At 35.8% G+C, this 72089-nt stretch overlaps 4 protein-coding genes across 5 annotated transcripts; 2 read left to right on the forward strand and 2 right to left on the reverse strand.

Annotated features, from left to right (window-relative positions):
* Window positions 1-4502: 4502 nt before the first annotated feature.
* On the reverse strand, window positions 4503-5162 carry LOC114423993 (protein MAIN-LIKE 1-like). The gene is made up of 2 exons (XM_028390881.1): window positions 4998-5162; window positions 4503-4880 (listed from the first exon to the last, which is right to left on the reverse strand). Exons 1-2 carry the CDS (start codon window positions 5160-5162, stop codon window positions 4503-4505), a joined length of 543 nt encoding a protein of 180 aa, XP_028246682.1.
* Window positions 5163-11688: 6526 nt separating this feature from the next.
* On the forward strand, window positions 11689-18573 carry LOC114422625 (ALA-interacting subunit 3-like). The gene is made up of 9 exons (XM_028389080.1): window positions 11689-11864; window positions 12047-12132; window positions 12790-12848; window positions 12938-13012; window positions 13118-13228; window positions 13366-13436; window positions 14167-14464; window positions 15749-16038; window positions 18244-18573. Exons 2-9 carry the CDS (start codon window positions 12057-12059, stop codon window positions 18296-18298), a joined length of 1035 nt encoding a protein of 344 aa, XP_028244881.1. The 5' UTR covers window positions 11689-11864; window positions 12047-12056; the 3' UTR covers window positions 18299-18573.
* Window positions 18574-19106: 533 nt separating this feature from the next.
* Window positions 19107-49305, reverse strand: LOC114422624 (ribosomal RNA large subunit methyltransferase I). 2 transcript variants are annotated; one of them, XM_028389078.1, is made up of 8 exons: window positions 49093-49305; window positions 47746-47971; window positions 47072-47206; window positions 46190-46412; window positions 37036-37222; window positions 29931-30115; window positions 25524-25661; window positions 19107-19502 (listed from the first exon to the last, which is right to left on the reverse strand). In XM_028389078.1, exons 1-8 carry the CDS (start codon window positions 49202-49204, stop codon window positions 19374-19376), a joined length of 1335 nt encoding a protein of 444 aa, XP_028244879.1. In that variant the 5' UTR covers window positions 49205-49305; the 3' UTR covers window positions 19107-19373. The 2 variants fall into 2 exon arrangements, with proteins under 2 accessions (XP_028244879.1, XP_028244880.1); XM_028389079.1 differs by having other exon boundaries at window positions 47746-47985; window positions 49093-49304.
* An 8863-nt stretch (window positions 49306-58168) lies between these two features.
* On the forward strand, window positions 58169-70344 carry LOC114422915 (putative cyclin-B3-1). Its single transcript, XM_028389476.1, has 26 exons — window positions 58169-58299; window positions 58502-58562; window positions 58721-58784; window positions 58868-58906; window positions 59382-59436; window positions 59571-59622; window positions 59712-59827; window positions 59973-60030; window positions 60123-60213; window positions 62260-62317; window positions 63417-63474; window positions 63551-63605; window positions 63793-63819; window positions 63903-63966; window positions 64128-64176; window positions 64269-64362; window positions 65360-65405; window positions 66612-66956; window positions 67036-67158; window positions 68318-68407; window positions 68531-68692; window positions 68779-68838; window positions 69080-69178; window positions 69378-69556; window positions 69636-69816; window positions 69896-70344. Exons 1-25 carry the CDS (start codon window positions 58285-58287, stop codon window positions 69799-69801), a joined length of 2226 nt encoding a protein of 741 aa, XP_028245277.1. The 5' UTR covers window positions 58169-58284; the 3' UTR covers window positions 69802-69816; window positions 69896-70344.
* The last annotated feature ends 1745 nt before the right edge of the window (window positions 70345-72089 follow it).

The raw sequence follows: 72089 nt of genomic DNA on the forward strand, positions 1-72089 counted from the left end.
CGTTAAGTGTCTTCCTACAGATTAAAGCAAAGTATGATGTGTCTGCATCAACCAGTTTATATCTAATGGTGAAGCTCCTGGAGAGCTTGTCGTGACTGAAGGTGGCATTAAGTCCACGTAGCCTTTGGTCTCGACTCTCTCACATGTAAAGCCGAGGAGTGGACCGGTGTGAGGGTGGACAATGTTAGGTGAGACCTCGAGTTTCTAGAAGGTTTTCCAATACAAGATATCAACAAAACTGCCCCGGTCAATAAGGACCGTGGACACCATGAAATTTTCAATGATGATGGAGATAAGGACCCTAGACACCATGAAATTTGCAATGATGATGGAGATGATCACGGGGTCGTCTTGGTTGACGGGGTTGATGCCCCTGAAGTCCATATCCGTAAAGGTGATAGGAAGGAGACTTCGTTGTAGGGGTCTGTCAACAAAGTTAACGTCGATGTCCCGAATGACGTGGAAATGAAGTTTTCGGGACTAGCTGGATTCTCCCTCAAAGGAAAAGCCACCAGCAATGGTGTTGATTACACCTCTGATGTGTTGGGTGAGTTCCTGTCTTTATCTACATCGGTCTTCCGCTCTTCTTCTATCTTCTTCCTAGTTCATATGTTGCTCCTCTTGATGTCCTCTTGGTCTTGCTCTTGCTTGGTGATTGTCTAGCCTCTTAACAAACTAGGCTAAATACCTAGCATGTATAAGTTCTTCTATCTTGTCTTTTAGGGCCTAGCAATTTTCGATGTTATGACCAATACTGCAGTGATATCTGCAAAATTTAGATGTGTCTGACCCTAGCCTATGAGGTTTCATCTGGGGTAGCTGGATGGGTAACTCCAGGTTGAATGCTTCCTTGAGAATCATGGTGTGATTGATTGTTAAGGGTGTGTAACACTCGTACCTGGGCCCTTTGGAGAGAGGTTGGCACTTGTCCGGCTTGTGTCTTTCATCAGACTTGTGCAAGTCGGCCTTAGTGTTTGTTTTGCGCTTTTCACGCTTATGTCCGGCTTGTTGGACTTCATTCCTAAATCTAGACATTTCTTCCATTTGAATGTAGCCCTTGGCTCAATCATGCACCTCGTCCATGCTACCGGGTGGTTTTTTTGCACAAACTGTTTGTGAGCTTGTCGGGGTGTAATGCAAGGAGCATGGAATGTAACACTACCTCGAGGTTAAGATTTTGGATCTAGACGGCTATGCACCCAATCTGTCCATGAATTTTCTAAGGAACTCATCGTTTGCTTGTCGCAGACTGGCCAAGGCGACCGAGGTCATGCGATGAGACATGCTAATGGCGTACTACACACTAAATTGTTCGACAAGGGTGTCGAAATTATCTATGGACCTAGGTGGAAGTCCACCGTACTAGGTCAATGCTTCCCCCTTGAGGGACGTAGGGAAAACACGACATAGAATTGCTTCATTGTTAGTGTAGAGGTTTGCCTATGCCAAGAGGGCATCCAGATGCTCATCTAGATCTGTTGTCCAATCGTACCGCTCGAGGTTGAGTGGTTTCCACCCCAAGGGTATGTCTGTCTCCATAATGCAATCAACAAAAGGATGTCGACGGACAGTCCGCCTTGTTGGACGGTGCATGTAGGAAAGACTTAAATCATCTGTAGTGTTGCCCATGAGTCAGGGATATGATTCCCCTTGAGTGCGTTCAGGAAAGGTGTGGGCGGATTGCTCGTTGCCTTGGGGACGTCTGACACGAGCCTCCAGCTTGTCATGATTAGCCTTTAACTTTGTCAACTCCTTCTCATAGTGTTGCTCCATCTCTGCAATGCGGTTTTGGAGTTGTTGTAGAGTGTCTGTGTCTGTCATAGCTGCCGGATGAGGATGGGAGTTTTCGAGGGGGGTCTCGCATCTAAGGCTAGACCGAGTGTTGACCATGGATAAATGAGAGAGAATTGACGAGAGACCATGGGGTATGTTTTATCGCGGCCCCACGGTGGGCGCCAAATGTTCTTACCAAAATCTGGAACCTAGACATGTCAGGGTTGACACGGGGGATGTGGGGTCCTATACCTTACACGTCGACTTGGAAAAGATACCTTTGACAAGAGGGGGACCTACAAAACAAAGGACTTTGACGCTAACGTAAGAATATGAGTAAGGAGAAGTAAGCAAGTAAATTTGTATAAGTGCGAATATGCTTCAACTCGAAGGGTAAGCGATTAAGATGTGATGGGATGTAGAGGGTTCGATGGAACCTATATTTATAGTGGTGGAGCATGATTGTTGATCCTTGTTTGTAGGGGTTGTTATAGCCTTTACAGATAATTCTCGGCTTGTAGAGATATGTCACGTGTATTTTGTGGGTCCTAGACAGTACAGTTAATTATCAATAACTATTAAATCTAGGCCCAATTATAATAGTTCAGGAATGTGTTTGTCCTTTCCTTCAAACTCCGTAGTATTATAGTGTAATTATTAGGTTGAACATAAACCATCGATCATTGAGTCTTCCCATAAGAACGATTTATTTTAATTTTTATCCTTATATTCATAATAAGTATTGGCATTTATTCATATTTTATTTTTTTTCATTTTCGACCGACAAGATTAAATTTATTCTATCTAATCTTTTATAGATAGTTTTCAAGAATAAATGAAAAAATATCCTACGCACAAAAGCATATATTTTTCTTCTTTTATAAACAAGTATTATATTAATACAGAAGAGTTTTTTAAACAAAATTACTAAGGGAAACTTCAACTCTTCTACAAAATTAAGCTACCAAGACTTTAGGGTGTTGCTAAGTGCACCCAGTGTTATTGCTGGTGCACCCAGCATCACTTAAAAATGCCAGAAATGCCCCTCCAATGTTTCATTGTGTGGATCAAGTTGATCCGTAAAAGACCCGTGAATCAACTTGATCCGCGAAAGTCTCCTGCGGATCAAGTTAATTCGTGTAACACATGCGGACCAAATGCGGATCAAGTTGATCCATGAGTCATACACAGATCAACTTGATCTGTGAGTTTTCCACGGATCAACTTGATCCGCACGAGACTGAATTTTTTCAAAAAGTTTAACTTTTTGAAACTTAATTTTAAATGACATTTGTAATATTAGTTTAACATTTCTAATTTACTTACTTCCATTCATAATATGTCAATGAATTTCGAATGGATTTGGTATAAATTTTGGATCAAGTAATTTAAACATAATTGACAAAATAACACTAATATTATAAACTAATATTATTAATCAAAATAACTTAAAATATACAAAATGTTAAGTCAAATACATCGTCAAAAACTAATGATATCTAAAGTGTTAATAAACTATTGATGATCCGTGCGGCGCCTACGTCGGGACCTCACATACACATTGCGGTCTTCTGTGACACCCCTGGCAATCCTGAGGCATTTTTGGATGACCTCTTCATGTGTGGATGTGCCTGCCGCATTTAGATGCTACTCCAACGCCTCCGTGATCGCATGGCAAGCCTCCTGTTAAATAGAAAACAAACGAATTATACAAATTAGTATTAAAATAATTGAAGTAAATGACATACATCTAACCAAATAGTAACACTTACCACTGCATGTCTGGGCTCATCCGCATCAGGATCCACATGTGTCGATGTCGGTGTTGCCTCATGAGGGATATGACTGGGCTATGTCGCATATACATCTCGAGGAGGATCCATCTGTGGCGCAGTCATGAATAGATGCGATATGACAAAGAACCAGTCTATGTAGTCAGGCGCACACTGACCTGGCACAACACATAGATCACCTGCTGCCAAATGGTCTGAGTAGTGCGTCCAAGTATTGTCCACGTCATCATATGACACCCATGAATGGACAGAGTGTGCAGGAATGCACTGGACATAGCCGAACTAGCGCATAACCCTCTCCGATCTGTATCTGACAACAACAGGCCCCCACTGGAGCTGTCCCGAGAAGCACGAAATCGGATGAAAGTCCTGCACAGGTCGGTGCTCCGCATATGGCATCCAGCAGACATCTAGGATCCTCAGACAATCCAGGCGTTGCCTGTATGTCATTGTAGATACCTTCTTCACAATATTCTTTGTTGCAATCCACCGACACGCACGTGGTGACACCTTGTCATAATCCGGATTAGCATTGCACTCTGCAACTAACGGAAAGTGCTCATATATCCAACACTACAGGGTTTACACGAAAATCATACATGTTAATTAAATATACACTCATTAAAACATTGTTGTAAATAAATTATGAAATACATGTTAATTACCTGTAACAAGGTGATGTAACCAGCAAGCTGTCGGCTGGTGCTGAGATTGGCATCATTAAGTTGATCGTACATATGAACGAGGCCAGCAGCTCCTCATGCATATCGCCCAGCAAGAGTGAGGTCACACAGGGCCTGTAAGTGTGAGACATGAACATGGGTTGCACTCTTATTAGCAAAAAAGAGTGTAACCCAAAAGATGTAGAAGATAAGCGCGAGCGGCAGCTGTCCAGTGCTATGTCTGACATCTGCACTGGTATACGTCTCGCAACCACTACAGGCGTAAATATGGTCCACCACATTCGCCTATCTCGGCCATGGTCACCTCTGCTGAGACCATCAGTAAATCAACCAACAGCACCACCACCTCGTCGGTACGCAAAGGCTGGAAGTCATGGAATGCGCCAACGATAGGCAAATAGAGAAGAGACACGACGTCGTCCAGCGTGATCGAAACCTCCCCCACAGGAAGATGGAAACTAGAAGTCTCCCGATGCCACCTCTCGACAAAGGAGGATATAAGTCCCCGATCGCTGGTGTCTATCGAACACGCGATCAAAGGACTTAATCCTGTCCCAGCAACCATGTCATCAATTGCAGGAATAGGCCTGCCCAAGTTATGCATCTTCCTCCCATGGAAGGATAACTTCAACTGAGGACGTTCTTGAATTGAAGTACAAAGGAACACACAATTTGTTCAAATAACGTCAATCAATAACCAAAAACTCAATAAAAAAGAATACTTGACAGACTTGAATATTATAAATACTTGTTCAGACCATGCGTTGGCCGCAACATGGTCAGCATACTCTGTAAGCACTGATGGGTCCCTAGGTCTACCAGGAAATCCCTCAGGCTCATCTGCAGCATCCTGTGCACCAATATCCTGTGCGCTAGTCTCTGGACCAGTGTCCTGTGCGTCAGCATCTACCATGGGCTCATCCCCAGCTACAGCAGCCTCTGCCTCTCGTACCGCAGGCGAGTCCGTAGGTACCGCAGGCACAACATCGTCAACAATGACAGGTACCCGTCGCCTGCGTGCCGATGCGGTCGGCCTTCGGCGCTAGGGAGCACCGTCAGAATCATCACCATCCCCTATCCCCAGACCTCTGGCAACAACCCTACCTAACGCATGGCCTAATCCTCTAGTCTTAACCATGATCTGCAAATGTCTACCACAAATTCCATCACTAAACCACACAAATTCCAATCAATCCTTTTATGTGTGTATGGTTTTCGAAATTTCATTTAGTTTGGTTTCGAGAAATTTGGTGTTTTGTGTTTGGGTTTGGACTATTGTTGTTATGTTGGAACTTCTTTAGATGCTTAATGTTTGTTCAATAAATAGCACTAGCAGTGTTATAAGCTTGAGAATTACCAAAGTCTGTAGGAGTGAGACAAAGGGCTTCAGGGAAATGGGCAGCAGAGATCAAACACACATCAAAGAAGATTAGGCTACAACTATTAGTTTGTGTTAAAAGCAATTCAAATGATGGCATTTTGATATTCTCTGTTAAACTAGTAGCTTGAAAAATACAATAGAAACACGGGCACCGGGAGACATTTATCAAAATAGTATATAAGTATACCTTGAATCATTAACAATTTTCTTGACTTTTACTTAAATAACATACTCAATTTGCATGATCCACTTCTTCAATCCTTTTAATTAGCATTAACAATTATAGTTTTAGAATCATTAACAATTTTCTTAACTTTTACTTAAATAACATTATTCGTAAACTAAATGACACTCTTAGCACACATCCAAGGATATTTTGCATTTTTTTGTTATAGAGTTAAACACTCATCTCTATAAGGTGAGGTAAATGTAAGTACTCTTGTATGTGTTTTGTGTTTAGAGACTCTCTGCATTAGACTATGGTATCATCTCCCTGGTCTCTTAATTTTCAATTACCTTAAAATATATTGTTAAAACATATAATCATGCATTCATAATTTGTTGATGTTGAAGAAAATTTTCTTGGTGGCAAAATGCTATTATTACATACCTCTTGTAAGGAAGTATGAGATTAATCAATCAATTATGATATTTAACCAGATTATAGGCATGTTTTTCATGCATGGGATATGCAGTAGCACAGTCAATACAATGTACAACATATGATAATAATCAAATATCAAAGATGTGTATCAATTGCAAACAAAGAAACTAAAACAAGGACCTAATTATTCTTGTGGTTCTGATTTATCTATCTTAAAATTGAAACATAAGCCCATGATCTTGTGGTTCTGATTCTAACTCATGGGAGGAGTGTTATATAGGGGTCACTGAAATTTAAATTTTCCAAGGACCTAATTATTCTTGTGGTTCTAATCTTTTTTAGGCACATGACAAGGCAACCTCAAAATTAACCCTAAACCCTAATTTAATAGCATTTTCATAAATAATAAACTAACTTTTATTTTTAAAAATTAAAATACATTCATGCGGATCAACTTGATCCGCATTCAGCCTCAGAGAACCCTACCAACTGCAGATCAAGTTGATCCGCATAAAACTTGCGGATCAACTTGATCCACCTTAAGCTTCACATAATCCTACCAAATGCGGATCACCTAAAAACTATGCGGATCATCTACATCCCTAGCACTACTGTGAATCAACTATAATGCAAACGCGGAACACCTAAATGCATACACGGATCAACTACCCTAACCACTACACAAAGCAACAATGGAAACGAAACGACAACGATGGAAGAGTGCTTACATCGACAATGGTGACGTGTTGAAGAAGAAGAAAAAGAAGAAGAAACGAACAATGGCGCCGCGAAGGGAGAAGACAACGATGGAGAAAGGAGAGTTGCGGATCAACTTGCTAGGTCGCACACGGTCGCAGAAGAAGGAGGAAGAAGGAGTCGCGGGAAGAAGAAAAGCCAATTGTTGGGTGCAAATGTTTTAAATAAATAAGTAGGGGCATTTTGGTCTTTTGCGCTTAAGTGTTGGGTGCACCAGCAATAATGCTGGGTGCACCTAGCATGAGCCAAGACTTTATAGGTTGAACAATACAAGTCTTATAAGACATATAATGAATACACCCATATGAGAGAAATAATAAATATACCCTTTCTTTTTCCTCGTAAACCAACGTTAAGATTTAACAAACTTTAATCAAATCTATATAAGATCGATAATAACCAGCAGGTTGCATTTTACCTCATTGTTGGTCACCAGGTTATTATACATGAACTATTGAAAGCGACCTAAATAGACTTTTTTTTAAAAGGATATAAGTTAGGATTTACCGGTTTGATTATTGTTTTTGATCTTTTAATTTATTTTTTAGGTTTAATTTTATTGTCTTCTAAAAGGCTGATCTTATAATTTTTAAAAGCATTCAATTGAATCATTTCTGTCGGTTATATATATAATGATGTTAACACACTATCTATGTGACGAATGATGTTACTAAGGTGGTTCTCCTCTTTCCCAATAGGGTGGGAATAGGTCAGGCCGACCTACAGGGGCCTACAACCTGACCTACATAAAGTTTGGCCTAGACTGGCCTATTTAATTAAAATGTTAGGCTTAGACTTTTTTAAAAGCCTATTAAATTAAATAGATCATACTTAGGCTTATTAAAAAGCCTTAAGCCTAATAGGCTGGCCTATATATATGTATATATACTTATATTATTTTTTGGGTACCAATATATACTTATATTATTTTTTGGGTACAATTAATTATTTTTTTGAAACTAGCAGACTTTGATTACATATTACTGCTTCATAACTTTCATTCCTATAATCAAGTAAGACTTTAATTACAATTTAGGTGTGAGCCATGTGTCCCTTTATATTCCTTATTATTTTTATTGGCTTTCCTAGTCCGGTTAATGTTTCCTTTTCCTTTAACTTTTCTATTACGTTCCTATTCCAGAGGAAAGGAATATTAATGTGAAGAAGGCTTTTAAAAAGGCTATCAAGTCAGGCCAGACTTTTAAAAAGGTCAGGCCAAGCCAAAATAAAAACTTTTGATAGGCTAGAGACCAGGCTCAGGCCTTAAAAATTCATCGTAGGCAAGACTCAGACCTTTTAAAGTCTGGCCTGACCTATTCTCACCCCTATTTCCCAACGCGGAGTTTATGACCATTGGAGGGCATAGGGTCATCTTCTTCATCAAATTGTGACCATTAGGGTTCCTCAAATTATAAACTTCTTCCCTCAAATCTCTTATATGCTAGGTCCATGAATTGTGAACACTGGGAAAAAAATTGAAACTACCCTGACTACAAGGTTTCTTTCTTCATAGCCAAAAAGGATTATTATACGTAGAACACAAGGACTGTACAACCCAAGTATATATGAAAGTCTTACAGAATAAAGGATGAAATTTCGATAGGTAAAACGTTAAAAGCCAACAACCACATGTACTTCTCCACTTTTACAAGATATATGAGTTAAATATATTTTGTATCTCTGTAATTTAGTATTTTTTTGCATTTTCATTTTGTAAATTTTCTTTTGTTTTAATCCTTATAAAAGTGGATCGACATTCAGTTTTTTTTATCTCCACTTTATTTTTTTACAAGCAAACTGAATGTTGATCCCACACTGCTCACTGCGATTCTATATTATATAAATAATAATAAAACAAGACAACTATGTTTACAAGTGCCTAACTTTGTTGATATTTGAAGTTGATGAACTTGATTAGCAGGCGTTGAAGTGAAACTTTCCTAATAATAAAACTTCCATAATAACTTAGTGCAATAATCTACTACGATTGAATTTAATTAAAATTTAGAAAGAAAAAAAATAAGGGGTGGCCTCCCCCCCCCCCGGTACAACGCCGGTCCACCCTTGGGTGGCGGCAATTATGGCGGTTAGGTGGTTGATTTGGGATGCAAGGTAGTGTCGTGATGGTTGGATGGTACGAGAAGAAGAAGGAGAAGTATTGACGTCTGGGTGTGAGAAGAAGGATAAGATGTGTGGTTGTTCCTAGCTATCTAAAGAGAATGGAAGGTTGTGTTTTAGGCTAATAAGTATGGTGAGCTTGGGTTTAGGTGATAAGTATTTTTTAGGTTAAATTATTCATTTTGTTTATATAGATTTACTATTCGTATCTTTTAGATTTTATAATTTGAAGATGATTTTTTTAATTCTTATATTTTATATTCTAATTCTCTTTTAGTTTTTATAGTTTAAAAATAGTCTTTTTAGTTTTTATAATTTGTATTTTAATTATCTTTTATTTGAAAGTGATTTTTTTAGTTTCTATAATTTATATTTTAATTATCTTTTATTCCTTACTACAAAAAATATATATAAAAATAATTAACTACAAATTAATTATAAATTATCAATTTTTTTATTATAAATTATCTTGCAATAAATTAGTTACAAATTATTTGCTAATATTTTTATAGTTAATTATAATTAATAATATTACTCATATTTTGATGGTAAGAACTAAGAGAAAATTAAAATATAAGGTATATGGATTAAAAAGAACACTTTCAAACTATTGGAACTAAAAGGAAATTAAAATGATAAGAACTAAAAAAATCACTTTCAAACTAGAGACTAAAAGAGAATTAAAATGTAAACTATATAGACTAAAAGGTACAAATCATGAAACTGTAGGGACCAAATAAATAATTATACCTATTTTTTATTTATCTTATTTTCTTAGTCTTAACATCTTAATTTATTCTTTCATTTCAATTTATTCTTTTTTTTTAGAATTAGTTAAAAAGAAACAAAATATAGAAGTAGTTTTAATTTTAAATTATATCAATGTAAATTAAAAAAATATTTTTATTTTTTTCTGTACTTTATTTTTAATTGTCCAAAGGAAATTTGGTGTTGACACAATTGTAGTTGGTGATGTATAGAGTAATTTTGCTAAGGCTTGAATAAGAGATTAGTATCACAAGTAAATTTTTTATAAGCAAATATTAATTATTAAATTATTAATTTTTGTTACCAATAAGAATTAAACTCATGATTTTTTCTCTTATTCTTTTCCTTCATACCTCCTCAACTAATCTTATATTTTATCATATCCATCCTTGTATTCATGGTTATTCATAATAATAGACTAAATCATGGTTATGCATAATATATATATATATATATATATATATATATATATATATATATAACATTGTAATATATATCATATCAAATCAAATCAATTACTAATTTATTAGATAGACCATTGATTCAATACCTTTGATCAAATCAGTTTTCACAGCATTGCATATAACTAATCATAAATAAATAATATATTTAAAAATATATACTGTAAAGGTTTAATTAAGTTTTTCATATCTGATATATAGATCGTTTTTATATTACTATCTAACATTCATTTTTTTTTCAACCAAGTACCTGAAAAATTTTCCAATTTCATTTTGTCATTAATCAACTTTCGTTAATAAAGTGAATTTTTTGGTAGTAAGTTGAAAACGACATATTTTTTATGTATGAAAAACTTATTTAAGTCAATCTGAAAAATAATTTTTTAGTTCACAAATGATAAGAAAGAGTTTTATCAAAATAATTAATTTAATTTTAGGTAAAATGATAAATTTTATTATTTTATTGAAAATAAAAACAGTAATCGTAAATTTAAATTATGTTTAAAAGCAAATCTTATAAGTTAATAAGAAAAAATTGTTTATCAAACACTTTTATTTGATCAAATATTTGTAAACTTGTCAAAAAGTTAAAAATTAATTAAAATAACTTAATGAACATACATGTAATTTACTTATAAATAGACTTAAAAAACTTTATCCTATTTATTTTTTTAAGATAGTTCTTCATTCAAAATAAGAAATACATTAAATATAAGATATTTTTTATTGATATGAATAAAAAAAATACTATTTTTTATTGATAAGAAATACATGATATTTTTTATTGAATACATTTAATATCTTGACAAAACTAAAAGAAAACATAACATGATCAAATTGTGAGATATATATTTTAGGATCCAAAAGATAGTGAAGAAAGAATGAGAGAAGATATAACATATTACATGTATACATTGATCATCTTAGATCATGGAAACACCAATTATATATAATTTAAATAAATTTTTCATATCATATATTAAATAAATTTTTCATTAAGAAAAAATAAGTCATTTTCATATTATTATCTAAAAATTTATTCTCAACTCCCTACCTTTAAAAATTTTTCAAATACTTAATTGCAAAAAATAAATAAATAATAATCTAAAAATAATCAATATTTCATCAAAAACTTAATTAAACCTACTCTAACATGTTTGTAACATAGTTTATAACTTTGATATGATACGACATTGAAATTTCAGCTAGGCCCGCTGTCTGCATTCTGGAACGTTTGAAAAACCAAAATTAGAGATAAAGACAAAAAAAAAAAAAACACAGAACAAAAAGTGAAATAAAATAATTTGACATATCCCATAACATAAGCAGTGGAATTCAATCAAAGCGTGAGGTGTGATTTGTATTTGTATTTGTTTGACTGGTCTTTGCTGCTCTCTCTCTCTCTGTCTGTTCTTTCTTTGAAGAGGGAGAGAGAGAAAGGGTCACCGGCCGCCCCCGCCAATTGAACCCTCCTCCCTCTTTCCTTTCTACAATAAAAGTCAATTCCCAGAGCCACCGGCCCAAACGGTAACCCGTCCCTCCTCTTCTTCTACGATTATATCCACATTTTCTCTCTCTCTCTCTCTACCCTCTCTCCCTCTCTCTCAAATTTCAATCTTCTTTTCTTGATTTGTTCATCTTTGGTCTGAATTCTCTTCTGGGTATTCGAGATTTTCGGAAAAGGTTTATTTTTTATTGAATTGAATTAGTTCTTTGGCCATGTCTACGTCCGACGCTGGAGGTGCTGGATCCAATGATTCCAATGCTACCAGGAGACAAAGCAAGAGACCCAAGTGTAATAATTCTTTTATCTTGTCATTTGTTTTTGGCTTTCCGTTTTGTTTTCGGTGATTTTCGTGTGTTTGCCACTTTTTGCTTTTTGGTGAAGTGCATGTTGGGGTGGGAAGGTTTAATGGTTTTGTTGAGTTTTGTTTCTTAAAGGGGGGTGATCTTTTTCTTTTAAGACCCTTAATGAAGCTGTATTTCAAGAATTTATGAGACTTTGTGATTCTTTATTTGTTGGTATTTGTGTAAGGAGATGCTTTTGACATGGATATTTATTATTGAGCTAGTTGAGGAGTTTCTTTGTTTTTTCTTTTAAGTAAGACAGTACGTTACTATGTTTTGATTCAACAACAATTGTATTTGTGTCCTTTGTTTTTTCTAACTTTGAGAGAGAGAAAAAAAAAGGCTTTCAGACTTGGTTCACACAAGAATAAGACTTTGTTAAAAACTTAAAGTAGATACTACCCACCTCGGATTGGTTTTTATTATGCTTTTTGGAGTTAAGGAAATGCTTTTGACATGGATATTTATTGGTTAGGTAGTTAAGGAGGGTTTCTGGTTTATTTTTTATTTTTTATTTTAAGTTACACAGCATATTTTGATTTATCAACAATTGTGTTTATGTCCCTTGTTGTTTCTGACTTTCAACGTTTTTTTTTCCTTTCAGACTCAAAGTTTACTCAACAAGAACTTCCAGCATGCAAACCTATTCTCACACCAAGAGCGGTAAATCTTCCTGTTTTGATATGTTGTCAGTGATTCTCTTCATGTTTTTAGAAGTCATTATTTAAATTGGTGTATTACTTTCCCTGCAGGTTATTTCAGCATTCTTGATTGTCACCATTGTGTTCATTCCCATTGGAGTTGCTTCATTAATTGCTTCGCATGATGTATGCTTGAGTGCTGTACTTTCCGAATTTTGGTTACCAGTTCTTTATATTATTAATAGTGCTGACTTAAATTTTCTTTTTATCATTTATCTATCTATCAATCAGGTTGTTGAAATTATTGATAGGTACGACTCACACTGCATACCATCAAATGTGACAGACAAGGTGGCATACATTCAGACTCCTGGAGAAAAGCCATGCAACAGGCAGCTAACTGTAAGTTTCCTAGACACTGATTTTTCTTTTTGATATTTAACCATTATTTTTCTATTAACTCTGTTCACCTAATTGATGAATTAGGCATTCAAATTTTGATGATAGTTTGTTTTCTTAAACATTGCTCTTGTGAATAGGTGGAAAAGCGTATGAAATCTCCTATCTATGTTTATTACCAGCTTGACAACTTTTACCAGAATCATCGACGGTATATACTCCTTTTATTTCTCGTGATTCATGCAATTCATTTATCGGTTTGATTTGAATTTCGTCTTTACCAGCCATGAGGAAATTGGTCTAAAGTGACCAAGGACCAATCAACACCATTGGGCTTTATGAGAAATTTATTGTTTATGCATCTCATAAGGATTCAACAAAGATTTTTATTGGCTGTCAACCATCTAAAACAACCCTTCTCTTATGTTGAGTTGAACTGCACTTTTGCTAAGCTTTTATGCTTTCCTGCTAGTCTGCTACAGGGTTAACAATGACAGTAGAAAAATAACTAGCTGACAACTGACATGAAGTTCATTTAATAGCTTTCATGTAAAATGGAAAAAATATTTTAATAAATTATAATTATAATTTTTTAGAGTTGTAGCTATGATTTGTTTTTAATTTGAAGAAGTTTAGGGAATTGCATCAGAGATAAAAGTGATCTTTTTGTATGTGAATATGGAAGGAATTTTGAAGAGACAGTGATATGAAATTATGAACTTTATTTTTCATGCATTCATCTTGCATTCTTAACAGTTTTCCTTTTCTAAAAAATACATATGTATTTATAGTTGTTTATCACTTCAATGTCTTCGACTGACTGGTTCCTTCAATAATTCAGTCTTCGAAGTTTGGTTGGTTAATAGAGGAATCTAATGCATATTATTCACTTTATTTAATTGTTTGAGTTGTTATAAATAAGTTCACTTTTTGTAATTTAGGTATGTTAAAAGCCGAAATGATGATCAGCTGAGGGATTCTGGAAAAGCAAGCTCAGTAAGTGGTTGTGAACCTGAAAATAATGTAAATGGAATGGCAATTTTACCTTGCGGTCTTATAGCTTGGAGCTTGTTCAATGATACGTACAGCTTCTCACGCAACAGCAATAATTTAACAGTGAACAAGACAGGCATCTCATGGAAGAGTGACAGGGACCACAAATTTGGAAGTGATGTTTTTCCTAAAAATTTCCAAAATGGTCCTATAATAGGTGGTGGTGGCCTCGATGAAAATGTACCTGTAAGTTTTTACATGAACTCATGTTTTGATTGAAATAAGCATCTATAAACTGTATTAATTTTCTTTCTTCATAGAGTTCAGAACAATAAATAGAGGTTGTTTTGATATTGTGCTGCAGTCTACATTGAGTCACTTTTTTTATATCAGCAAAAGTATATATATTATATAGACCATTAAAATTAGTACAAGCGGTACTGTTGTATATACCTCCTAGCATTTGCAAGGTGCAGAACTGTGGTGACCTAATACATGTTAACCAACTTGAATTAGGAAACCAAAGATCACTGTTTTTTTGCTTGCAATTTTTGGTTCATTATTAATTTGTTAATGTTGTTGTTATTAGTTGTTATTTGATTACTTCAGGAACCCTAATGACTAGTATACATACTGTGTGCATAGGTTTTGAATAATTTTGATCTTTTTTTTTCTTTTACTAAAAATTGAGTTCTAAACCACTTTACTTTAAAAACAGAAATTACCAGTATAGTTATCATGCATATGCTAAAGTTTGGGATAGAACTATGGTTAAATGGTTGAAACTGAAACTAAGCTAATCAATCCAAAGGCAGGGAATGTTTTGGAAGGAAAAATAATATATTTATTTTCTAAATATCCAAAGTGTAAAAGTAAATATTTAATTGAGAAATAGCATTAATATCTTTTTATTGCCTTGAGGATCGATTGTTGACCTTTACCTTTTCTATATACAAAATTCCTAGTTTAGTCCATACTGAAATGGTAGCAGTAGAAGATAATTGGGCATGTCAAGTGTCCAAATGTAATACAGTTGTTGAATTTCTAGTTATGATCAGAGTAGAGAGTGGGAATGATACCGTAACTCTATGCATCTTTTGGTATGAATGAGTTTTCCGCTCCCAAGTTTTGAAACCTTTGATTTTTTTTATTCATTCCTGACTTTGAATTAACAAATGATGAATTGGCTACTAAACATAGAGGCATCTTTAGTTGTGCACTGAAATGACTATCCTCTGTAATGTATTACTGCTTATTTTAAATTGAAAACCCTTGACATATACTTTATATAAGTGGTCCATTCTGCACCATGTGCGACTCGGTCATTTGTGTTACTTTTGCTGAGGCTAATCTTGAAATAGATCAATCAATTGGAAACCATTTTTTTTGTATTCATTATGTTCCTCGTTTTTCCTTTCATTTTTATGATTTCCAATATATTCCATTGTTCATCTTGTGATTGTTTAGGCATTCTCTATTTGCTTGCATCAATAAGATAAGTTGCTCACTTTTTGAATGTTTATGGAACAGTTGAGTCAGCATGAGGATCTTATTGTTTGGATGCGAACTGCTGCTTTGCCAACTTTTAGGAAGTTGTATGGAAAGATTGAGGTGGATCTAGAGAAAGGCGATGTCATAAACGTGAATTTGCATAACAACTACAACACATACAGTTTTAATGGCAAGAAGAAGCTTGTTCTGTCAACTACTAGCTGGCTCGGTGGAAAGAATGACTTCCTTGGCATTGCTTATCTCACTGTTGGAGGACTGAGCTTCTTTTTGTCAATGGCCTTTACCGTTGTATATCTTGTCAAGCCAAGGTAAAAAGATCCCCTACTGCTTTCTACATGCAAGTCCCTTCCAAATACGGGCTGTTCATGGCATAGTATCATGAGATTTCTTATTTTGTTGCTTAGTTATTTGATCATAAAAAATGGTATTGAATATACTCACTTTTTTGCACACATTAACATATCAAACTTAAGTTCTCCCATTCCTTGACTTTTACCTACCAAAATTCTGATTAGAATCTACATATTGCTTGAGTTAATTGAATGTCAAGTGTATTGCAAATTACTTGTATACTTAATACTTGTTGAATTGTTAGGTGACATTTGGTTTGAGTGTTTGTTTTCCATTTTCATTTTCTGAAAATAATTTTTATTTTTAAATTTTTAAGATTTAGAAAACATGTATCAAGAAAAAAGTACTCTAAGGTGTTATTGTGTTTTCACTTTTTCAGAAAAAGGCTAAACGTTGATTTGTTGTTTTCAGTTTTTGGCTGTTTTTGAAAAAAATTCAGAGAAAATGTTTTCTAAGTTTCAAGCAAACATATTTTTATTCTTTTTTGTTTGTTTTCTTTGAAAATGAAAACAGAAAACACTCAACCCATCTAAACCAATGGTCAAGCAATATTAGCCAAGGTTTTCTTATGTAATGGGTGTTACAATTAGAACAAAACACATGTTCTCCGAATATCTAGAATACCTCAGTTTGGTGTCTAGATATGAGGATGTATATCCCTATGTACTAGTACCTCTGGTACTTTTCATCATTTATATATATAATATATTTAGTTTTGCTGATCAAAAAAAAAGAAAACACTCAAACCAAGCACCACCTTAGTTTTTTTCTCTAGCATATTAAGATGGAAGAAAGAAAAAGAAAATGGTATTATTTTCTGCCAGAGCTACTTGGGTAGTGTTAGGAACTGAGAATTGAATTGAGAAAGAAAAGAAAAGATTTTATTGACTAGCAAGAAAAAAATAGAAAATAGGAAAGAAAACTCTCCTCTAAGGGTTTTTCCTTTACAAAGGATTTCTCCTTTCACAAAGAGCTAATGCTCAATTACAATGACAAAAAATCTCCCTTTCCCATCCTTCGTCCCCTATTTATATCTAATAAACTCCTCTTTTTTTTTTTTTTGGAAGGCAGAAAATATATAATATTATTAAAATGAAACATAGTACCAGAAGTACTAAATAACAATACAACAGCAGCTATGCTGCCAGCCTCCCAAAAAACATGGATAAACCCAACACAAAACCCCACCAACAGCTAAAGACCCAAGTTAACCAAAGGCCTCCATAAGGTTGGAAGACCAATGGTTAAAAGGAATATTAAAATCTTTATCCCTAGCTTTGTACCAGGACCAGGCTAAGAATAAGGCATCATCCATCACCTTGGAAGATACAAAAGGAATACCCTGAAAAATCAGTAAGTTCCTATGCTTCCAAATAGCAAAAGTTAGTGCAATCCACCACCCACACCATCTAGTGTGGTTTCTCCCTACAACAAAACCATCACAAAATAACCTGAAATGACTTGCTGGAGAAATAGGGAAAGCTCCAATAGCCTGAATCCATCTCAAGGTTTCCCACCACAGAGCAATAGTTTGGGTGCAGTGAAAGAAAAGATGGCCTGCCTCCTCCTGCTCCTCATGGCAAAGAGAGCAAATAGATTCCTGCAGACCCACGTTTCTTCTTTGAAGATTAACTCTAGTAGGGAGCCTATCCTTAATAAGCCTCCAAGTGAAAATGGCAGCCTTTGGGGGAATTTTTAAACTCCAAATAATCTGAAAGTTCCTCCCATCTGAGACAGATGTATTCTGATTTGATAGGAGTCTATAAGCTGACCTAGTAGAGTATAATCCAGTAGGTTCAGCTTTCCACAGAACTGTATCTTTCAAGTGACACTGGATAGGATAAGCACTAACTAACTTTCCCTTCTCCTTATATCTTTACAGGTAGGGAAAATAAACTATGCATTACTGCATTCATTTAGGTTAGAAATTAGTAATGAAATAGTTTTTACTACAAACTTGCATATATAAATAGCAAAACCTAAAATATAATGAGGTTGGCATAGTTTTTGTTGTACATGCATGTTTTGTCCTTTCTATTCAATTATATCCATTCAAATTGTGAAGTAGTTTATTGTTTGTTCATGATTCATATATATCAACAGCCATGCACAATGGCAATTTTGAATATTATTAGCTCCTAAATATTGCTCTCTTTCCTTAGGCAACTTGGAGATCCCTCTTATTTGTCATGGAATAGGAGCCCCGGAGGGCACTGACCAAAGAAACTTGATGTTCCCAAGATTTACATTGCTTGTGCATTATGCAAACTACAGTTGCGTTTGTAATTTTGTACATCAATACTCATACATGCTAATAGTTAGGTGTTATTATTATCCTCTACCCCAAAAAAACAAAATTCTTTTATTGTTTTTCGGTCTTTTGCATCAGAATTGGTATATCTTGTATTTTAAGACAAAAATTGGCCTATACCTATATATTTGCTAGTTACTTTTATTCAATTTGAGAAACATAGGAAAGTTCCTGCTTGGTATACCTTTCGGCCTTTTTCTTGAGTGAAAAAAAATTAGTTGTGTACATGAGATAAAATGGTCCTTTCGAGATTTCTACTCCATCAATCATTCCTAAGTTACACGAACCATGCAACTTACTCCCCGTTTTCACATCCTTGCAAGTCTATGAACCCTAATTTGTCTATGTTAGTATCTTTCTCATATTACCATTTTCTTTCAATTCCATCCAAAAACAAAGCGCATGAATTTGGATTAAAATAAAAGGAACAAGTTAAAGGCACAATTAAGTTCACCACCCGGATTCTTGCATTCATTTTGGAATGCTTTTTTTATCTTTTAGATTGATTATTCTGGAAGCCAAAAAAGAGACGCAGGCAGCAACACTCTCAGCACCAATATGAAGAATGGATGAGAGCCCAGAAAAAAAAAAATCACTTTATTTATTGACAAATGACACAATATAAACCATTGAACGGATGAATCAATAGTGAAAGTGGTACTTTTCCTTGAAAAACAGGATTTCTTTCCTTGTTCTGTAGCTGACCATTTGGCATTTTATGCTAAGGATCACGACCTTGATTTTGGCTAGAGGAGCCACCCAATTGTATTTGAGATGTTAGCTTTCACTTTCAGTGGTAAAATATAGTTTGACAATAATTATTAATTAAATAAGCAAACCTATGCCCATTTTTTTCTTTCAACTGATGTGTAAGACATTTTCTTCACTAATTCGGTGAAAGGGCACTTTCCAAAGTTCCATTAAAATATATAATTACATGGGAAAAAACTTAAATGAATGAAAATCCCCCAAATACAATACTCATGAAACTCGCAATAGAATGTTGGTTAGATATGCTCCTTCTGGGTATGATGGATCGATAGGGTGATCACAAGCTGCTCCAGCCTGTCTGAGGACAGTGATTCTCCTACCCGCCATAGATGCTGCACCCTGGTAAAAAAGAAAGAAGAGCAACTTCAATGCAGTTATTTATGCTGATTCTCTAAGTTAAGCCACTTGAGAATATAATCGGAACTAATAAGTTTTTGGATGAGTTTGTTTAGGCTTAAAATAAGTGATTTTAAAAAACAGAATATGTATTTATGTTTGGTTACAATTATAAAAAAACATTTTTTTTTAATTAAAAGTGATTATTAACTTCTTTGGATATGACAAGTGGAGAAGTGTTTTTTAATTCCAAAATTACATAAAAGACTTATGAAATAAACATGTTTGTTTAGTAAAAATTATTTTTTCATACATGCCCATTTTTTTTAATTAAAAAGCCATTCAAATAATAGATAAATAAAAACTTCAAATATTATTATTTTTAGCCTAACAAGCATGTTATTACAATATTCTATTAATAAAATGTTTCCAAATTTTGGTGATTAGTGTTGGTTCTACATATGAACTTACACTTAGAGCTTATTAATAACATTGTTATTTTAAATTTACCTCATAGAAAAATCAATAATGTATTAAAAATATTTAATATATTTCTACAAGTACTTTATAAATTATCTCATAAAAAATAAAATAAAAAACAAGTCAGCAAAATAAATAAGACTATAAACCATAAATGTTCACATTGACTAAAACTTACATGCTTATTACTATGTTAAATAAGTACTTCAATTATTCGTACAAGCAATCAAAATTAAAATGTTAATCTTATTTCAAAAAGTAAAGACCTCAGACAAACTAATGTCACACTTGTCTTGACAATTGATCTCTGATAGCATTTCTTACTTATTCCATGTATCATTCTTCATGATGAAGTATATGATTCACCATTAAAATTTTGCTCTATAGCTCATAATGCTTTAACATTCTCTAAGTTTTCAACAATATCTAAATCTCTAGAATTTATCCTTCTAACATAATTGTGGAGTGCAAAACATGCTCATATGATAGAAATTTGAGTTTCAAGTTTAAAATCGATCATGCATTGCAATATTCTCCATCTTACTTTGCAAACACCAAAAGTTCTTTCAATAACATTTTTCAAACTAGAATGATGAAAATTAAATATTTCATCTTTTGATCTAAAATTTGGAACCAATTTAAAATATTGAAGATGATAACTTGTATTTCTCTAAGATCCTAAGAAATCTTTGAATGGTGGATATCTCGAGTCAACATGATAATATTTACCTATAAATACATAAATATGTATTGTGAAAAAATAATCATCAATTAGAAAATAATAATTTAAGCTATATCAAATTACTTCCAGGAAGATAAGGAAATTTTAGATTTGGCTTTCAAAGAGTGTTAGTGAAAATCCATCATGAATAGATCCTTCCCAACCACACATTGCAAATGTAAAACACATGTTAAAATCACATGCAACCATCACATTTGTGCTTGAATATCCTTTCCTACTAAAAATGGCAATTGTTTATATGTAGGAAGATGTAAAGTAATATGAGTTCCATCTATAGCCCATATGCAATCTTTAAAGTAAGGCCAATAACGGTCATCATCTTTGATGTAATCAGAAACATCAACATGCATAGGATTAGTTTATCTAGTTATGTTATTTCCCAGCTTGTGTATAACTGTTAGAACTCGATAGAAATGATTATGAATGATCTCACGAGAATGTTGTACTCATTCTTCAACTTGTCTATATGAGGCTCCATTACCAATCATATATAAGAACAAAACAACATTTTCTTCAACACCAATATGTTTGGTAGGTGTTAATCCATATTTATTGATTAACTCACATACCAATAACTTAAACACATTTTTTCTCATTCGAAGTTGCTCAGAAATCTTATTCTCATTCGCTTGTATTAATTCTAAATATCACTTGTGACCGAGGAGAATTGAAGTGGTTTTAGTTTCTTTCACAACATGTTTCAATACATGATTTGTAATAAGGAATGCAGCCAAAGTAATTGCAACATGCAATGAAAACATATTAGTATTATTGTTTGACACTTCAATTTTCAAGTCAGAGTTATACTCATTTTCATCTAAACTATTTGGTACCATTTTTATTTTTTTATTTTTTGGAAAGCAAAGATATATATATTAATTAAAAAAGTACCAGAGGTACTACAAGATACAAGTAGCTAGATCTGTAAAACAGGAAAAAACAACCACCCTACAGAAACAACACCCTACTAGAGGTCACACTAGCTGAAAGCTAGAGACATTCCTGAAGTAGTGATTAGATTTATATTTTGATTTACAGGATGACATATAACTCAGATGAAAGTGAGTATAACTCTAACGTGAAAATTAATGTGTTAAATAATAATACTAATATGTTTTCACTGCATGTTACACCTACTTTGACTGCATTCTTAGTTACAAATCATGCATTTATACATATTGTGAAAGAAGCAAAAACCACTTCAATTCTCACCCGTCACAAGTGGTCTATAGAATTAATAAGAAAATGAGAATAGATTCTTTGAACAACTACGAATGAGGGACTTCATTTATATCATGATGGTTCGAAAACCAAATATAAGATTCTTGTATCCTCCTGAAGGTAATTTTATATAGCTTTAATCTTTTTTATTTTAATTGATGACTATTTTTTTACAATATTCTTAAGACATATTTATGTATGTATAGGTAAATATTATCTTCTTGATTTGAGATATCCATCATTCAAAGGTTCCTTAGGACTTTAGAGAAATACAACATATCATTTTCAATATTTTAGATTGGCTCCAAATTTCAAATCAATGATGAAATAGTTAATTTTCATCATTCTAGTTTAAGAAGTGTTATTGAAAGAACTTTTGGTGTTTGTAAAACAAGACGGAGAATATTACAATGCATGATTAGTTTTAAACATGAAACTCAAATTTCTATCATATGGACATATATTGCACTCCATAATTAAGTTAGAAGGATAGATTCAGGATATTTAGATATTCTTGAAAACTTAGAGAATGTTGAAGCATTATGAGCTACAGAGCAAAATTTTGATGAATGATATACCTTATCAAGAAGAATGGCAAAAACCATCTCAAGCAGATGTCAGGTACACGGAAGAAGTAAGAAATGCTTTCAAAGATCAATTGTCAAGACGAATACGACATTAGTTTCTCTTTGGTCTTTACTCTTTACTATTTGAAATAAGTTTGACAAATTAAGTTTGATTGCTTGCTTCTACAAGCAATTGGAGTACTTATATAACATATTAATAGACATGTAAGTTTTAGTTAACATGAGTATTTATGTTTTATAGTCTTATTTATTTATTTTGCTTAATTGTTTTTTTTAGATAATTTATAAAGTACTTGTAAAAAAAATATAATAAAGATTTTTAATACATATTATTGATTTTTCTAAGGTAATTTTTAAAATAAAAATATAATACCAATGTTATCAATATTCTCTAGTATAAATTCATGTGTAAAACCAACACTAATCACCAAAATTTGGAAATATTTTATTAATAAAATATTGTAATAACATGACTATTAGGCTAAAAAATAATATTTGAAGTTTTCATTTATCTATTATTCATATTTGAATGTCTTTTTTAATTAAAAAATGGACATATGATGCATGTATAAAAAAAAAGTGATTTTACAAGTGCTTATAAGATCTTTTATGTAATTTTGAAATAAAAAAATACTTCTCCACTTGTCATACCCAAACAAGTTACTAATGACTTTTAATTAAAAAAGCACTTTTTAATAATTGTAACCAAACATAAATGCATATTTTGCTTTTGTAAAAAAATTTATAGATAAATCACTTATTCTAAAAGCACTTATTTTAAGTTTAAACAACCTCATCCTTTATACAAGTTGCTTATAAGTGGTTACAAGCAAACTTGCTTAACCATTAAAAAAATGTTCTAAATACATTTTTGGTCTTGCAATTTAACATTTTTTTATTTTTTTTCCCTGCAAAAGAAAAATATTTTAGTCCTTGCAAAATATATTTATTTTATTTTTCATCCTTAAAGTTGGTAATGCTTTTTTATTGTTCAAAACACTTTTTTGACGGATCAAAACACTGTCTAAAGCACTTTAAGAACGAAAATTAATAAACATCAAACTGCAGGAAAGAAAATATATTTCAGCCAAAAAAAATTAAGTTCTTGTGAGTAAAAGATAAAATAAGATTCACTAAAAATAAGTTAAATTCTTCCATTGAAGTGGAAATTAGTTCTTAAATCGTATGAAAACAAAAAGATTGGCTAACTCAAATTAAGTTAAGTTCTTCATTGGAGATGTTTTAATATTTTATTAACTTGGAATAGGCAGGTTAATAAGCATATTGCAAGATCTCACCAGCACAATAATTGCGCACGTGTTATAAAAAACTAATGGAAGAGAAAGTGTGAGTGGTACAAAACATTATATTATATTCACATATTCCAAAATCAGGTTGAGATGGAAAAATCTGAAACAAATATCTCAAAACCATATATACATTTTCTCATCAAAACAAAACCATACAATTTATACCAACACTTTAAGAAAGCGATAATTTCGTAGACCTTATTTGGGACAACGACAAGAATTAGATTATTTCAATAATCTAAAAGAACATTTTGAAGATAATCTATTTTGTTTAAGTAGTATAACTGTATAAATGCAAGGATTTTGTCTTCTGAGTACATAGATCGTATTCGAGATTCAATTAAAGATGAAATTGTTAAAGCTTTTCTAGAAAACTAGGAATTTGTGCATTGTTGTTTATTTTGTAGATCGTCTAATTTCAAGTTGTTGATGTAAGAACATTTATTTAGAAATTTCTCTTTATTTTTATCCCTTTATTATTAATGATAGTTATTGTTTATGATTGTAATACTTGATTTCCAAGGTGAAACTTCCCCAAACCACTAATGCATCCAATCACCTCCATCCTTTAATAGAACCCCCACATCATATGACTCTGTTGCTTCCAGCAACACAAGTTAGGTCCATTGGAGTCACCAAGTTATATTTTACTAACAAAATTAAATAACTAAGTACCATTTTTTATAATTACTATGTAAAATTGATTTTATTTTTGCACTATACGAAATAGATTATCTTAAAATCACTTTTCAGCAACCATACTCAAATAAAAGTTAATTCTAATCATAATTGATTTTAACTATAATAGATTGCATATATAATCAAATATTGGAATGATCAGATTTTTTTTCAACTATCCCAAACACACCAACTGCTTGGCTTAGGTTTCTTTTTATAAAAAAAAAAAAAAAAGTTAGGTACAATAGATTTTTAGAAAAGCTCTTAAAAAATTAAAGAACTTAATTTATATAAAAGAAAAATAAGTTTGAAAAAAACACGAATTGAAATAGCATTCAAGTTGCATGTCCTAACTCCTAACCTTCCTCTCATCCTGAACTAATCAATGTTGGACAATAAAACAAAGGCTTTAATTTAATAGGAATTTTAAAGCTACAACTTAATGTTGGACAATGAACCAAAGGTTTTAATTTAATAGGAGTTTTAAAGCTACAACTATGAAACAATTTTTACTCTATCTTTAAAACTCTAGTATTTTGAACTTTACCTTTAAAATAGCTCAAGTCAAAAAAAGAAAAGTTGGGCCAAACATTTAGAGAAATAATTGTTTCTTTTAGCACCATCTTTAAAGAGCTTTTGAAAAATAACTTATTATCAAACAAATAATAAATATTTCACTAAACATTTTTCTTTCATTATTCAAAATCATCCTCTGCTGCTAAAGCAGGGACACTATTATGACTATTAAACTCGTGTCGTGATCTATCAGAATTTTATTATTATCATAGCCTCCGGTTCAAAAAAAAAAGGGACACTAACTAATCCGGAATTCAGCCAGGAGATAAGTAAAACCTAACTAAAAATTGTTCCAGCTAAGGATCCAACTCGAATAGTATTTGAACGATTCAACCTTAACCTTAACTTCGGTAGTATCAGAAATTGCTTAAAATAAAATAGTTCTAGACTGATAAGACTCCAGTTGGATCTAAAGCGTATAGGTTAATACCTGAAGGATGCGCATGAATATCCCACTTTGGGTCACAGCTCCAGAACAGGAACATGTCATCAGAAGACCACCTCTTTTTGTAAGTTGCATAGCAAGTGAATTCAAATTCCTGTACATACCAGAAGCACTATGTAGAACCTGTAAGACAATTAAACATCCAAAGAAAGAAAACTAAAGTGAGCAAAAGTAAACTTTTGGAGACAACACCAGCTAATACAAGAATTTGCAAGATCTATACTCATGTAATTGCTTTCAATTCCAAGTAAAATGAAGTAAAGCACTGTCTGCATACATAGCTTATGGCATTTAAATATCTTAATTGAGATTCAATGACTAAAAACGCAAAAACACACCTTAATCTTATCCCCATTCCTCAATCATATATTCAATGCAGTAAGCATGTGTATGTGCACCATATATAGAAGTAAGAGCTCAGCTGCCTTGCAACCTCACTTGATTACTGTTTCAAAATCAAACTACTCATGCAAATGGGTTTAAAAATGGAACCATTTTTTAAGACAGATACATATTTTGGGGAATAAAAAGGACATTTAAGTAGCATTAGACCAATTTATGTGAAGATTTTCAAGAAACATGTGCTAAAGCAAGTCATTGAGAATTTCAAAGCTAACTATCAGATTTTAGATCATAGAAGCAACCTGTTGCACCCTGTGGAAACACAAGCGATAAGCTCACCCACAAACATAAGAGTCACAGAAACATATACAAGTGCAATCGCAATGACCAATTTTTTAATATTAGTTAATAACAGAATGTTCTTGGACATATAAACCATATCATAAACGATAAACCAAGCAATGAAGAACCCCATTACTGGGAACACATCTATTCATACTATGTAAAAGAACATTGATAAGGTAGGCTACAATGCTATTCTGTCTATGGAAGTTTCAGGTAAAATATTCTGTCCTTTCATTCCTCACTATGGTATTTATAATGGATACATCTGTGATAATGTGCCAATCATTGGCTAGCAGGGAGATAACAAAAATAATAACAGAATTGAGGAGCGAGGAATCTAAATTGGTTGCAATGGCCTTGCCGATATTGCGGTGAGCATATCCTGCACTTTGGCTTCTTCTGATTCTGCTCTACACCTAATCACTAAGGTACGCGGGCCTCTTCTGTGTCCTCTTGGTCCTGGCTGCTAAGGCAGTGTTGCTATCATCACCCCCCCCCCCCCAACTTGAAAGTCAACCTTGTCCTCAAGGTTGTACGAAGGGCATAAGTCTTCCCATTTCTCACAGGTCGTGTCCTCAGGAGGCAATCCAACCCATTGCACCAATGCTAGCTTGGTGGGTGAAGTCGTTGGCATGTCCTATTTCCAGTCGAGGATGGTCAAAGGTTCAATAATTGGATGATTATCGATGGTCATTGGAGGGAGAGAAACGTGATTGACTGGGATGAGTCCTTGGTGTGGTTTAAGCAATAAAACATGGAAGACCAAGTGGATTCAGGAAGAGACTGGTAACTTGAGGTGATACGCAACCTAGCCTATACGGTCTTCCATCTGAAAAAGGCCATAGAAATGTTTGCCAAGTTTAGAATATGTCAAAGACAGGGATGTTTGTCGGAATGGGCGGAGACAAATGAACACCCAATCTCCTACAAAGAACTGAACATCGCAGTGATGGCGGTCGGCTTGTAGCTTCATAACAGCTTGGGCTTTTGATAAGCGGCGCTATAATGTGTTATGCATCGTGGTTCGTGTGGCTAATAAGGTGTCCACAGCCTCTACCGGTGAAGACCCAAGCACATAATTAGGAATTGATGGGAGATGTTTGCCAAACGTCACCTCGAAAGCGGAAAGGCTGATGGCAGAATGGACCGAAGTGTTGTATGACCACTCAGCAAGCACAAGGAATTTGTGCCACTGCGTTGGTTTATCATGGACAAAGCTCGAAGATATTGTTCTAGAATGCGATTAAGAACCTCTATTTGTCCGTCAATCTGAGGGTGGTAGGAAGTACTTATGCAGAGCTTCGTGCCACTCAAACAAAATAGCTCACGCAAAAATGAGCTGATAAACAAGGGGTCTCTATCCTAAACGAGGCTATGGGGAAAGCCATGCAACTTGTTGACAATGTCGAAGAAGAGAATAGCGACCTTGTGTGTCATTTAGTGTGGGGGAAAGGCACCAAAATGAGCGCCCTTAGAGAATCGATCCACCACCACCAAAATGGTGGTAAAGCCGTTTGACGGAAGTAATCCTAAGATAAAATCCAGGGATAAGTCCTCCCAGGTCGAAGAAGGTGTTGGTAAAGGTTGGAGAAGGCCTGCCAGCTTCTTCGTCTCGTGCTTTGTTTGCTGGCATATGAGGCACCAGGAAACAAAATGATGGGCATCGAAGCGCATATTGAACCAAGTAAAGTTATTCTGCAAACGATGTAGAGTCTTGGCCACTCCCATGTGGCCCCCAATGGGAGTTTTATGAAACTCTTCCAACAAAAAAGGTATGAATGGATTGTTCACCAGAAGCCATATCTTTCCGTTGAAGAAAATAAGGTCACAGTGGATGGAGAACCCTGAGTGTTCCTCCAACTGTTGTTGGATGTTCGCAGTTAACTCCTGAAAGGCGGTGTTATCTAGCAAGGATTGCCTGACTTGATCCATGAAGATGAAATTAGGGAGCGACAGGGAAAATAATTGGGTGGCAGGCATCCGTGATAAGGCATCGGTGACGATGTTACTAGAGCCCACTTTGCATTGGATCGTATAATCGTAACCCAGCAACTTGACGAGGTATGTTTGCTGCTCTAGGGTTTGTATCACCTGGGACACGAGGTCCTTGAGACTCTGATGGTCTGCGAGGAATCCACGCAATTTGGATTGAGAAGCCGAAATAGGCAAATCAATCATGGCCTGGATTTTGATTGGGTCTAGGGCTACGCCTTGTGATGACACTATGTGGCCAAGGTAAAGTAAGCAATTCTAAGCAAAGATACACTTTGAGCGACATAGGTAGAATTGCCCATGAGAGAGGGAATCGAAAATGGCTTCCATATGTTGGCTATGTGCTGAGAGTGATGGACTATAGACGAGGGTGGTATTGTCGAAGAAAACCGCAAAGAAACTGTGGAGAAACGATTTGAACAGATCGATCATCATCGCCTAAAACGTGGACGGTGCATTGCAGAGGCACCGAACGGCATGACTCTGTACTCATAATGGCCCTGATGAGTTCGAAAAGCCGTCTTCGGGATACTTCTTCAGTCATTTGAAAACCATGAAGCTTTGCCTAATTCATCAAGAAATTCGTCAGTTGTGGACCTGGGAAATCTATCTTTGAGTGTGATTGCATTCAGAGCCCTATAGTTGACGCAGCAGCGCCAGCTGTCATCTTTCGTTTTGACGAGAAGCACCAACGAGAAAAATGGGCTGTGACTGTGCCGAATGAGGCCGGAGTCTAGCATGGTAGCTAACTGTCGTTCCAATTCTGTCTTCTGGCAAAAGGGATAACGGTATGGTTTCACGATTACAGGATTGGAATGGGGAAGATGGATATGATGGGTAATGGAGCAAGGTGGGGGTAAATGGTGTGGTTCATGAAAGATGGTGTCATAACGAGACAATAGGTTGGTGATGGCTGGGGGTGGTGGGGATGGGTTGAGTGATGTAGAGGAACTGGGGGGTGTCAGTGTAGTTTTCGAGACTTGGGCTAGATGAAACAAGGCAGACACACTCTAGGTTTAGAAGTAACGTCTGAGTTGGTGGGCTGAGGCTGAGGTGGGTTGGAGGGGAACATCTGCGTAAAGGGTGATTGTGAGAACGATGGAATCAATTTTACTGTGCATTGCTGGTCAGACCAGTTGATAAGGTAGGCTACTATGCTATTCTGTCTATGGAAGTTTCAGGTAAAATATTCTATCCTTTTTGCATTCCTCACTATGGTATTTATAATGGATACATATGGGATAACGATGCCAATCATTGGCTAGCAGGGAAATAACAGAAATAATAACAGAATTGGAGAGCAAGGAATCTAAATTGGTTGCAAACAGCCTTGCTGATATTGCGGTGAGCATATCCATAACTTTGTCTTCTTCTGATTCTGTTCTACGAGTAATCACTAAGGTACATGGGCCTCTTCTAGGTCCTCTTGGGCCTGGCTGCTAAGGCAGTGTTGCTATCAGAAAGTAGTTCAAATTTTCTAATAAAGAATCATTATGTGAGAGTAGGCTATTTGCAGTATACACACATATCCGAAAGTAGGATTACCATATTCATTTGCATCCATAAGCAATTCATTCAATAAAACCATCTAAAGCTAAAAGCCTAAAACCATTTTGCATCACTTTGACCTCTAACCCTCTTCTTTAGTCACCTGAAGCCCAACTGTAAATTTATGCCATAACATAACTATATGTATGCTGCCATAATTGATACCTTTTTTGTTGGTGCCAGTTTAGGAGGATCAATGATGACAATATCCCAGGATTCATTTCTCAAGAGAGCACCCTTCATAAATTCAGTAGCATCTTCCCTCAAAAAGGATATTCTTCCAGGATCAATGTTGTTGAGTACAACATTTTCTTTAGCAAGCTCCAAAGCTAGCGGTGATGTGTCAATACCTAACAAAATTGTCGACATAATCAGACTTTTTTTTTTTTTGGTCTGCAAAGATAAATATATATATATTGAATAAAAAGTACCAGAGGTACTATTACAAAATAAAAGTCCATATAATTGGTTCCTGAAAGCAGACAACACAGTCTGATAAGGAACCAAAATATGGAGGGAATACATATAAATTAAAACCAAGAGTGTAACCCTACTACTGCAAAAAATTCTGTCGAAGGTTACTCGACCATTGATTAAAATGTAAAGAGAAGTCCTTCTCCAAATTGTGAAGCCAAGTCCATACTAAGAAAGATGCATCTTCAACCAGTTTGTTGCCATCAAAAGTTGCATTGGAAAATACAATGTTGTTTCTAAGCTGCCAAATAGACCAAGTAACCGCCATCCACCACCACTGCCACCTCCTAGATCTTATACCAGCCTCTTTCAAGGAAGAGAACTGCATGAAATGATCTGTTATACTCCATGGAAGGGGTCCCTGCATATTTATCCAATTCATTGTTTCCCACCATATAGGCTGAGTCTTACTGCAGTGAATAAAAATGTGGGAAGCAGTCTCCTCCCCCCTTCTGCAGAATGGACAAGTCAGATCCAAGATCTGCACTTGCCTGGCCCTTAAATTAACTTTTGTAGGTAATCTGTCCCACAGTAACCTCCAAGCAAACATTAAAAATTTGCTCGGGATCTTGATCTTCCAAAGGTCCTTAAAGCAGTCGTGAAGGTTGTCAACAACTACCTCCTCCCAAATCGAAGAGTAAGCACTTCGAGTAGAGAAGATACCCGATGCTTCTGCTGTCCATACCCAAGTGTCGGAACCTTGAGGATTAATGGATATACCTTCAACTTCAGCGAGGAAGGATATGGCTGATTCTATTTCTCTGTCAAACAGCTGGCGTCTCCAAGTAAAGTTCCAGTTCCACCCAAGGCTGCTATGCTGCCCCATGGAACCAACCAGCTGGTATTGATGGTTGGAATTCACATAGAGCCGCGGGTACTTTTCAGCTAAAGATTGGTCGTGACTAATCCACCTATCCTCCCAAAATCTGACCTTATCTCCAGCTTCTACCTTCCACTTAATTTGCTGATAAAGAGTCTTTCCATTGCAGGGCAAATGCATAACTTTTATTAAATCCCTCCACCAAATTGACTGACAGCTTGAGTTTCCTTCTCCAACTAGACCTCTCCAGCCCCCATATTTAGCTTCCAAAAGTGTAACCCATAGAGCCCCTTGTTGGTACATAAGGTTCCACATCCATTTTCCAAGGAGGGCCACATTAAAGGTATGGATGTCTTTAATGCCTAAACCTCCTCTGTCTTTGGGTAAGCAAACTGTTTTCCAAGATATCCAGGCAGTTTTGTTGTTGTCATGACCTCCTCCCCAAAGAAAGCTTCTCTGAATTCTGATTAATTTGTCAGCCACCATACGGGGAACCCTGAAAAAAGAAAAATAATAAATAGGAAGAGAAGTAAGGACTGATTGGATAAGAATCACTCTCCCCCCATATGAGATATATCTCTTCTTCCAAGTAGCTAGTCTCCTCTCAAATTTTTGTATAATAGGTTCCCACACATGAGCTTGCCTCGGGTTAGCCCCAATGGGTATACCAAGATAAACAAAAGGAAGAGCTAACTGACTACAATTAAGGTAGGTAGCTGCCATTTGCCTCCACTGGTCATCCCTACCAAAAGCACCAAAAGAGCTTTTGGCAAAATTTATTTTTAAACCAGAAACCACTTCAAAAGTTCTAAGTATAGCTTTGAGAACTTTCACATTTTCCATAGAAGCTTCACCAAAAAAGATCGTGTCATCCGCGTATTGTAATAAGCTAATACTGATTTCAGAACTAGCAATATTGAAGCCTTTGTATAGGTTTGCTGCCAGCGCTGTCCTCATCAGACCATTCAATGCCTCAGCAACTATATTGAATAAAAAAGGAGCTAGAGGGTCCCCTTGTCTAAGACCCCTTTGAGGCTTGAACTCCTTTGTGGGGCTACCGTTGACTAAGACTGAAATTGAGGCTGATTTCAGACACCCTTCCATCCAGCTGATCCATTTAGGACTAAACCCTGTTCTTTTCAGCATATACAGCAAAAATTTCCATGATACCGAGTCATAAGCCTTTTCATAATCAACTTTGAATATGAGGCAGGGTTTATGGCTCCTTTTAGCTTCATCAATGACTTCATTAGCTATGAGGACACTCTGAAGAAGGTGTCTCCCTTCAATAAACGCTGATTGAGCTTCATTAATGATGGTAGGCAGCACTGTCTTCATTCTCTTAGCTAGGATCTTCGCCACAATCTTATACATACAGCCTATGAGGGATATAGGTCTGTAATCGTTCAAAACTTGTGGATCAACCTTCTTTGGAATTAAAGCTAGGAAGGAAGCATTGCCTCCCCTAGGAAAAATTCCGTTAGCATGAAATTCATCTAAAAAACGAAGAATATCAGGTTTGAGCAACTGCCAAAAGCTCTTGATGAAATTAAAGTTGATCCCATCAGGCCCGGGGCTCTTGTCACTCCCACAATCCCAGATTGCTTCCCTCACTTCCTTCTCCAAAAACGGCTTCACCAGCTCTATATTTTGTTGATGAGAAATGCTTTGAAAGGGGGTGCCATCTAAAGTGGGTCTGTGGAGGTCTGGTTCCATAAACCTATGCAAAAAGAAAGATCTCACCTCCTCCTTCACAACAGGAGGTTCAGTTGTCCAAACTCCATCCACCATAACTCCTTTTAGAGAGCTGCTACTGCGGTTGGCATTTATCACCATGTGAAAAAAGCGAGAATTGCAATCACCCTCCTTGATCCACCTTGATCTGGATTTCTGTCTCAGCAAGGACTCATGGGCTTGGGCTGCAGCCCAAAGATCTTCCTGCAGTTGTTTTCTATGCTGCTGTTCATAAGGGGACAAAATCCTTTGGCTTGTGTCTTCCTCCAGCTTGTTTAGATCAGCCTCAATCCTGTTAATCTTTGATAAAGTATCTCCAAAAAGATGTTTATTCCAAGCCTTCAAGCTGTGCTTCAGGTTCTTGAACTTTTGTTTGAGGATAAATCCACCCCAACCTGGCTGTTGAATAGCATTCCAGCTATGGTGAACAGCCTCCTTGAAAGATTTATCTCTAAGCCAACAATCCAAGATACGAAAAGGTTTTGGGCCCCAATCAATTTCCTTAGAGCGAAGTACAATTGGGCAATGGTCTGAGAAATTCCGAGCAAGAGTGCATTGAGAACTGCTGGGCCATCTAACCATCCAGTCATGGGAAACCAAAAATCTATCCAGTCTGCTTTTAGATGTACCATTAGGCCTATACCATGTAAACTTCCTTCCCAGCCAAGGGACCTCTAAGACTTCTAAATCATCAATCCACTGATTAAATTCTCTGGTACAGCTATCTTCATGAAGGCTTTGTACATCAGAAAATCTTTCATGAGGGCTCCTTATAGAATTAAAATCTCCCATTAAACACCACAAACCCCCCTCCACAGATTGCCTGAGCTGCTTTATAGAGTCCCAAAGAATTCTTTTGTTATGAATGTCGCAAGGAGAGTAAATAGAAACTAGAGTTATCATTTGAGCTTCTTGAATCCATTCCCCAACCAATATAATAAACCCAATTCCAAGAATCTTCCTTTGCAATCTGAATGACTTCTCACTCCATAAACAAAGAATACCACCGGCAGAATTAATAGCTGGGAGCATTTCCCACCTTACATCTACATTACCCCATAAAGCCTGACACATAGGTGAATCTACCAAATCTTTCTTTGTCTCTTGAAGGCATATAAAGTCCACAGTCTCCTTCTTGATCATTCTTCTGATTGCTCCCCACTTAACACCCCTCCCAAGGCCCCTAACATTGTATGAAATTATCTTCATGGATTCCTACTATTATTAGCCCTTCTTGTTGCATCCGCTCTATCTCTCTCCTCCATGTGTTGGAATTTCTCCAGAATTTCCTCCCTACTTCCTTCTCCAGTAAGACCCAACTGTTTTGCCACATCCAATATGAGATTTGCCTCATGATCGTGTTGGGTGTCTGATATTGGGGTTGCCACTGCTGCTTCCATTGTGAACTGTTGCTGTAAAGAATCCTGATGAGTTTCCTCTGGCTGGATCGAACTATTATTCTGGTGCTGTTGATTATTTTCAAAGATTGTTGAAACATTAGGATTAGATGAGGGGAGGCCCATATTTGATTGCTTTTGGGACCTCTTCTTCCTTGAATAAACTTGCCACTGATTTTCGTCTGGCCCAACTTTTGTTTGAAGGCCCAGCAAAGAATTTTTGTCTTTGGGGGTAGAATAGGAAAAATGCTCATCTTTTTGTGCTGACCATAGACTGTTGTTTGTTGGGTGCCCCTCCATTTCACTGTCCATAGGCTTATCATATGTGTCAGCCCTGTCTTCAAATAATGCCACGTTTCTGTCTTCTGCATGATCTTTCTTTTGGCCCGAAAACCCCCCCCTAGACCTCCCGTTACCACCATTACTCTTTTTGTGATGTTTCTTAGCCTCTACACTCCTGGCGTCAGGGCTAACCACATGCCTCTCCTCTGCTTTTGTCTCCATAAACTGGGAAAAGGATTTGAATTTATGACCAGGCAAAGGAGTTACCCGTGTTTCCGCTATGGACCGAGGGTAAATACCCACCGGGTCGCACCCGTCTGAATATCCTGCGGGTAACATCCATGTCTGCTGGATTTTGGTGCCCTGCGATGAGTTCGCGACCTCATCCTCTCGCGCGGATAGCAGTTCCGACACCTGCGGAGGTACCCGACTTGGCCCCCCTCGGTCATCGGCGCCAGCGAGGTACTGAGAAGCTCCCCCGTGAGGATTGCTACAGGACTCCAACTCCGGTAGGTCTGAATCGGTATCGCCGTGATCCCAGTTGATGTGGGATGAGCTATCGAACATGGAATCATCGGAGTTAATCTCCTCCGATGACCCTTCTGCGTTTCCCGCCCTCCGTGAACATCCTACGTGGCCTTGACAAGATTCCTCAGTGATGTGGACCATGAATTTGGCGCCGTCGATCATCACTTCCACCGTATGTTGAATGGATGGCCGCCATTGAGTCCGGATAAGAAGCTGCGCTTTATCCACCCTTCTTTTCTCCTCGACTGCGTCGTCGATGTCCACCACCTCACCCATAGCAGCTATAATCTGGTTAAAGTGTTTTGGGTTCCATGCCTGAACAGGGATCCCCCAACACTGAATCCATGTTAACCGATAATCTACTCTCATGTTTGGGTGCCATCTTTCAATAGATGAGAATAGGAATGTTCTGCCTCCATTGATGAGCTGGTTTGCATCATGTTCAGAGAGACCCAGCAGGAGGACTTGGTCATCACCCATGAATGTTGTGCGTATATCCTTTCCCGTCTCCCACAGTAACTCTTCCTCCACACGATCATACACTGCTGGGTTTTTTAAGTGAGCTACCCATGCTTCCTTCAACCACAAAGTATCTTCTGGTTCAAGTTGTATTTGGGCCACCGATAAGGAAGTATGTTGGTTGTTGGGGATGAAAACAGACTTCTGATCTCCCTCTCTGCTTGTGTTTCGTCTCAGTGCGTCTGCATATGAGATTGGCGGCGCGTTTCGATTACGAAATTCCCCTCCTTTCTTTCTGTCCATGGGTAGCTTTGCCTGGATATTACCCCTTGTCTCTCGACATTTCTCCCTCCCATACTTTGGGAGATTAACGAACAGTTTCAGACCCCCTATAACGATGCTATCCAATTTCTTCACCAAGTAAGGGATGTCTTGAACCCCTTTAAACCTGACGAAACCATATCTTCTTCCCGCCAGGTTCCTTCTTTTCGGAATGAAAATCTCTCGGACATCCCCCCCATCTCTTGAAGTGATACCACAGATCTTTCTCTGTGATGTCTTCGGCAAAGCGGGAGAAATATAAGGACGTGATGTCCTTATGATCTCTCCAATTAGTCCCTGAATGAGTCAACTTAGCTCTTCCTATGTTTCCGGCATAGCTCCGTCGAGACGTCTCCCCGAGGCTCTCTCTCTCACACTTAGCTCCGTTAGCCCTCGGTGTAACTCTCCGTCTCCCAGAGTTTCTCTCTCTCCTCACTCTTTCTCTCTCTCTCAATCTCTCTCTTTCTGTCTTTCTCTCTCTCACTCTCCTCTCTCTCTCTCTCATCTCAGCTTTTTTAACACATAATCAGACTTATTAAATCAGTTCAGTAGTCACAACAAAAATATAATACTGATGATATAAACAATCCCTGTATATACTTCTTTCCTGTAAAGAATTTTTTTAAAAAGATCATTATGATGTAAACTCAAAAAATTCTCTATTGCTACAAATGAATCTAAAAGAAATTCACCTACTTTAAAATAATTCAATCAGCAGTGATACAGAATAGTTCTTAGGTTATTATGACTTATTGGGCTGGGCCTATCTTTCTTGTATTAGTCTTATTTCATACTCATAGCATGAATATAGACAAGACAAACAATACTGAGTCAGTAATTCCCATACTTCATTTTCATTCTCATTCTTAATTTTCTCTAACAAACAGGATCACAGTCACAAGTGACATACATATGGTCCGTAGGTCATTGGATGACTAAAAGCCTTTTTGATCAATGGTCTGTAGTTAGCAAGTGCACAATAGTTGTAGACTCTTGCTTGATTAATGATTAATAGGTTTAACTGTCTTAAAATTTCCTAAAACATGTTATAAGTTTAGTTCCAAATTTGGATTAGAGTCAATTATACTTAACATCACTACTACCTCAATGATGGTAAGTTGCATGCATCCTTCCTTTCTAAATTTCAAGGTTGAGACAGTTGAACAACCAAATTATCTACAGTATTATAATGTCAATCATAAACAATGATAATTAGTAATAAAAAAAAGGGCAGAATTAACAACATATAATGTACCGGTGACATTTAGAGCACCTCCACGCACAGCATTTAGAGCAAAACCGCCACTATAGCAGCAAATATCAAGAACCTTTTGACCATCTGAAATTCTTGATATAAACTGGCGGTTCTCACGCTGATCTGCATAGAATCCCGTCTTCTGGCCCTTCAATGAAATTGTGTATACAATTTCATTTTCCACAATCTGGCAGATGGGAACAACATGCCCCAAAATCAGCAAATCAGTAAATTTCACATTTCTGCGAGTGTAATTCCACCCCAACTGTAGTAGGTAGTAAGCCCCCACCCACCCACACTGACACACAAAAAATGTTTGAAGAAGTGAATATGCAGGGCATATTTTCAAGATCTTGAGTTCTGGAAACATTATATGACTAAAACACATTTTAAGGTGCAAAATATGTATGTGCATAATACAAGAATAACAAAACACATAAGAATAAACTATTTTCATTCAAAATAGAAATCCACTGTATGCTTTCACCTTTCTTTAAAGACATCACAGTTACCATTTACCAAGTTATGTTCAAGGATAACTTATTTAGACATACATATTATAAAGTAGAAAGGTTGGTTCAGTGTTTCTTCAACTTTGCGGTTACCCTTATGGAGCACTTGTCATTTATTGCATCTATTTATATTGTGCAACTCATCAATTTGATAACAAAAAAGAAATCTTTGTAGAAAATAATAAGGCTGTTGTTGTTAGGATATAAGGAGAAGGAAAAGTTAGTTAACATGGTTAGACTATTAATAAGTTAGTTACTACAGTTAGGATATTGATTAGTTGGTCAAGGGGTTAGTTAGTTAGTTAGAGGGATTCATTAGATATAAATAGGGGAAGAAGGATAAGAGAGAGGGGGATCTTATTATTTGTAGATTGAGCATTAGCTCTTTGTGAAAGAAGAAATCCTTTGTTGAGGGAAAACTCTTGGAGGACATTTTGCTCTCCTATTTTTTGTTCTTTTCTTACTAGTCAATAAAATCCTTTCTTTTGTTTCTCATTACAATTCTTGGTTCCTAACAATTGGTCTGACCAGTCGGATCCGAGTTGCACTTTGGAGAAATTGACCAGCGAGCATGGAAAGGTGATCACAGACCTGAAAACAAACATGGATTTCATAAAGGAAAGGTTGTTGGACATGAGGCAAATCAAGGAATTACTTCTTGAATTCAAGAAAGGAAAGACGCCTTCAGATGGTGGGGAAAACTTGGTCAACAGATACAAGAAGACAGAAGAGGAGAACAATGACAGTAACAGGTCGAGCGAGGAGTGTGAGGAAGAGGAACCCAATTCTTGTGGGTTGCACCATCATTCTTGCAAAATCAGCATTTCAGAGTTGAAGCATGGATGACTAAAAAGTTCAGAAAATATTCTTTTGGTTAAAAGGGAGTAAAGCATGGAGGAGGAGGAAGGCCCATCAAGAAAACCATTGATGGAATTAAAGAGGTCAAACAGATGCTACAATTGCTGATCAAGAAAAAGGGCATCAGACTTGAATTTGAAAAGGGGGATAAACAACCCATGCAAACAGTATCGACTTTGCAGTTGGGTATGTGGGCAACAACGTCACAGCAAGACAGTGTTTCCGTAAAAACCATTGAGGGTTCTTCCAATGAGAGAACTGAACCTACCAGAGGGAGGAGCTTGGTGTCGAAGACAAAGACTCGAAAACCATTGAGGCCAAGGTGGTAGAGGAGATCAGGGTGGAAGAGGATGAGAATTTGTAGTTCCAAAGTCAAGGAGGAGTGTTGAAGATGAGACTGTTGGAACTGTCAAACAAACTATTGTAGATCCAATTTTTATGCTATTTTTTAGGAAAAAATAAAAGTCATGTTGACTGATAGGATAAAGTTGTTTTAGTCATATTCTTTAGGCATGATCTGTTAGTGATTTTATCTCTCTGTTAGTATTTTTTTTTTTTTGTTATTATGTTTATAAATACGTCGCTTCATATCTGAATAAAAATAGGCCTTTGCAGTCTCAATTTCCTCTACATTCTCTTTCATTCTTTAACACTTTATATCTGCTGTTATAAACAAAAACAAGAAGCTGACGGTGGTAGTGCTTTTGTCCAGATGCCTGATGTGTGGATAAATCTGACACATGTTTATTTTGCTCAGGGGAATTTTAATTTGACTGTGAAAATGTATCAAAACTGCTTGTGGAAGTTTTATTATAGCGCAGACTCTCAAATACTTATATATTTAGCTTGTACACATTATGAGGCTGAACAGTAGCAAGACGGTATAAAAACTCTACTGAGAACCATCCATTTGGCACCCTTGAACCATACTTTAAGGTTTGATGCAGGGGTTGCAATGCAAAAATTTTCAGCATCAACACTATAAAAGGCAAAGAGGACTGCAAACGAGGCAAGAGCAACTGTTGCTGAGCTGCAAAATGTTGTTCGTGTATTTAGTCAATTGTCTATTGCTTCCAACCTACATATTCATGGGTTTGATGAGAAGAAAATTGACACTCATGTTGGATACTGCAACCACTTACTTTTGGCTACTAAAGTTCACCTTGAAGCAGCTGAGCATGAAGAGCAGCAAGTACGACAAAGACAAGAACTTGCTCATCAAGTTGCATTGGGTAAGGAAGCCCAGCAAAAGGCTAAAGAGCAAAGGAAATTTCAGATGGAAAGGAGAAAACTTGAGGAAGTGTGTCATTTCAGTTTTCAAATTCCAGCCTTGAGGACAAGGTTGATTTTTAGGACAGGTGTATTGTTAGGATATAAGGAGAAGGGAAAGTTAGTTAACAGTTAGACTATTAATAAGTTCATTACTACAATTAGGATATTAATAGTTAGTTAAGGGGTTAGTTAGTTAGTTAGAGGTTTATTAGATATAAATAGGAGAATAAGGATAGGTGAGAAAGCATTTAGTCAAGCAGAATGGGCAATAGAGAGAGAAACAGGGAGAGAGAGAGAAACAGGGGGAGAGCGAGAGAGAGAAACACAGAGAGAGAGAGAAACACGGTGGAGAGAGAGAGAGTGAGACAAACAGATAGTTGTGTCAAGTTGAGAGAGGTCAGATATCGCTCTAGAGAGAAGGAGCTAGAATCCAAGTACGGAAGAGTAGACGTAAGATGGATTCCAGAACAGCTTCACTCGGCAAATGACGACGATCACGGTGGAGTATGGCACGAAGTAAGGAGCAAGCGGAAATGGAGACCGACAGAAAGCAGGGATAGAGTGTACACGAACAGCTTCAAACGTCAGGACAGAACGGGGACATGGCGAAACAAACTCGACGTCACGACTTTCTACTTTTCTAGATTCCCGGCTGGAATCAAGGAGGAAGACCTCTGGAAGATTTTTCAGAAGTGGGGTAAAGTTTGGGAAGTCTTTATTCCCAAGTATAAGAACAAGGAAGCCCAGAGGTTCGGATTCGTTAGATTTAAAGACGTACAAGATGAACGGAAATTGGAGTTACAGCTTGATGCTAACATATACATCGGAAGCATGAAACTTTTTGTAAATAAGCCGAGATATGACAGGGGGAAGGTGAGTCGGAATAACAAGAGTGTCACTTACTCACAGAGGGGGGAGATAGTGGGGAAGGAGACAAAGCCTTTATTTTCTGTGGATAGGAAGAGATCCTATGCGGAGGTAGTTAGAGAGGAGATGGAGGTTGTAGGAGGCCCTTACCGTAAAGGAGAATCATCTTTAGGCAAGGCACGGTCAGAGCAGAGGACGGTGGTTTTGAGCTCCCATAAGGAGACCAACGAATGGCTCCAGAAAGCTTGGATTGGAAGGCTCAAAAACAGAGGTATGTTTGAGAGGCTGGAAGAAGAGCTTCAATGGATTTTAGATGGAGAGGTGAACCCATGCTACTGGGCCGACGACTGGATATTCCTTCCCTACCTGGATGATTCCAAGGCGGAGAGAATCATTCACGAGGAGAAGATTTCGGGGTCCTCTCCAGTCACCGAGCTTCAGAAATGGAGCCCGGATATTAGACCAGATCACAGGCTGACATGGGTCCGGATATGGGGTCTTCCGCCGACGGTGTGGGCGCCGGAAATCATGCAGAAGGTGGTGGAAGATTTTGGGGAGATGGTAGAGGTGGACGGGTCGGTGGAGGATCGTAGGAGGATGGACGTCGCTCGAATCCTTATTCGTACGAACAAAAGGCCGCGTCTTCAAGAGGTGGTGCTGGCCACCATTGACGGTGAAACCTTACCACCTGGACGTCTTGGAGGAGATGCCTGGTTATTGCGCGCCGAGGAAACATCAATGGAGCGTAGCAGATTTCCCGCCGTCCCCGTTCTCGACACCACCAAATACTCCGATATTGGCACGCGACAGCCCCCCAGCTACTCCAAACGGTGGTTCCGACCACCGTGATGGTGAATCGCCCAGTCAATGGGGCAAGCACCGGATGCTTTCCAGTAGCTTTGTCCAATGGATAAAACCCAAAGGTCAGAACCAACCTGGTCGGTCCGTCATTGTCAACGCCGACGTGGACCAATCACACGAGTACCGTCATCAGAAACGAGTAGAAGCAGGCCTTGGTGCAGTGCACGAACCCAGTAACGTTCACTTTACCCAACAAGGCAAGAATTTAAATGTCTCTGTTGAAAGTAAAAAGAAGAATAGCATGCAAAAGGAAAAAAGGAAAGCCAGAGTCAAACAACATGGTTTAGACCAACACAGAGACCTTTCTGTGATAAGCAATGGAAACAGAGCTATTTGCAAAGAAACGGGAAATTCGGAGGCTTTTATGTCTGAGGATATGTCCTCCGGCAGAAGAGAAGATCTCGTGAAGGAGGCACCTTTAGTTAACACATACAACGAGCCTTTAGAATCCAACGAGCCCGAAGTTGATTTGGGCCCCAAGGTTATGGGCCCATCTGAATCTGTCACAAAGGTTTATGTTAGAAGAAAATTGGTGCTGGCTAGTAGGGGACAGGCCCAATATCATAAGAGTCCAACTATGAACCCAGCAACGGGCTTACAACCTGATGACATACCTTCAGATCCAGAAGACGAAGTGGAGAAGCAACTTGCCCTGTTAAAAGACCTGGGAGTGACCCATGGGAGTGATGTTTCGAAGGTCCAACAGTTTATGGAGGATATGGACACCAGAGTTAACACAAAGGCAGTCGAGATGGGCATTAAAAACCAGCAGTTATGATCATCCTTTCTTATAATTCAAGAGGTTTGGGGAGAGGAGTCAAGTGGGCAGCCATTAGAAGGACCATTATAAAGTATAAAGTGGACATAGCTTGCTTTCAAGAAACCAAAAAAGAAAGTTTTGATAAAGGGACTTGTCAGGCAATTTGGGGGGATTCATCATCATCCTGGGAGTATGTTCCCTCTATTCAGGCCTTGGGGGGACTGCTCTGCCTTTGGAACAATTCTGTTTTTGAGGTGGATACTAGAGTAAAAGGCAGTAATTATCTATTGCTGGAAGGGAGGTGTGTGGATATTAATCAAAGGATGGTTGTGGTAAACATTTATGCCCCTTGTGATCTTGCTGGGAAGAGGCTCATGTGGGATGATCTGAAACAGATGAGGGCATCCAAACCTCCTGGTATTTGGTGCTTCATGGGGGATTTCAATAGTATTAGAAACCAAGATGAGAGATTCAGCTTATCACAAAGTCGTGTTGATCCCCTAAGTATTTCAGAATTCAACTCTTGGATAGCTGAAATGGAATTGCAGGAAATTAAGTGTGTTGGCAGTACTTATACCTGGATAAGACCAAATGCAAGGGTCAAGAGCAGACTTGACCGTTTTTTGGTATCAGATCAGTGGCTTCTTTCTTGGCCTGATAGCTCTCATTATACCCTTCCAAGGGATTTCTCTTATCATTGCCCTATAATCTTGCAAACTAAGAAAGTGGACTGGGGCCCTAAGCCGTTTCGGGTAGCAGACTGGTGGCTCCATCAAAAAGGATACCAAAGAGTGGTTAGAGAGGCTTGGAGAGCTGATCAACAACCTGGATGGGGGGGAATTCTGCTTAAAAACAAACTGAGAATGCTAAAATTGTCAATCAAACAGTGGAGTAAGGAGTTTGGTAATATCAGCTCTAAGGAGATTCACAGAATTCAGCAAAAGTTAAATGCTGTGGAAGATATAGCAGCTACCAGGCCTCTGTCAGAAGAAGAGATCAACAATAGGCATTCCCTCCAGCAGCAGCTGTGGGAAGTTTCCACTGCTTATGAATCTCTACTGCGGCAAAAATCAAGATCAAGATGGCTTCAAGAGGGGGACAACAACACAGCATATTTCCATAAAGTTATCAATTCCAGGAGAAATTATAATTCTATTCAAGGAATTCTCATAGAAGGAAGGTGGGTTCAACAACCAGAAGAAGTGAAAGCTGAAGCTGTGAAATTTTTCCTGAAGAGATTTTCTGAACAAAACTGTTATAGGCCAACCCTTGATGGAGTACAATTTCCATCTCTCTCTCATAGTCAGAGACAGGATTTAATCCTTCCTTTCACAGATGAGGAATTAAAGGAAGCTGTGTGGAGCTGTGGTGGAGACAAATGCCCTGGGCCTGACGGTTTTAATTTTAATTTTATTAAACACTTCTGGGGAGTGATGAAACCCGAGTTTAGAAGATTTGTGGATGAGTTTCATGTTCATGGATGCTTCCCTAGAGGCAGCAATGCCTCTTTCCTAGCCTTAATCCCTAAAATAAACCACCCACAGTCCTTCAATGATTATAGACCAATCTCTTTGATTGGATGCATGTACAAGGTGATTGCTAAGCTACTAGCAAACAGGTTGAGGATTGTCATACCTAACTTAATTGATGAAAGACAAACAGCTTTCATTAAAGATAGGCATATACTTCATGGCATCTTGGTTCTTAATGAGGTGATTGAGGAAGCTGTTAGGAGCAAAAAGCCAGCCATGATCTTCAAGGTGGATTTTGAAAAGGCTTATGATACAGTTTCATGGTCTTTCTTGGATTATATGCTACATAGAATGGGTTTTTGTCTCAAATGGAGGAATTGGATCTCAGCTTGTCTCCACTCAGCAACCATATCTATTTTGATTAATGGCAGCCCTACAAAGGAATTTTGTCCATCTAGAGGGCTGAGACAAGGGGATCCTCTAGCCCCTTTGCTCTTTACTGGCCTTATGAGGGAAGCAGTTCGGAAACAGCCGTACAAAAGCTACAAGGTGGGGAAGCAAAAAGAACCCACAAACATTCTGCAGTATGCAGATGACACTGTTTTTGTGGGTGAAGCTAATTGGGATAATGTTGTGGTTTTGAAGGCTTTGCTGAGAGGTTTCGAAATGGTATCAGGCTTGAGGATTAATTATGCCAAGAGCCAGTTTGGAGTTATAGGGGGAGATGTTAATTGGATCAATGCAGCAGCTCAAACCTTGAATTGCAGTCTTTTAGAAACCCCTTTCAGCTACTTGGGTATTCCTATAGGGGTTAAATCATCAAGCAGTATAGTCTGGGAGCCTTTAATTAAAAAATGTGAGGCTAAGCTATCTAAATGGGCCCAGAAAAACATATCCATGGGAGGGAAGATCACTCTAATCAATTCAGTTCTTAATGCGCTGCCTATATACCTCCTGTCATTCTTCAAGATCCCTCAAAAGGTAATAAACAGATTGGTGAAGTTGCAGAGGAATTTTCTGTGGGGAGGAGACCAAGATAATAAAAAAATTCCTTGGGTGAAATGGGACATCGTCTGTCTTCCCAAGTGTGAGGGGGGCCTAGGGATAAAAGACATAGCAAAATTTAATACAGCTTTGTTGGGCAAATGGATTTGGGCCTTAGCTTCTGATCACCAACAGCTTTGGGTTAGGATTATCAACTCTAAATATGGAGGTTGGGAGGCCTTGCAGTCTGCTCGGGTCCAAGGAAGACAATCTGGTTGGTGGAGGGATCTAAGAAAGCTGTATCATCATGAGGAGCAGAGCATTTTTCAGCATTGCATGAGATGGAAGGTGGGTTGTGGGGATAAAGTTTATTTCTGGAAAGACAAGTGGATAGGGGAGGATTATACTCTCCAACAGAAATACAATCAGCTGTTTCTCATCAATGAACAGCAAGCTGATCTCATTTCTAAGATGGGGTCTTTTGACCAAGACAGGTGGAGTTGGAATTTCAAGTGGCGGAGGAATCTGTTTGATTATGTGAGTGTTCAAGCTGTGAATTTTATGGAGGAGGTCAATTCCATGTACATTCAGAGATCTGTCAAAGATGTTATGGTTTGGAAAGCTGACCCTAGTGGGGTGTATACCACTAAGTCTGCCTATAATCTACTGATAACTCCTTCTCCACCAGCCTTGGATAGGAGAACATCACAGCTACTTTGGAATATGAAAATTCCTCCAAAACATGCAGTTTTCACTTGGAAGCTTTTAAGAGGCAGACTCCCCACTAGAGCTAATCTCTCAAGGAGAGGGGTGAACATTCAGGATACTGCTTGTCCTTTATGTGGTGATGTGCAAGAGGAGGTGGGGCATCTATTTTTCAATTGCAAGAAGATAGTAGGGCTTTGGTGGGAGTCCATGAGCTGGATTCAGGCTAAGGGACCTCTAGCAGTCTCTCCAGTGGACCATTTTCTTCAGTTTTGTGATGGTTTTGGAGCTGTGAGAAATCATAGTACTTGCTGTGGATGGTGGGTTGCGTTGACAAGTACTATATGGAAGCATAGGAACTTCCTCATTTTCCAGAACAAACCTTTTGAGCCGCAGAAGGTCATGGAAGATGCTATGTTCTCAATATGGTCTTGGTTAAAGGCTAGACAAAAAGGTTACAACATCAGTTTTAACCATTGGTCTTCCAACATCTCGGATTCCTTTGGTTAAACCTGTATGGGATAACCTTTTTAGGTGGGGTAGCTTGGGCTTTTTGGAGGGCAGCACCACTGGTGCCTTGTATTTCCTATATCCAGTACCACTTGTACTGTTTTTGCATATATTAATATATATCTAATTTTGCCTTCCAAAAAAAAGGATAGGTGAGAGAGGGATCTTATCATTTGTAGATTGAGCATTAGCTATTTGTGAAAGAATAAATTCTTTGTGAAGGGGAAACCCTTGAAGAACAGTTTTCTCTCCTGTTTTATGTTCTTTTCTTACCAATCAATAAAATCATTTTTTTTCTTTCTCATTTCAATTTTCGGTTCCTAACAGTTGTCAATGCAGAACACTTGTTATACCTTTGTTCTTTCAGGACATGTAGATGAATGCATTTTGTTTAAATCAGATTCATTAACTCCATCTTCCTTTAAAATATCAACAGATGGCCTCCAATTTACATGATTGATATAGTTGATTTTCTTGATGCATGCCTCTATCTCTGATTTGTATTTCTCAACCCAAGCAGCAGATGACGCTACTACAGCAACACCTCCAAAGACGTCAATTATCAATCCTGATAGTCTGCAGGGAACAGTGAAACCCAATTCAAAATCAGGCAATCTTCTTGATCAGATCTACTTAGTATTTGAAGATGTACAAGGAAAGATATTCAAATAAAAAGAGATATATGCATCTGGCAAAACATATCAGGTATTAACATTATAGTACTATTGGTACTTGGTAGTACAATACATCAAGGGCATTACCGTTAACAACTGCCCAAGAAAACCAAAAGATATGATACATTAATTTATAAAGTGATGGGTAGCCAAAATGGTGAATGTTGGGCATGTATATACATATTGTTAAAGAGCTAAAAGGCATCCTTTATGAAATGAAGTTTAACATATCACATACTTAACTCTAACAAACCACATTTACACAAATGAGAATCACTCACAAAACAAGAAACAACTGACAGAACCCTGCCCAAAGGCTCCATCAAAACTCACCCAATGACTCCCTGCCATCTCCCGTAACTTTCCCTCCCCTTTATCTTTGCCTCTCTAATCATTTTCCCTTCCTTCCTATCCACCTCGCCACACAGGCAAGGTCATTACAATTCTAATCCATCTTCTGCCCCTTACTCATATTTGTAGCATATATGAGTGGCTGACAGTGTACATTAAAGTTTAAAAACTGAAACATAAAGAAAAAAAGTTCAAGCCTTCAACTCTTACCTGTCACCCTCACTATTGATTAGACGGTATGCATTGGTGTGGACTGATGGAAGACCCAACCTTCTACGCATTTCAACAGCTGCATCAATTCTTGTTTCAATCAGTTTCTCCATATTCAATGCACAAGATGAATCGCTGTATCATCAAGAATTGAAGATTAGAGGTCTGGTGATGCCATATGGAAAAGCAATTTTAAGAATTATTGTGTTATTTAGGAATTATTCATATTCTTATCAAATTTAGAAAAACATATTCTTGGGTAAATATTCTCATGTTAAGATATTTTATTTGATCAGGATTTCATAGCTTAGGAAAATCACATTTTGATTATAATGTCATATTCTATTAGGATTTATCTAGGATTTTTATTATCCATACCCTTTAGGCTTTATGTACTACATGCTTGGAAGACTTTTGGCATAATAACAACACAATTCCATTTCTTTAGAAAATATCTTAAACTTGAGTTAGAGGAGCACTCTGCACTAGAGGACTATTCTTGGTTTGTTAGTCAAGGGAATACCTTGCCCAAGAGAAGTACTCTTGGTTTGTTTATCAAGGGAGTACCTAGCCAAGAAGCACACTCTTGGTTTGTCCTACACTGTTTGTTCAATGGGCTTAAGCTGAAACAAAAAAGAATAAATACTAGTATTGTGTGTATATAATATACAAACCTAGTAGCTTCATCTTCAAGCTGCATGAGCCGAACACAGAACATAGAAACTGAGTTGTACATGCCCCATCCAATTGGTTTCTCAGTCCCATCTGCTACCAGAACAACATCCCCGGTCTTGGGAGGTGGCCTCCCAATTATTCTATCAACAGCTCCACTGTACACCATTGGGTTGCCATCCTTAAAGAGTTGTGTCTTCCCCTTTTTAAGTACAACCTTTGCAACACCTACCAAACACAAACTATTGATAAAATAATTCAGTGAATTTAAAAGAATATGACTGATGACTTAATCTATAACACTATATGCAAGTATTTGTGTATAGTGAAAGCACACAGATGAAGCCACAGTCCAAAACAGTGAAACCATTACAGTTGACATACAGCAATTTTACATAAAATGTAATGAGCAAAATAGCAGGGACAACGAAAATGTCGAACATATGTAGCAAGCCTTGATCCAAAAGTTAGAGTCAAAGCTCAGAATCTAGTAGAACTAATCCATAGCACCTCCTGTGTCTTTAGTAAAACATTATTACTTATTTACCAATTACCACTCTTTAAAAAGGTTTCATGTCTCGTTAGCTTAAAGTCTAAGAGACAATAGTTACACTTTTAACCCATAATTATCAGTATTTTATCTGTCTGCAGAACTGCAATTTTGGCTACATCAACAACATTTGCCCCTAACTTTCTGCAATTTCAACAACCAAAACCACAATTTAAAACCCTCATTAGAGTACTGTTCTCTACAACAAGCATTTTTATTTCAAACATTTGGTAATTGAACTAGTGAGCCTCCACCCCATGCCCTACATCACAAAACAGTTCATCTGAGCATTTTTCACCATCTTCGCTAATTTTTTACCACAATTTTGTCAAAACTGCCCATATGATGAAGGGCATGGGGTGAAATGGGCATTTTTCACATGGGCAATTTTGTCAAAACTCAATAAGAGTCCTACAACAACAAACCACTGAGCATTTTTCACCGTCTTTGCTAATTTTTTCTCTAAAATGCTATATTTTCAAACACCGTGAAGATTTGTCTCTGCTTTGGGAGGGAGCAACTTCGTACCAATATCATTGTTATCGAAAAAAAAAAACAGAGTTCGTCTGCTAATTGCTACATTATTTTCCGGCAGCACACGAGCAAGAACGAAAAATTAAAAGCTCAAACTAACGCGGGGACGGGACATACATACACCATTCTTTAATTGTAAGAACAGTTGTGGGCCATATAATAATCTCTAAAATGTGATAAAATGCAAGGAAATAGTTGTGTGGAATATGTTACGAAACGAATGAGTGCTCAGTGAGGAGGAACAAAACACAGTCAATAAATACACCTTTGGGTTGATGGAGAGCAATTTGTTGAAGGGTGGTTGTGGAAGCTGCTGCTGGCAAAGAACACACTGAGAGTGAGAGGGACTTCATCAGCAGCGTTGGCAGCTGCTTCATTTCTTCTTCCGAGACTGGGAGAGAGGGTTGCGCTCGCTATTTTTATGTTACCCTATATATTACATACATCACCCCACCGCCCAAGTCCCAAAGGACTTTCACCCTATACTTTCTTTTCTTTTTATGAGCGGATATTTTTCCGTCAAATTAAAGATTACTTGTTTGAGATATTGAGATGACTTTTTTCATCAATATTTTTTCATATGCATATGTTAGAAATCAAATCACATAAGGGATAAGATTCTTTACCCATCATATCACCACACCTTGTTGATACTTTCACCCTATATAATTTTTTGGTAATTATAGAAATTTAATTTAGAATAGAAATATAAAATTTGCAAAAATATAAACTTATGTGGATTGAAAGTGAACAATTTTTTTTACAAGGACTAAAATATAAAAAAATGTAATCTTACATAATTAAAAGTTAACAAATAAATTTAAAGAATTGAAAAGGCACAAATTTTAAAAGGACTAAATTCATGTTTAAGCAAAACAAAAGTTTTATAAATGTTTTGAAATCTTAATTCAATACACCTCATAAGATAAAACCATATAATAGGAAGCCCATGAGTGTAGCACATTCATTTAATTTAGAAAAGAAATGTAAATTATAGAAGGAGAAGAGAAATAAAATAGGTTTATGTTTTGTTTGATTTAGATGATAAAAATAAAAGAAAAACATTTCGATTAAAGTGTAAAAGAGATAGGATCCTCATAAAACCAACATTGTTTCTCTCATATTTTTTCATTCTCCCTTAAATAAACATAGCCTTAAGGCGAATCCTAAGATCAGAGAAAGTCTTACATACACACAACCCTAACATGTCACTCTTGCACACAACCACTCAAAAAATGGCACCTCACTATAATTAAAAAAATAAAGAAAAAATAAATGAAGGCACACGAGGTTTAGATGGGTGTGAACTTGGTGCTTCCCTAAATGCATTATTTCCAAAATCCAAAGACACAAAGGTCATTACCTAGCAGCAGCACACAATTCTAGTGTCCCACAAACAACAACAACATGAATGAAACAAAGAAAAAATTATGGAAGAGCACAATCAAGTGACACTCAAAGGTTTCCCTGGCAGCTTGGAGGTATTCGAGATGATGGAAAAAATTTGTTACGGTGTCTAGATCGACCTGTCCCCTTCTAATGTGGTCACACTCCAGTGTGCTAATGAGTTTTTAGGATGGAATCTCGATTCAGTGTCAGTGACTCTCAATTCAGAGCTGAGTCTTTAAATTATCGAGACTTGCATGATGTACCTCAGTGTTTTCTTTGTTTGTTTTTTCTTTACCTTTTTATTTAGTGTGTAGATTTAAGGTTCTGAATTGTTGCCTATGGAAGGTTTTCCCTTAAATAATTATATGGTTGTTTCCTAGATTGTGGGATTGCAGATGAAATTTTCCTTATGCTTTCTGATTTTGAATATTCCCATTTAGGAATTGCTTGCCAAATTTTCCAAATGCTTGCAACAATTTAGTGAATGCAAGCTTTATGGATTTGAATGTTTGATGCAGGTGGTGGAGTGATGGGGTGTTCACAAGTAGGGGTGAAAATGGGTTAGACTGGATAGGGCCTACCTAAAATTGGTATAACACTATGACCTGTTTTATATTTTTACAGCTTCAAGTCTCGGTTTGTTGCCCATCACGAGCCTATTGTTTATGCTTGAGTTTGGTTTTTGTAAAAGTTTGTTGGGCCCATTAGCCCATTTAAAAGATGTTTCATAGAAAAAAGTGTAAAAAATATTATTTTAAAAAAAATTAAAAGATTTTCATTAAAAATAAGATAATTTTAAACCACAAGATATAAACAAAATTTGTCTACAAACATTACATGTAACATATTACGAGAGTCTTGTATGTTTCACTAAAAGCAAATGATTCATATTCTGGCTACCCATTTATACTTATACGAATTAACATATTTCAAACATTAATTAAAATGATTCAAATCATCAAAATACTAAAATGATTTTGTAATTATAATATTATTTTTATTGTAAAATATTTTTATTATAAGATATTATTGCTAAATGGGTCAATCTGTCATGCTTAATAGGCTTTTCTTAAGGCTTATGACCTAACTTATGTAACTAAATAGGCTTTTTAAAAAGCATAAGCTAGGTTTTTCTGCTAAATGAATAGGGTTAAGTCAAGGCTTAAATGGGCCGAGTCGTAGGCCCCCGACACGTGATCCAGCCTATTTCCCCCCTTATTGGCGACGACCTTTGACGACACTTAAATGCTTTTAATTTTAGATTCTATTAATTAAGTTTTAATTTCTAATTTTTGTGAGGTGTCATTTTTTGAGTGATTGTATGCAAGAGTGACGTGTTGGGATTGTGTGTATGTAAGACTCTCTCCTAAGATGAACCTTGTAATAAGTTGTCCATGAGTGTAGTGCCTTTATATACCATTCAATTTATTGATTTTTTATTTAATGCTTGAGATCTTTGAGTGGTTACTTGTCTAATGGATTAGATTCAATTACATGATGATGTGGATGGGTTTTTCAAATAAATGGCGGTCTTAAATTCATGAATGCTTATCCACAACTATCATGTCAATGCTAGTTAATGGAAGCCCAATTGAGGAATTCGGTGTGACTAAAGGTTTAAGGCTAGGGGATCCTTTTTCCCAATGTTTATTCCTTGTTATGCCATAAAGGTTGAGTGTGATGTTTGATAAGGTGGTATTGTTTGGGACTTTTAAAGTGAATTAGTTGGTCACTAAATGGGGGTTAAATAGTGACACACAAACTAACTTGGTCTTTTCTGCACTAACAAAAATTTGCTTCTCACTATATCTTCTTAAGCTACTACTTGGAAATCGAAAGTTTGGTTAGGAGTAACCCTTTCCTTCTTAAGTACCTGGATAAAACAAATAATCTAATATGGAAACTCCAAGTTAAAACCAATGTTATAGTTCTTCTAAAAGTGGTTTTATAAATGACAAATTTTGTTTTGATAGATTATGGTTTTTTAGTATATTGAAAGCAAATGTTGCTTCGAAAGTTTTAAAAAAAATTGTAAAAATCTTTGATCAAATATTAGAGGTATACTTTTATAAGATGTGGTTTTTCAAAACTCAATATGAATATGTAACAATCATAAAATCATGAGAAGTAGTAAGGAAGGATACAACACATAAGAAATTCATACTAGTTCAATCTAACCTAGGCTACATCTAGTACATGCACTTGTAGGATTTTTCACTAAGACTAAGCACCCTTATAAGTGATATTCTTTCTTGTAAAGCCTCCACATGCTCAACACTCCTCAATAACCTCCAAAGGAAACTCCATTAGTATTTTCTAAGCTCACCCAAGTATTGTTGCACAAGCCTCTCCAAGCTCAAACCCAAAATAGCAACTATTGTTTGACTCACACAACAACTGTTGTGTTCACTCTAACTTCAAAAACAACAATCCCTTCATTGTTTTCCTATGTTTTTTTCCTCTTTTGTTTAGGGATTTTGGACATACTACCATGTTGCCATCTCCACTAAAGAAGGTGTTTATAGACACTTTTTTTAAATGGAAAAGGTTTGGCTCTAACCTAAAGTATTTTGGGTAATGAGGATTCTTCTAATATAAGCTACCTCTTAAATAGACTTTTTTTACCTTACCATTTCTTTGTGGCTCTTTGTTAAGGAATAAGACGAATTAGAACCCTTGATTATTTTGATTTGATGAAAATAAATATTAAATTTAAAAATTCAATCTAAAGCACATACATATGAAAAGTGTGGAGTCTATATTTAATGGATCAGACGATGGTAGATAGGCATTGAAGTATGTAGTAGTTAATGTTTTATGTTTATGATCCTTTGTGCACGGTGTGTCTGAATATTCTTCATAGGATGTATAGAATAGTAAAAGGGAAAGAGAGAAGTCAAATGATGAAGCTATTAACTCCGTTAAAGGGTGCGCCCAAAAGTAGTAACAATGTACTTCACAGTACAAAATTTGATTTTCCTTTCTGACGCAAGATTTGAAGTGCCCATCAAGGAAGATAAACATAATGCTTTATTAGATAAATTTACAAGTTGGTGACAAACATTTGATGTTGCAATTAATGCTCCAACAAACACATCTATCTCTACGCAACAAACTAAAGGTGAAGGTGGTTTAGAGATAACGATTGTAGACATGAAGAGTTGATGAAGACTTGTAACTCTTAGTTTTTATTGATGATGAGTTGTATATTGGAACACTAGTCTTGATTAGGATGTTTGTTATTTCATTAAGTGCTTGATTATGTGTGTGAAGTCATGCATACATGCATCTTAGACTAGGATATGTAATTCAACATGCTAAAAAATGATTAGCATTGCATTGATCCATGTTAGTTAGCCTTCAAGAATTGAAACATTTGTAACTTAGCTCTTAAAATCACTAAGTTTCAATTCTGCATCAGGATAATTGGCTATATGTTGATACAGTAGACTATATCGAGCCTTTGTTTCTCAAAATTAAGAATAGCTGACAAATAGTCAACTATCATTAGTACATAATCAACTATCTAGGTCTCTAAAGAAGTTTTTTGCTTTTGCAAACAATTGAATATATGGCAATATAATCGACTCTTTGTTCTTTAATAAACCCAAGTGATGTGAAGAACAATGTAGTTGATTATCTCTATGGAAGAAGTGTGGTTTTATCGAAAATAGATAAGGTGGGTATTGACTTGACTCTGCAGGTTTGTGAGACCTTACATCTATAGGAATTCACCCACTTGTCTATTTTATAAGCTTATTCCTATTAGCCACCACGAAAACCCCAACATTAGGTTAAGAGCCAATCGAGCACCCTCATTTTTGTGCCTACCTATAATAAAAAATAATTGTGCATCAACTATGCACCTATCATATACCAACGATAAATGAATGTTTTTTGTGCACCCACTGCATCCCCCAACAACATGAGAATATTTTGTGCACCAACTGTGCACCCATCGTATTCCCAACACCAAAGGGACATTTTTATGCACCCCTCATATTCCCAACCACACATCATACTTGGAATCCCCTACAATCTTAGATATGCACTTTCTTACCCACCATCCCTTATGGCTTGACTTAGGATCCAAATACATCTCAACAATCAACCATCTACACAATAACCCATCCCTTATATGTTAAAAGGGTCACTAAACCCTCTTGAGAAGTAGTTCTCAATACGTTGACAAGTCATTCATAGTCAAAACATAGGAGTAGTACTCAAAAAGATATCCCACTAAGTGAGACCCCCAGGTCGCATTAGTGGGTCGGAGTTTTGGCGTGTAACTCACCATCCTAAGTATATCTTTTTCAATAAAGATCTTCATAAGGATGTAACTAGCTCCTTTCAACGTATAGGGGTGATTCCAATTCAAGATTATCATTCATCATCAATATTCCATCAACCACTAGACAACCTTAATAATAATAATATATCAAAGTATAAACATCTCAATAACACTATGATATAATGTTCTCATCAATAAGTAAAAGTCATAGAATAATCACAACCTTATAACTATGTACCAATTTAACATTCCAACAATAATTCAAATGTCATACATAAGTAACATAGTAGACATACATAAGCTCTACACAACCTCTCACATAGCTTCAAATCCCATTATGTAGGTCCCACACTTAGCCTAGCACCTCTGAAACCAAAACCTTAAATTTGTACTCCTTAGTCTAGGCCTTACAAATCCCAAGCTTAGCATCAAGCTCCTTAGAGCTAATTCTCCAATCTACACCTCTCAGACCAAGCCTCACAAACCCCAAGCTTAGCCTCAAGCCCCTTAGAGCTAAATCTCCAATATTCACCTCTTAGGCCAAGCCTCACAAATCCCAAGCTTTAACCTTAATCCCTATAGAGCTAAATCTTCAATATGCATCTCACAAGCCAAGCCTCATAGATCTTAAGCCTTAGGCCCCCTAAAGCTAAATCTCCAATATGCACCTCTTAGGCCAAGCCTCACAAATTTAAAGCTTAGCCTCAAGCTCCCTAAACCTAAAACTCCATTATGCACCACAAAGACTAAGCCTAAAAAATCCAAGACTTAACCTAGCATGACAGATCTACACCTTCGCAAATTCTAGCGATTTTTCTTTCCATGGCCTTGTAAATGTAACCCAAGTGTGTTATTCACTCACATAACACTTGTATTAAAAAATCTATCCCTCAAAGGCTTAAACCATTTAATCAATTTCTTAATCTCTCCCAATCACTCAAAATGCATAAAAACCTAACACCTTTAAGCTTAGGATTACAAAAGGGGAAAAATAACAAATCAAGGGATACAGATGGACAAGGGCAAAACACTTACCTTTGAGAACACATAGAATTGAGCTTTGGGCATTGGGTCTTCAGATCCTTGCTCCTTTTCCCTCTTCCTCTTCTTCTTTATTTTTCCTTCTTCTCCTTTTTCTCTTTATCTTCCTTCCTTTTTTTTCATTCTCCTTCTAAATCTCCCTTCCTTCCTCTACTTAAAGGATGTCCACACATGTGGGCTTAGTGGGCCTTGGCTCCCATTTGGATCCTATTATCGTATTCATATTAGCTCTTAATAGAAAATATCTATTCTTGATAATGCCTAATGGTATCTTTTTACTATTAAATATAAAAGTTATTCCATAAAAGAGGTTTCTTCATTGTTTATCACTAATATCCATAAATTGAGGATGTTACACTACACAACCGACAATAACCTTGTTGTAGACTCATACAACAAAACTTATTGTACTAAAAAAACCACTCTCGAAGCAACAATTCTCCAACTTCTCCTTTAGGTTTCCCACTCACTTGATATTTTGTTTAGATAGACTTAACTCAATTTCTTTTTGTTTAGTTTGGTCTTTCATTTTATGGAAAGTTTATTTTGATCCTTTATCAAATAAAATGTTTAAATATCAAATCAAAAATTATTTTGAATATATTTAAATAGTTGAATGACAATTTTGAATCCTTTTTAAATAGATGAGGTACCAAAGTGAACTTTTTAAAAGATAAATGACCATTTGAAACTTTTTAAATAAAATACTAAATGTTATTTTTAGTCCATTATGTTTTAGTATTTTTTTATTTTGGTACATTAAGTTTTAAAAATTTCATTTTGATTCTTTATGTTTTTGAAAGTTTCATTTTGATCATTTCTTTCGTTTTTCATTAAAAACAATACTCTGTCAATGTTTTAAATTTTGATAGAGCACTAAAATATAAGTAAAATAATTAATTTACAGGAATGGTGACTAAAATAAATAATTATTTTAAAATTTAAAATATTGACGAAAAACTAATATTTTTAACTAAAAATGAAAGAAATGATAAAAATACAAATTTTAAAAATTAATGTACCAAAATAAAACTTTAAAAAATATAAACAAATTGAAATTCTGATACCAATGCCAGATGTCGTACAGGATGTCACGACATCACGCTTCAGAACATGCAGATTATATCTGAGTGTATGAACAGATTAAACAAATAAATAACACAAGAGAATTGTTAACCCAGTTCGGTGCAACCTCACCTACATCTGGGGGCTACCAAGCCAGGGAGGAAATCCACTAAAATAGTGTTAGTTCAAGGTCTAACAGCCACTGTTTACAACCTTCTCACCTAACCACTACCCGTGCAATCTCTACCTAAGAGCCACTCTTAGATAAGAGAACCCCTCTCACTCCCTCTCAAACACTCTCCCGTGTTTACAAATAAATCAAAGACACACCAGAGATTGCTCTCTGAACAAAAGGGATCAACCCTACACACTAGAGATCAACTCTACACACTAGAGATCAACTCTACACACTCAGGTCCAACACTTGATGTTAGGGTACCATCAAGGTGGCTCACAAAACACTCAAGTCCCAAAACTCACAAAATAACTCTTCAATCCCGGACTTGGTACAGAACTCGTGCAGCCTCCATGTTTATATAGCAGTGTGCGTATCTGGGCTGCAACTTCTTGTGCTGGATGAGATCTATCATTCTTCCTGAAAATCTGCACTTAAAGAACTAAAAGATACAGTTTGATCTTTTAGTTTTTTATCTTTAATCTTTAATCCCTGAACGAACTCTTTTAGTTTGTAATTCGAACTTTAATTATCTTTTAATTCGTTCCTAAAGATAGATCGTCTAATCTCTTGCTAACTGCACAATAATCTGTTAAAGATATAACAGATTTATATGTCCAGTATTTTCGGGCCAGATGTCCTGGACATCGTATCCGACATCGTGGATCCTGCAGCTTCCATTCTTCATTTGACTTTTATCTTGCCTTCCAGTATTTTCGGGCAGGATGTCCTGGACATTGTATCCGACATCGTGGATCCTGCAGCTTCAATGCTTTTAGCAATTCCAGTATTTTCGAGCAGGATGTCCTGGACATTGTATCCGACATCGTGAATCCTGCAGCTTCAATTCTTCATTTGACATTTCATCTTGCCTTGTGCATTGTGCAGCCCGATCTTATTCTTTGACATAACGTTGGACATCATGTGCAGCAACTCCAGCTTTCCTTCATTGTCTAAGTGCTTATGTTTTAACAAAATCTTAGCCAATCTTTTAAAGCTTAGTAAAGCTAAGCACTAACACAAATAAAATGAAATTTTTAAAACTTAATATACCAAAATGAAAATATATTAAAACATAATGATCAAAAAATGTTATATAACCTAAACAAAATAGTAATTTAATGCCTATACACAATGTAAAATTATTTTACACTGTCATCAAATAATTAATTATCATTTGAATTACTTAAAGATAATTATTTTAAAAGTTAATAAATTTATCATACTAAGTTGTAATTTAATGATAGTGTAAAACTCTTTTTAGATCTTCAATGTATAGTCTAAGGACCATTTTATAAAGCTTTTTTTTTAATTGCTTGCCAAAGGCCGAAGGGCATGAATGTAAAAGCACGTCGATTCAAAATCTAAAAGGCACTGCGCGGTCGTCTCCGCTTTCAATTTTCATTCAGTCGCAACAACGACTACTCTTTTTGAATCTCTTTTTCCTCTTCCTTTCTGCGTCGAAGCTCTCGAACCGGATCCAAACCAATACCTCAATGGTTTCTCTCACGGTAGGGTTTAATTCCAGTTTTCGCTATTCCATTCTTTTACCTTGCAATTATTTCACAAAAAAAAACCCTCCTTCTCCTCTGATTTTCAAATTTCGCATGACCCTGTTATGATTCTTCACGAGGTTTTAACCTTCGATTTTTGCTTAAACCCTAAACTGTAAAACGCTTAGTTTGATTCTTGTACGGTTCTTGCATGTTTCAGGGAAAATCTAGGGTGGGCTCAACTCGAGCCTCTGTTGGCGGTGGCCAATCTCGTCCAAGTGGTATATTTTACATATTTTATTTATTTATTAATTTGTTTGAATTTTTCTGTTTTATTTTTCTTATTGGATTTGAAGGGTTATGTATCAGACTGATTATTTAGATTATTACTATTTTATATGTTTTTGGTGATTTAATATGTATATGTATATTGAAACAGTGGGTGGTAGGAACTTCAAGGTTTTTTCAGAAATTGACCGGACTAAAGTTGGTGATGGGAATATGTGAGTATTTTTGTTTTTTGTGTGTGATTGAGAATGTACAGTAAATATATGTTTTGTAGAACTAATGTTGATTGTTTCTTTAGGACATATGCAAGAGGAGCAGGTGCAAGTGCAACTGCAAGGTATGGTGCCTTTGTTGACTTCAAATGATGTGATTTATGCTTCACGAGTTGTTATTAGGTGCTGAAATTGTGGAAAAAGAGTAAAATCCTCTGATGTCAAGGTGGTTTTGGTTAATTGTTTGCTTTTTTGAGATATTAGATAAATAAGGAAGCCCTCTAGTTTCGTTGCAGCAATGGAAGGGAGTTTAGTTTACTGGCTTTGAGAATTAAACTTGTTTTTAAGACTCTCTTGTGGTTCAAATTAAATAGGCTTGTTCCACGATTGTGTCTTTTATATACGATGGAGTCCAAAGCTGCTGCCTTGTTTTATGTTTTTTCATGTCATTGTCTGAAATGGTTGTTTTTGTGAAACCATGACAACATATACCCGAATGATATTCATTTCCTGTAGATGTTCCATATATTCCTGAAATATGTAAAAGCACTGTAGTGATCTATCTCTGTATTCTCTCTCCTCTTTTTACAATTTATGCAGGAGTACTGTGGTAGCTAACAAAAGGGTTATTCTTAATAGCACCAGTAGTCCAAAGGTAATAAACATTCTAAATTTCTAATACTTTCTGAATGCTCTAACAATCTGTGAATACTTGGAAAATGTCCGTATATTTTGTATTCTTGAGTCTGTCCTTGCTTACACTCCATATATGCAACTTTAATGGTGAAGGGCGGTCTCAAAAAAAGTATGGATAAAAGTAGTGGCAAATATGGTACTTCTGGTAAGTATTAACTGAACTCATTTCTTGTTAAAATTTTGAAAATTATGTGGCATTACACACTTCTCATTTTCACTTATTCTGGCTTTTAGTAGGAAGTACAAATGTGAGAAAGGCATTAGCTGATGTAAGCAATGCTCAAGAAAAATTCACAACAGCCGTGGTAGCTAACAAAGGGGTTATTCTTAATAGCACCACTAATCCAAAGGTAATAAACATTCTAAACTTCTAATACTTTCTGAATGCTCTAACAATCTGTAAATACTTGGAAAATGTGGATTTATTTTGTATTCTTGAGTCTGTCCTTGCTTACACTCTATATGTATAACTATTATGCAACTTTAATGGTGAAGGGCGGTCTCAAAAAAAGTATGGATAGAAGTAGTGGCAAATATGGTACTTCTGGACCTGGTAAGTATTAACTGAACTCATTTCTTGTTAAAATTTTGACAAATATGTGGTATTACACACTCCTTATTTTCATTTATTCTGCCTTTTATTAGGAAATACAAATGTGAGAAAGACATTGGCTGATGTAAGCAATGTTCAAGAAAACTTCACAACAGCTGTTGGCATTGCCAGCTCAAAAATGAAGTAAGAATCTTCTTTATGCAGGATAGAGAGAAAGTTAGAAGGGAGGTGGTAGTATTTCACTGTTTTAATAGGATTTGCAAGTTATTTTTGAAACTCAACTTATTTTGTACAGCTATACATTTATAAAAGAGACGCATATATTTGTTTTTTGCACATATCAGCTGATATAGAGACTAACTATTAATGGCATTCTTTTGTGAAATGTTTTGTTTTGGAATATTCTGATAGATTACTCTTTAATATCTAGTGGCAACCTAAACATTTTCACCTTTGATTTTGTTAGAATATATGTAGAAAATTTCTCATAATATTTCTACTGTATCTTAGAGTGGTTATGGTTTTCAATTTCGTGTTTCATGGATTTTTTCCTTATTTAATTTAATTAGGATTAAGAGTCTAGTATGGTATAAAATAGGGGTTTATAAAAGTATTTTGTATCACCTCTATTGGGAAAACTCCAAGTTTCACATCGCCTAGAGATAGTGCAAAGATAGAGTATATAAGTGGTGGACAACCTTCATCCTATGAGCTAACTTTTGGGGTTGAGTTAGACTCAAATCCGCATTCTAAGATGATATTAGAGCTTATCCTTGATCCATCAAAAGGGCCACCCACCGTATTATCCATGCATCAAGCCTAAAAGTGCTAGGTGTGAAGGGGTGTATTGGAAAAACCTAAGTACCACATTGGCTAGTGTCAAGATAAAGTATATAAGGGGTGGACAACCCTCACCCTATGAGTTAGCTTTTGGAGTTGAGTTAGGCCCAATCCCACATTCTAAGAACCTCACAGTCAACCTTTCTCACAATCACATGTGATATGAACTTTGTTTAACCTATTTACTCTGGTTGTATCCATCCCTTGCCCCAATTCACCACCTTCCCATTACTATGTGGCTCCATTGGACAACAGATTTTTCTTGTTTGGTTACATCCATATGTTCTTCTTTCCATCAGTCTAGAAAATGTCTGGCCTAATCCTGTTTTCGTCTTGCTCTGTCTCAAATGTAGTAGCCTAAGCCTGTTCAACTCCATTTTGGCACATCATTTTTAATTTTCTTGTTAAATGTAACAACTAACAGGCTCAAAGCTTAGTTAGCTTTGGCTTGAGGGGCCAACAAATATCTTATAACATCATTCTTGTATCTTAATTATTTTTAGTATATTAAATGATCCCTTAGAAGTAATTTTCATATTTCATTCATAATCTGTTTTCTTATTTAATTAGGATTAGGAGTCTAGTATTAGCATAAGTAGGGGTTATTTTGTATATAACATCAAGTTATGTCTGTTTTAGACTATTAAGTACTTTATTCTATCCTTTTGTCCTTCCTATCTAATTCCTCTATTTTCAACAAAGGGCATTACTGAACTACCTAAGTTGATAGGTGAATGCACATGAATGATATTATATTTAATTTAACATGCCCTTTCACACAAGGGACTTTTAGTCTTGAAAGCACATCAAATCATGTCGAATTTAGATGATGATTAATCCGTCTATTCTGTCTTTGTCCTTCTATCTAATATAATTTCCAAAACACTTAATCTAATGGGTAAAAGCAAATGAATGATGTTATATTTAAGTAATTTAACTCACCTTCTCCTCACACTAGGGACCTTTAGTCTTGATGAGTGGACAATGTACAAGCCCACCTTACCTTGTGTTGAAACTTAACATTCCTTTAGAAGAATGGGAGCAACAAGGATTTGTACCTTTACAGTAGAGATTAGAGATAGTCATAGAGATGTTGATACTATGCAGAACCAACTCTCCCAGATACTTAAGCTTTTGGATGAAAACACATGAATGGTTTTATATTTTAGCAACTTTCATATTTATGTGGACCTTCGAGATTAAAAGAAAATTCAATCTCTATAGATGCTTCACGTAATAGAAACTTATCTTGTCGTGGTGCTTCATCTCAAGCAAAGATTGATGCAATGTTCTTTACAATTGCTTGAATTAGATAGCATATTAATTCTGTCTTTATTTCCTCTAATGATTGCTTTGTTATTTGATTTTATGTCTTATGTGCCTTTCTAGGGTTCCTGCAGGTTCAAGTTCCAAAATAGCGGGTGTATCTTTGAGGAAATCCTTCACGGTATGTAAACCAGTTGATTAACTCATAGGTATTCCAATTTTCTGTTTAGCCCATGTTTTTTTTACTTAGTCAGTTGTTTATGTAAATGGATACTCTTTTTACTGGTGTTAGTTAATTTTCTTAATACCCTTAAATGACTCAATGAATGGAACTTTGTTTATATAATCAATAAGGTGTCTTGTATAAAAACATAAAAAGTGAAAAGAAGTCCTACAAAACAATTAATCTTGATGGGTGTGGTTCTCCAGGTAAATTGTTTATATTTATATGCTGTTCATCTATTTTTGGATTTTTTCTTTTCTATGTTCCCCTTGGCCTTGGCATCTTTTCTTTAAGAGAGCAAGCAAACATATCTGGTCATAGCATTTTTAATCTAGTTGTAGGTTTGAAACGGATATACAAAATTCACTTTCTCCATTTCCTGCAAAAAAACAAGAATGCCTTAAGTATGTGGTTTGAAACTAATAGCATATTTGGTTTAGTTTAAATCTGAAGAAATAATCCCTTGTTTTTTCAAAAGCTCTCTTAGGAAGCTGGTAAAAATAATCGATTATTTCTCCAAAATAAGTTGAACCAAACACTCACCAAGATCTTTATTATGATAGGTTAGGAAACTTTTCCTTAAATAAATGAACCACTTGTTCTAGCTAATAATCATTATCATATATACAGCATAAACTTTTGGAGCTGGTTGGTGGTGAGAAGTCTGGTTTCAGAGCAGCTTGATTTATTGGCACCCAAGCATATAATAGCATATATGAACTGAACCCTAACTTCACACTTCTATTTTATCTCAGTTTGTTTATAAAGATATTTTAAAATATATAATTATGTCTGATTTTTTTGGAAATAAGTTGCTTTTCTGCTTTTCCAAAGCTCTTAAAAATAGCCGCATCATAGAATCACTTTTTTTCAAGTCAACAAGTTGGCTCTTGAATCATTTCCTACCATTTGGAAGCATTAACTTGGTACAACTTGTCCTTCTTTTTTCTTGCAAAAGGAATCATATAATGTGATGTTCAGTTAGAATATTAACAATTTAAACTTCTTTGGGTCTACACAATTATGAAGCACTGATCACTTTTCTTGTTCAAATCAGGGAAGGGTGCAAAGATATACAAGGAAAAGTGTTGTTCAGTTAGATGCACTCAATAGAGGTGACTAATTTCCTCTTAATATTTTATTGTGGTTTGTATATTTAGAATATCATTTAGATATCTTTTTCCCCTTTAGATGATCAGAAGAATAATACAAATGGAGGCCAATCAGTTAATGCCACAAAGGACAGGTACTTGGGATCCTGTCTCTTGTTTATCTCACATTTAATTGGGAATTGAAGTTATTAATCCTGTCTCTTGTTTATCTCACATTTAATTGGGAATTGAAGTTATTAATGGTTGATTTTTATGGTTCCAAGCACTTCATTACATAAATTATATTGCAATTGTTTTTCTTTTTTTCTTTTTTTTTTGTAGGTTTACAAGGAAGCCTATTGCTACAAGGTTTTTTTTATATTCCATTTTGTTGATTCAAGTGAGTTTTATGAATAAACTGTAAACTGAAACCACAACTTGTCTCTTTCAAGCTCATCAAGGAAGTCTTTACCAGTATTGAGGAGGGTAAGCAGGGAAGATACGAGTAACACAAAGGTAATATAATCTTATTATTCTTTCTGGTGGTGGACAGTGGCAATAAAATATTTTTACCTCCATATAGTTGGGCTTATTCAAATTGCCATATATTTTTCTTTTTATTTATTTTTTTCAAAATCTTTTTCCATTTCTTATAATTCCACTTTACTTCCTTATAGGAAAATGTTAGAAGTTCTCAAACAGCAAAAGGCCAAAGTGGTCTCCCCAGTAAGAAGCTGCGACTTTAGATAGTCACTTTGTAAATGCCAATGAATTGACCTATGCTATGCTAATTAAACTTAATATACTACTGATTTCAGCTAAGGCAACCACAAACAGAAGAGATAGTTCCCAACTGATTAACTCAAGAAGCCATTTATGGAAGTATCGAGTGAGTGATGGTTTTGTTCAAATGTAAGTGATAATTAATCATATCATTAGCTAGTTCCTGCTCCTCTATGTAAATTGTGCACTTCTGGTACATTGTATCTGTTTGATGAGTCTTCAAGTTGCAAAACTGGGGAATCTAGCAAGTTAGCCTAGAAAATTATGAGGTAATGTCTAGAAAATTGATGCTAATTAGCTGCATCAACACTATATTCTTAAATTGAAAAGAATTTGACTCTTTGTTCTGCAGAATTTTACACTTCTGTATTACCATTTTTATTACACTTTTAGGTCCCTGGTTTTCTTCCAGATCTCATTTTCTTTCATTTTTGTTTTTTGTATTCTCCATCAAATAAATGTGTCTCCTTTTTCACCCAAAAGTTATAAATTTTTCTACACCTTGACCTTCGTATAAATGCACACGTGGAAGCTTGGTTATTACAAATTTCAGGTTGATATTAGATGTGAGGATATATCTGTCATACGTTTAAGCTGTTAGGTGAAGGAACATGAATGATTGATATTTGCTGTCCCTAATTTCACAAACTTCTACACAGAAGAAAACACACGTATCTTTTCTATTCACCCTATTACACACACATTGAACATTTACTAATAATACACAACTTCTAATGACATTTTTACACATTCTGATATTGAATTACTGCTACTTTCTACCAATAACTGTCATACCTGCCCCTAACATGTTCCCTCATGCAATAACCCTACTATGTGCTGAGATTTGATTTTTTATTTTATTTTATTTAGATTTTAGAAGAATATAGGACAATAAGGATATTGGACCTTAGACCACAAGAAGACAGGCAGATGATAAATCTACGGAATCTATTAAATAGGAAATCATTATAATTGTTTCTATTTATAGCTGAATGCCTGTTTATGCTCATCATTAACAACCAATTCTCTTTGATAAGAGATTTTAATAATCAATTGATAATTTAGAGGATGAGATTTCTAGTTATTAATTTCTCATTTCATACAATACAATTCACGTGTGATGCAGGGTTCAACCTAATGTTTTACATGCATCCTCAAGGAAGTCCACCAAGGTATGTTGGCTTTACTTTGCTGTCTGTTGTTGCTTTATTTGATTAATTGTGTTAGATTTCAACTTAAAACCAATTGATACTAAGTGAAGTTGCCCAACAGATATATAAGTTGCACATCAAAAATTGGGACAGGCGATGTGGGACTTCCTAACAGATTGGTGCACAATGTTGTTAATGGCGGATGACGGTTCATGGCGGAAAGCCAAAAATCCGCCATAAAAATATGGCGGATGGTGTAGCGGAAATGGCGGACGTTATGGCGGACAAAAAAAAAATATACATATATATAATTATAAATAACCAAGTACCAACACCAAATAAACTCATTCAAATTGAAAAAAACAATGGATTGCATTCAAATAAACTAAAAAACGTGGTGTCAAACAGAAAAAAAATGGGTGTCAAAAATAAAAAAAGGTGTCAAATAGAAAAAGGAAAAAAAAGCTCTAGACATAAAAAATGGGTGTCAAACAGAAAAAAACAACAAAAAAAAACGCACCACTGAAGCTGCCGTCAACGTCGCCCGTTTGTCGGTACCGTGCGTCGTGGCTCGTGTGTCGTCCTCGCATGCGTCGCTGCCGTTCGTCGTCGTCGTGCTGCTGGTCGCACTGGAGACTTTTTTGTTCGTGCTTTGTTCTGTGCGTGCTCGCTGTTGTGTGCTGCGCTTTTGCAATAGAATCTCGGGTAGGGTTGGGTTGGGTCAGCCCAACACCTATCGCGCAAAAAACAAAAGAAAAGGCGCTATTCCGCCATTAATGCGATTCTGCGACGAACGCCATGGCTATGGCGGCCGCCATCCGCAACCCACAACGCCACCGCTATTTGGTGGCGTTTTTTCCGAAAATTTGCGACGCCAGACCGCCATGGCGCCGCCATAACCGCTATTTGATAACACTGTTGGTGCAGCAGTAGTTCTTTGGAATTTCATATCTGTGCTTATTTTGCATTTTATTTGGAATTTCTTTGTGATGCTTGTGTAATTAATAAGGCTGAACTGCATAATGTAGTGTGCTGAAGTAAAATATAGCAGAAAACCTTTTAATGCATACATGTATATGATTGATATGCACTGATGTCATGCTTTAAATGCTTGGTTCATTTAATGACATTAGGAACTGTCTTGTCAGTCAATAACTTCCACCACATTTTGATTTTAAGATTTGGTGTATACAGTGTGAAGCTGATTTTTTACCTTGTTTGTTACAGCCTATTGTTAAGACCACAATCAAGGCTGTCACTGCTCAAAGGACTTTAAAATCTAAATCCAGATTGTCTCAGAACAAATTAGAATCAACGACAGCAACATCATCTCAGAACAAATCCCTATCAGCTCAGAAAAATCTAGAATCAACTACTGTGACATCATCTCAGGACAAGGAATCAGTTTCTCTGTCTCTTCCTGAGAAAAGTTTGACAGTTTCTGATGATACAAATCAAAGTTGTCTTCCATCTGGAGAGAGCAATCTGACAACAAATTTGTTAGAGTTAATTCCAAGGAAAAAATCCTTCCGCCGGAAATCATATACAACTTCATTAATTGAAGGATCTAAGGTTGATGCTCAATGCATGAAACTACAACTCTATTTTAGTTTCCAAAAATTTAAATGGCATGTAGCCCCTTATTTTGCAGATTCTCAAGGAAAGTGGTGATGTTCGAGAGCAGGATAACCTACCAAATATAGATAATGAATGCAATCAACTTGAAGTTTCTGAATACATTGATGACATATATCTGTACTATTGGGTTACTGAGGTAATATTCATCTTGCTTATGTCAGCTCTTTTTTATGACTATCACTTTGTTACTGATTTAAATTTAAAATAGAGATGTACAGTACCAGGGATATACATTTCTTTTTTTCTAGTTGAGTAAATTTCTTCTTTTATGAACATGCTTGTCTCTTTCTATTTCCCTCCCATTTCACTATAGGCTTCAATAGCTCCACCAATTATAGAATTAGTAAATAATTTTCTACAGCTAACATTTTATATTTGTAAGCTTTGAAGGACTATGCATCCCTCCAAAGTTGATTGTGTTGAATATAATTTAATAACTTGACATATTATTTTAGCACTGTTGCTCTTTTAATAACTTGACATGCTATTTTTCCAATCTTGCAGTAATTATCATAGTCAACACTTCCAATACACACCTTGACACTCAATACAATGTCCACAACTTTTTTTTAAAAAAGAATCCTATATTGGAGGTTCTTGAATCGTTTGCAAGTTTTATTTTGATGTTTTACTATTAATCCCATATGCTTGGATAAGATACTTTATCACATTATCATACAGAGATGTCACAACCTAGTTCAACTTTTTTTTTTTGGTCTGCAAAGATAAATATATATATATTGAATAAAAAGTACCAGAGGTACTATTACAAAATAAAGTCCATATAATTGGTTCCTGAAAGCAGACAACACAGTCTGATAAGGAACCAAAATATGGAGGGAATACATATAAATTAAAACCAAGAGTGTAACCCTACTACTGCAAAAAATTCTGTCGAAGGTTACTCGACCTAGTTCAACTTCTGTCATTGTTTAACTGATTTTGTCACTTCCTTGGTGTAATCATGATACCACTGGCTTTTGTGAGTATAGTATAAAGGAACAGTTACTCAACTTCCTACTGGGTAGTTTGTAGACAGTTAAGTTTGTTATGTCAGCTGTGCTTATAAATACACTTGTACTCCATTATTGAGTGGGCTAATAAAATCAGTTACCATCTTCATTTTCTCTGAATTCAACAGGCTTTCTTGTCTATACAAATTTATATTACATTTTATCTTTATTAATCATGAAACCTCTGGATTTCTCATGTATACAAATTATATTACAATTTTATCTTTATTCTCTAAACTAAACTAATGTTTTTATCTATTTTAAAATTGTTTTCAACTGCAGGCACATAATCCACTTCTAGCAAATTACATGTCAATTCAGACAGACATTTCACCTCCTTTGCGGGGCATTTTGATCAACTGGCTTATTGAAGTAAATAAATGATTTTCATCATCCTTCAGATGGCTTTTCTTTCTCCATGCCCTTTCCTTTATCTATTGTTCTACTGATGACTTATATTGTCACTTTTTTTACCTATCATTATGACTATTTTAGGTACACTTCAAATTTGATTTGATGCCAGAGACACTGTATCTCACTGTTACGTTGTTGGATCAATATCTTTCCCTAGTGACTATCAAAAAGACCGATATGCAGTTAGTTGGCCTTACAGCACTTTTACTTGCCTCAAAGTATGAGGATTTTTGGCATCCTAGGGTAAGAAGGGATTTTTAAGCATTTATTGTTGAAGAAAAGATGACATGCTCTACCTTGATAACTTCTTTTTGTCTTGTCTGTTCCAGGTCAAAGATTTAATTAGCATCTCAGCGGAGTCATATACCAGAGATCAAATGCTTGGAATGGTATGCAGTGCTTATTAAGCCTTTCTTATGACACTTCTCCCTTTCAATCCTCATGTTTAAGACTGATCTTGATACATTTCTTTGCATAGTTACGCATTAATGAATGACTTAGCAAATTCATAAAATATAATTGGTGAAATTTTCATTCAGCTAATTCAGATTGATCAGATAATTCTAAAATTTTGCTGGTGTTTGATTACTTAAATTTATATTCTAAAGTGTTTTGTGGTATTCTGTACAGGAAAAACTTATTCTTAGAAAATTAAAGTTCCGTCTTAATGCTCCTACTCCTTATGTTTTTATGGTGAGGTTTCTAAAGGCGGCGCAATCAGATAAAAAGGTATGTAGTTCAACATGCATGTTCGTACTATATACTATCTTGCAGATTGTTGATTGTACAAATTTTAGTTTATCAAATTGATATTGCTTCTAGGCATGAAGGATAATCAATCAGTTTGGATGAGAAGTGTAATGTCATTGCTTCTATGCTGGACATTAAGTATGATTTCTAACATTTTGTCTGCAATTTATTTTTCCAGCTTGAGCACATGGCATTCTTTCTGGTCGACCTATGCTTAGTTGAATACGAAGCTTTGGCATTCAAGCCTTCATTACTTTGTGCATCAGCTCTCTATGTTGCACGATGTACTTTGCAAATAACTCCACCATGGACCCCACTACTTCACAAACATGCACGTTATGAAGTTTCACAGATCAGGTACTCTTTTTTCTGCCTTTTTCTTTTTCATTTTTAAAATTTAGGTTGGTTTCTATTTATGCTAACCGTAATATTGTAGGGATTGTGCGGATATGATACTGAAGTTCCACAAAGCTGCCGGGGTTGGAAAGTTGAAGGTTATATATGAAAAATACTCTAGACAGGAACTCAGTAGGGTTGCAGCAGTGAAACCGTTGGATAAACTTCCATGGACTCCCACTACTTCACAAACAAGCACGTTATGAAGTTTCAAAGATCAGGTACTCTTTTTTCTGTCTTTTTCTTTTTCATTTTTAAAATTTTGGTTGGTTTCTATTTATGCTAACTGTAATATTGTAGGGATTGTGCGGATATGATACTGAAGTTCCACAAAGCTGCCGGGGTTACATACGAAAAATACTCTAGACTGGAACTCAGTAAGGGGGTTGCAGCAGTGAAACCGTTGGATAGACTTACCCTGTGATTTGAACTGTGCTCTTATTAAACCTGATATATAATATGATATTCGGATGAATTTTTAAATTGAAAAAATCTAAAGGCTATATTTTAGTAGAGGTTTTTTCTTTCCAGGTTGCATGTACAACCTTGGTTCTAGATGGGATGCTGTGACCACATTTATGATGACATATTTGCATTAAGATAGGAGTTACGTTGAAAAAATCTCAAGGTTTTATTTTGGTAGAGGTTTTTCTTTCCAGGTTGGATGTACAACCTTGGTTCAACTTGTAATGGTTCGTTTTTATTAGAAACATGCTTTTGGTGATTTACTTATACTGATTAAGTTCTTTTAAGTTCAGTCTTATGGGTAGAGGTGTGAGTGACCCACCCGGAATCGGTTGGTTGAGTTTTTGTCTATTTTTCATTCAATTTTAATTGGATTCAGGACTCATACCGTTAACGCGATTCGAAAGAGTTTCAAACTGCTGTTGATACTCAGTAACAATACCAGTTTGGTGAAGCTTGGATGATGCTGCCTGATGATTGACAAAGGAAGATGGATGGACCAAAGCGCAATTCTGAAGCACGCGTGATCCATATATGGAACAGTGCTGATCTATATGCTGCTGCTGCATTTGGATTTGCATCTCCTTCATCTGCGCAAGACATTTAATACAGAGGTTTTACGTTAAGAATCAACAAAAAAAAATTAATTTTACATCAATAATTAAAATTTTAAAACATTTGAATAAATTCTCTTATAAAATTAAAATTATATATAAACCATGTTAAAGGAACTGGAATTGTAGTTAAACCTAGCTTTATAAATATCACACGACTCATGAATCATACCATTACATGCCTTTTATAAAATTTCTATGTTTTCATAAAGATTTTAATTTTGGTAAATAATATTCGTCCATTTAAGTTGGATCAATGGGAAAGAAATATGAAAAATAGAGAGCAAAGGTAACAAATATAATATTCAATGTAACGAAAGAAGAGAAAAAAAAGATAAGAGAAAATAAATATGTATTCATGATAACTTTTTTTTTGCGGGTGCAAGAAAAATGAACAATATGCCATCTTTTATTATCATACCATGCTATTGGTATGAAATATTTACTGACTTTGTGATTAATATTTGTTTGAAAATTTAATTAGTCACCTTTAATGAAATTTTTTCACTCAATCTTATTTTTTTATCCACAAGATTCAAATTCTAAATCTTACTTAGAGATTAAACTCACTACTACTCAGAACAAAAATGTATTAATATGTAACTTAATATGATTTGTTTCTTTTTCAATGTTTATATAATGATATTTAGATTCACAAGTTTAAAGTTAGACTCATACACATAAATCAAAAATAGATTGGAGTGTAGCAATGATGAAATATATAAGAAATAAATTAAAAAATATATGAATAATAGTAATAAAAATGTATAATAGTTATTACTATGCCTTAAAATTCAAGTTAATTATCAATCTCTTATATAGTGTAAGTTTATCTCATAGAAAACAATTAATTATAAATAATATTTAATTTCTCAAATCAATTATAACCAATGTAAATATTTATAACTTTTAAAATAATAATAATACATTATAAAAGGAAAATATACTAACTATGAAAATAAATAATATCAAATATTTATTTTTAAAAAGAAAAAAATGTAATTATTTGGCCTAGACCTCTCCTCAATTGACCCTAGTCAAAGACACTCACTCAAAAATTCTCTTTATGGTTGATTCTAATTTATTAAAAATTATTAATTTTCAGTTTTATTTTTCATTTAATATAAATCAGAAAAGAGAATCTAACGAATCATTAGATGATAATCAAAATTTATAAAAATGGTGATTTTTAATAAATTATAGCCGATCATAAACAGAGAATTAAAAAAAGAGTATCTCATAGAGTACAACTAATATTTCTCAATTTTCAATAATTAATAGTATCATCCAATCTGTGCCTTTGTGGTCATATGTTAGCTGGACAATGCTTTAGAGCTTTTTTATTTTTCCTCTTTCACTTTCTTTTTTTACTTTAGTTATGTTTAATAAAATTAGCTGAAGAAAAAGTTAGTAAA

This window comes from Glycine soja, chromosome 8, assembly GCF_004193775.1.
Source record: "Glycine soja cultivar W05 chromosome 8, ASM419377v2, whole genome shotgun sequence".
NCBI lineage: Eukaryota > Viridiplantae > Streptophyta > Magnoliopsida > Fabales > Fabaceae > Glycine > Glycine soja.

Excerpts from the sequence above, each read along its gene's own strand:
- LOC114423993 (XM_028390881.1), bottom strand. The coding sequence starts at position 5,162 with ATGGTAGATGCTGACGCACAGGACACTGGTCCAGAGACTAGCGCACAG. Across the intron at positions 4,881-4,997 it reads CCAACGCATGGTCTGAACAA|TTGAAGTTATCCTTCCATGG; the intron begins GTATTTATAATA and ends GAACGTCCTCAG.
- LOC114422625 (XM_028389080.1), top strand. The coding sequence starts at position 12,057 with ATGTCTACGTCCGACGCTGGAGGTGCTGGATCCAATGATTCCAATGCT. Across the intron at positions 12,133-12,789 it reads ACAAAGCAAGAGACCCAAGT|ACTCAAAGTTTACTCAACAA; the intron begins GTAATAATTCTT and ends TTTTCCTTTCAG. Across the intron at positions 16,039-18,243 it reads GTATATCTTGTCAAGCCAAG|GCAACTTGGAGATCCCTCTT; the intron begins GTAAAAAGATCC and ends CTCTTTCCTTAG.
- LOC114422624 (XM_028389078.1), bottom strand. The coding sequence starts at position 49,204 with ATGAAGCAGCTGCCAACGCTGCTGATGAAGTCCCTCTCACTCTCAGTG. Across the intron at positions 37,223-46,189 it reads CATGTCCTGAAAGAACAAAG|ATTGTGGAAAATGAAATTGT; the intron begins GTATAACAAGTG and ends CCCATCTGCCAG. Across the intron at positions 25,662-29,930 it reads AACTGGCACCAACAAAAAAG|GTTCTACATAGTGCTTCTGG; the intron begins GTATCAATTATG and ends ATTGTCTTACAG.
- LOC114422915 (XM_028389476.1), top strand. Across the intron at positions 58,563-58,720 it reads TGGCCAATCTCGTCCAAGTG|TGGGTGGTAGGAACTTCAAG; the intron begins GTATATTTTACA and ends ATATTGAAACAG. Across the intron at positions 68,408-68,530 it reads TGATCAACTGGCTTATTGAA|GTACACTTCAAATTTGATTT; the intron begins GTAAATAAATGA and ends TGACTATTTTAG.